This window comes from Oncorhynchus nerka, linkage group LG18 (genome assembly GCF_034236695.1).
Source record: "Oncorhynchus nerka isolate Pitt River linkage group LG18, Oner_Uvic_2.0, whole genome shotgun sequence".
NCBI lineage: Eukaryota > Metazoa > Chordata > Actinopteri > Salmoniformes > Salmonidae > Oncorhynchus > Oncorhynchus nerka.
Window position 1 is genome coordinate 25,289,033 of NC_088413.1, and position 71,283 is coordinate 25,360,315.

The window sequence follows — 71,283 nt, forward strand, 5'->3', positions numbered from 1 at the left end:
AGCTTCATGAGGTAGTCACCTGGAATGCATTTCAATTAACAGGTGTGCCTTCTTAAATGTTAATTTATGGAATTTCTGTCCTTCTTAATGCGTTTGAGCCTATCAGTTGTGTTGTGACACGGTGTTTATGTATGTGTGTGTGTGTGTGTGTGTGGGGGGGTATACAGAAGATAGCCCTATTTGGTACAACAACAAAAAGTCCATATTATAGAAGGAACAGCTCAAATAAGCAAAGAGAAATGACAGTCCATCATTACTTTAAGACATAAAAGTCAGTAAATCCAGAAAATCTCAAGAATTTTGAAAGTTTCTTCAAGTGCAATCGCAAAAACCATCAAGGGCTATGATGAAACTGGCTCTCACGAGGAACTATTGCCGATCTCTGTATCGGCGAACACTAGCCTTTATTATGGGGGACAGGTTCGACTATCTTCGTGATCCCCGCCCAGGTCACATGTTTAGAAAGCTTGTCCAGCTGACTGATAACAACATTGCAGGCCGGTCGCTTAGGTAGCGGTAGGCAGGGTGGAGAAGCACGCCTACAACCAACTGTTTAAAAACATTTCTGTCAACAACCAGAAGCTACCTTTAACCAGTTGGTTTGCTACATCACTTTTCAAGTATTTCAACTTCAGGGTAGTCCGAAATCGTAGTCGTCGAGCTTGGAAAGGGGGGAGGCTACCAGCGAGAGGCAGCTTTTAGGCTTGGTGGAGAGGGAAACATTCGCTACATCCTCGGACTGAACATGGCAATGTCCCTCATCCAAGCCTGTCGCAGTCTAGCTCTCTCAACATGGCTGCTATCCTTTTGCTTCGTGCATTTGCTGTGCCTGGACTTTACGGTGGCGGAGAAAGAAGAATGGTACACCGCGTTTGTCAACGTTACTTATGTGGATCCCGTGACTTCAGAAATCAAAACAGAGAAGACTGAGTGTGGAAGATATGGCGAGCACTCCCCCAAGAAAGAAGCAAGAGGGCAAGTGTTGATGCCTTTGCTTTTGCAAGAGAGACAAGCTTGCGACCCGAACGCTAAGTATCCCCTGCTTTATCAAAACAATGCTTGGATGGCGTTGATAGCTGCGGGGAATTGTACATTCAGAGATAAAATTCGCAACGTCGCTGCACTCCACAACGCATCTGCAGTCATAATTTATAACGTGGGCTCCACTAATGTCAACGATACCATAACAATGCCTCATCAAGGTAAACTACACTTTCGGGGGAGCAATTCATCAAGCTTTCATGACTGTATGCAATGCACTGTATCGCTTGTATGAGACACTGTACTTGTCACTGTTGTGACTTGGTGACAGTTTACAAGTGTTCTGCCTGTTATCATGTCGTTATGGCAAACGCACACTGTTTTAGGCTGTTGAAGACTGGCAAGGCATTCATGTCCGTAAGCTACAAGCTCAAAACTGTCAAACCCACTATTATATATTGAACTAATCAACAAAGAAGCACATTGTCCATTTGCTGCCAGTTGTACCTACAAGTGCAAATCAGAACAAGATGTAAGCTCAATGCAGTCCTCAAACCCTAAACCATTTTGATGTGTCATTGTCTCTCAAGACAATTGTTTGGTGAACTGGTAATGTATTGCAGCTGTTTATTTTTCAACAGTAAACCGGCATCCCTCTTCCTTCCTCCTAGCTGTGTGATAATGATCAATGAACAACTTTTCTCCACAAAACTAGATTTTGGATTGCAGGCCTACCTTTTTAAGGGAATGGGCCCATTGTGTAAAATAGATATGTTGATATTATGCTGCATAGCCCATGCATGAACTCACCATGACCCTCTGGGAGTTGTATCCACCCAGCTCATATAGACTATTGATGCATGTTTCCGACTGCATTGGGATAGATCATCAGTCAAGCTCTGATATCCTACACATTCCCTATACATTTTAGCCTATATCTAATTGTAATGCATATCTAAATCTTGCTGATTCTGAACTGGGCCAAATGTTGAGTCAGGGATTGGCATGATACTGGCTCAGATCAGGCTGAGGCTGTTGTGTAAGCTAAAGAGTTCTCCTGTAATTTCTCTCTCTGGCTCATTCTTGACCGCATCAAAATCTGACCTCACTTCGCTCCCTGTCCTTCTTCAGCACTGACAACTGACCAGGTGAAAGCCAGCCTCATGATGAGCTTCCACCATTATTGTTTTCACTTGTCAGGTATGTTCCAATCAGTGCAGATGAAGGGAGATGAAGAGAGAGATTATTATTTCTTTTTTTAAATACAATTTAGAGCCTGTCTCTCCTGCTCTCACCCTGAGCCATGTAGGAAAGAATCAAGGACAAAGAGGAGCAGAGGGGACAGGAAGTAGGAGGATTTTAGTTTTGGGTGGACATAAATATTAATGGAAGATGGATTTAGCACAGTTACGATTTCAACCCAAAATGATTTACATTTTTGGATTGTAAAACTGAGTCCTGCTTTCCAAGAGATCCAAATGGCAATCCATATTGGTACAGCTTCTGTCAACTTAGTGTGTGTGCATGTAGAAGATTCAATGGTGACACTGAAGTACCATAAATACACTTTGTGTATTAATGGGGTCGACAGACTAATTCAAACTTACTAATTGAGTCATCTCTGTTTAGCCTTTGCTTGAACATCTACAGAAAGCGGTGGTTACTATGACAAATTTTCTTAGACATCTGATTTTCGTGGCGTGCTTTTAATTGAACTATCACAGCGTAGTGATGGGTGGACATGTTTAAGACGAGCCAGCTTGGAGAGTCTGTCCATGGGAATATCTGAGTCAGCCATTTCCACCTAAGCACATCCAATGGACATTTTAATCAGTTGGGTATGTTATCCCTCAGTCGAAGGTGTTTCCGTCTGGTCCGGGTCCAATAGTGGAGCCAGCAGTGAAAGCTTTAACAGAGAGAACTGGTGTTAACTGGCTGCCAAGTTTCCACTGTCGACCTCTCTCTTTCATATCTAGGCTGGGTAGGTCCCCATAGCTCTGCAAGTGACAGTTTGATGGTGGTGGGCTCTGGCCACTCTAAACTCTTTCACCATCGCTGCAAAGGAAAAGATCTTAGGAGAAACCTAGGGTTCGGGCATCTTATGAGTCCGTCCTACACGAAACATCCTCCTCTCCTCTCTATTCCTGATCATCCATGATCCATACCTTCTCTCCACATTCCTTATCTTTTCACATGCAGTCTAGTCTTCATATACAGTACCTTGGAAAGTATTCAGACCCCTTGACTTTTCCCACATTTTATTACATTACAGCCTTATTCTAAAATGTATTAAATATTTTGTTTTCCTAAACAATCTACACACAATACCCCATAATGACAAAGCGAAACTTGGGTTTTTAGATTTTTTTTGGCAAATTTATTACAAATAAAAAACACCTTATTTAGATAAGTATTCAGACTCTTTGCTATGAGACTCAATTGAGCTCCGGTGCATCCTGTTTCCATTGATCATCCTTGAGATGTTTCTACAACTTCATTGGAGTCCACCTGTTGTAAATTCAATTGATTGGACATGATTTAGAAAGGCACACATCTGTCAATATATGGTTCCACAGTTGACAGTGCATGTCAGAGCAAAAACCAAGCCATGAGGTCGAAGGAATTTTCCGTAGAGCTCCAAGACAGGATTGTGTTGAGGCACAGATCTCGGGAAGGGTACCAAAAAATGTCTGCAGCATTGAAGGTCCCCGAGAACACAGAGGCCTCCATAATTCTTAAATGGAAGAAGTTTGGAAACACCAAGACTCTTCCTAGTGCTGGCCACCTGGCCAAACAGCAATCGGGGGAGAAGGGCCTTGACATGGCTCTAGAGTTCCTCTGTGGAGATGGGAGAACCTTCCAGAAGGACAACCATCTCTGCAGCACTCCACCAATCAAGCCTTTATGGTAGAGTGGCCAGACGGAAGCCACTCCTCAATAAAAGGCAAATGACACGGTTCTCTGGTCTGATGAAACCGAGATTGAACTATTTGGCCTGAATGCCAAGCGTCACATCTGGAGGAAACCTGGCACCATCCCTACGGGGAAGCATGGTGGTGGCGGCGGCATCATGCTGTGGGGATGCTTTTCAGCGGCAGGGACAGGGAGACTTGTCAGGATTGAGGCAAAGACGAACAGAGTAAAGCACAGAGAGATCCTTGATGAAAACCTGCTAAGCACCTCAGCCTGGGGTGAAGGTTCACCTTCCATCAGGACAATGACCCTAAGCACACAGCCAATACAATGCAGGAGTGACTTCAGGACAAGTCTCTGAATGTCCCTGAGTGACCCAGCCAGGGCCCGGACTTTAACCTGATCGAACATCTCTGGAGAGACCTGAAAATAACTGTGCAGCGACGCTCCCCATCCAACCTGACAGAGCTTGAGAGGATCTCCAGAGAGGAAGGGGGGAAAAACTCCCCAAATACAGGTGTGCCGAACATGTAGCGTCAAACCCAAGAACACTTGAGGCTTTAATCGCTGCCAAAGATGCTTCATAAAGTACTGAGTAAAGGGTCTGAATACTTATGTAAATGTGATATTAACGGGGGGGGGGGGGGGGGGGGTTTATATAAATTTGCAAAAATTCTAAAAACCTGTTTTTGCTTTGTCATTTTGGTGTATTGTGTTTAGATTGTAGAGGGGGAAAAAACGATTTAATCCATTTTAGAATAAGGCTGTAATGTATCAACATTTTGAAAAAGTCAAGGGGTCTGAATACTTTTCGAAAGCACTGTATGACTGACGTGTGTGTGTGTGTGTGTGTGTATGGTTGCCCACATGCGTTTTGAGCTCGGCTACACTCCTTTGTCTTTACTGTAGCTCTGTTTACTGAGACAGATCATGTTAATGGATTGAAACTAAACAAACCATGTCTGTGTCTTAACACAACCTGACTGCGCGACTGGTTTGACGACGTGCTGTAAAATGTAGCACCCTACTTCACAATAGGTTATGCACTACCTGTCAGCCCATCACCCTGTTAGCATGCTGCCAAACTGCATTAGCCTGCTGCAAAAGCACTGACACACCTCCTCCAACCAATACAGAGTGGTGTCTGTCTGTATGGGCATCCAAGCTGTGCAGGTGATCGGGTTGCATGAGGGTTGGCATCAATGGAATGGTTACCATTGCTGACGTTTTGCCTTCTTTTAACTGAGGATTACGCCATGTGGACTAAAACAGGTCATTACATTCATATAAACCCCTTTGTTCACATTCACTGGCAGTCTCTGACAGATTCCAAGCCCTATCTGCATCATCTCCTGGACTGGACAGTGGCGTGCCTGCATGCTGGCTCCTAATGGGGAAGTGAGGAGAGATGATGGAAGGCACTACCAGATGCCTCAGACACATGGGGCCAGCCGAGGAGAGGGGTTTCGGGGGTGGGTGGCCACCCCTGGCGAGCTCTCTGAGACCCCCATTGGGTCCCTCCCTGCTTGGCTGGCACAGCCCAGGAGATGTGTCTGTTAAGGCGTCAGCATTCTTCAGCTTGGCTGGCGCCGAGCTCGGCTAGGTGAACCGAACAAGTGTGCTTGTTTATTACCTTAAAAGACCCTCGTTTGAAAAATGAGAAAAAAGCGGCAATAATATTGTTTGTCAATTTTGAGACGCCGTAGCCAGTATGCACTTCAAAATAGTCCAAATTAATCTAAGATAACTCAAGAAATCTGTTATTCATTTTGAAGATTTTGCTCGCAATTTTACATCTAACTAAGATGTTAGATGTTGTCTCTTATTTTTTATTTTTTGCATGAAAATGAGTCATCTCTCATTGAATGACAACAAAGACTTTATTGAAGAATCCCTATTATTGACCAATCACCGACAAAGGGGCGTACGCTTCGGCTACTGACTTCGGCTTGCCTCCAAAGAAATTGTTGTATGCCTGAACAACTGAAGTGAACAAAAACGTCACAAAAAGTTGACATTATATACGCACTAACTCTTCCAAACTATTTATTCTGGGAAGCATGTGGATACGAGCCACAACACACACACACACACACACATACCCTTCCTGCTGAGAGGGTACATTGGGCCGGAAGTCCCTGGGTACCTACGGAAAAGAGGAGACTGTGCTATTTCTGGGGCTGCTAAGACTCATACTCCCAGCCCTGAGACAAACAGACAGAGATGAAGGAGAGAGAGAGAGCAATGATGAGGGAAAGGGGGACTAAAAGAAAGCGCGAGAGAGAACAGTCCTCCTCTCGGTGAGCCAACAGAAGTGGACTGTATCGGCCAGGGTAACCGAGAGCCAAGAATCTCGTTCTCTCTCTCTCTCTCATCTTAATTAGGTTGGCCCCACCTGTGACAAAGAACGCATACAAGGCCTTTTTGTATGAGAACACTCAGACCTCTGTGTGGACAGGACACATATGAATCCTATCAGGGCTGATCTTTATGAAAGACTAGACATTTGCAGTCTGGCTTTTATATGGAGGGAGAGCGATGTGGAAGACATTTTCTGAGAGCTGGAATTAATCACTAGATTTCTGTATGACGTGGCTCCCTTCCTCTGCCAGATCCTTTCAGTTTTTCTTTCCTGACCATGGTTTTTTAGGCAGTTATTCTGTCGGCCATCTTGGCTATGCAAATTTCGGTGGCTACATGTATTAATTATTTGATATTTTTATGCACATTTCCGCTGGACAGACTAACACCGTTGATATTGAATGAGGATTTGTGCTGTTTAATTACAGCTAACCAACTACTATTATCCACTACACAGCAGGTTATGCTGCCCTCAAGGCTGCTAGCAAAAGCTAATCCTCAGCGGCACTAAACAGGTTAGCGCCCTTCCTCTAAAAATCAACTGCTCACTCGCTCTCTATTCCACCTGGCTTGCCTTATTATGCACCATCGTGGCTGATTATGCACCATCGTGGCTGATTATGCACCATTCTTGCTAAAGGGTGTCCACAAAGAGGAGAGATTTTGGACCAGTTCAGCCTCTGTCGGGCCATCGGTTGATATTACACACTGCTTTGATTTTTAGAAGCAGCTATTTCGGTTTTCTTGTTCTTTCTCTCTCTCTAAATGAAATGGATTCACCAACTACTTGCAGACAGTGGTGATAACATGTGTATGACATCTTGCCCCTTGTGGAATATCTTTGTGTCTGTATTCTTGTCTCCTTCATCTGGGTTGTAATTTCTAGCCTGGTCCAAGATCTGTTTGTTGTGTCTTGCCAACTCCTATGGTTATTGACGTGACTATGACCATAGGAGTTGGCAAGACAGCACAAACAGATCAGGGACCAGTCTATGTAATCCAAAATCCCACCCAGATGGTAAAGATGGCTAAAACCTTGAGGCTACTCTGCACTACCTACTCTAGAGCTCATACTTAACAGCTGAAGCATGGCCAGTGTGCGAAAGCAGCTTTGCAGACGTAGAACTTTGTCAATGTGTTCCCTTACCATGGCCATATTGTTCTCCAGGCTCATAGAGGTGAAGAAGTGAATCCACTCCTTGAGGCCATGTGTTGCTACTAATCTTTTGTTATCCATGTTGGATTGTGCCCTCATGTCCAGAGTTTTTTTTTTTTTAATGCATATCAGTTTTTTTTATGCATATCAGTTGAGGGTTATCTGGTTAGGTTAGCAAGCCCATGATGTTTTTTGAAGCTGTGTAGCGTTTGTCAGGGTGTAGGGCTCAGTGTTAACGTAATAGTATTAGCAGCCGTGAGATCTGTTTACCGTGCACACACAGCCTTGTTTTTCAGTCGGTGATTATGCCGCTGATTGCATTAAGAGTGGCTACCGTTATGTATGAACAAACCACGGTGCTGCTGCAATGCTCTTTGCTAATTCAGCCAACTTGTGTGAGTGTGTGTGTGCGCTTGTTTGCATATAGGCCTATATATGTGACGTCCTTGGACCTAATACATTGTGCCTTGCTGTGTGTAAACCCTATTTGCAGGATAACACAGTAGCCTCCGGCCTACTACCCATTGTGCACTGTTACGTCACAATGTGATTTAGGCTTCGTCTATGCCAGGACATTGGCTCCAGAGCTCTTCGTTCCTGATGCGCTTATTTCGTTAGACTGCTATGTATTATTAGATTTAGTCTACTCGTTGTAGTTTTTTGGAAACAATTAGGCAATCTGTAGGCGAAAAAAAGCACACTGCTAGTAGCCCTTTAAGCCTATGAGAAAAGCTTCAAAACGGCAGCTATTGGACCCATACGAAGAGTTGGTCTAATAAAGATTATTATTATGTAGATTATCTGTTGATCTGCTCTCTTTTCTCCCCATAAACCTGTGGATGTATGTCTCTTACGACGAACTAGTTACATATGGAGATTTATGAGCATAATAATGCATTGAAATGTTTGCTGTCCATGGGGGATCAGTCCCTGCGTCACACACACATACCTCGGTTTATTTCCAGGACCGCGTCATGAAACTGGGCGCTATGGCGACCGACCGAGAGTACAGAGAAACGAGTTGTATTCTGTCTCCTCCATCTCTTCCCTCTGTCTTTTGACCACCCTCTTTCACCCACTCTCTAATTTGACCTATTCTCACTCCAAAAACTAACTTTCAAGTAGCACATACCCAACCATGAAAGAGTGAATATGTGCACTCACCGGGAATATGACAAACTTTCGGCTGGTGCTAATAAGAAAGGCTATACTGTTCACTCAATTAAATTGAGCATTTTGATAACTAAAAGACAGATCAGTCTTTTCATTGTCTTTTCTTTACAGCAATAGACATTTGCATTCCAAGTTATGTTTTCCTTCAATTGGATTTTGAAATATTGCGATATGCCTGACTGGGCTTCTACTTTTCACTGACATTCGCAACTCAACAATCATCTATGTGGCTATTTGCCAGGCGCTGCCCAAATTGCGGCGCCTTCTGACTGTAGGCAATGCGTTTTTTACATTTTATTTCACTTTTATTTAACCAGGCAGGCCAGTTGATGCCAAGTTCTCATTTACAACTGCAACCTGGCCAAGATAAAGCAAAGCAGGGCGACACAAGCAACAACACAGAGTTACACATAAACAAACATGCAGTCAATAACACAATAGAAAAGTCTACAGTGTGTGCAAATTAGGTGAGGTAAGGCAATAAATAGGGCATAGTGGTGAAATAATTACAATTTAGCAATTAAACACTGGAGTGATCGATGTGCAGAAGATGAATGCGCAAGTAGAGATACTGGGGTGCAAAGGAGCAAATAATAATAATAATAATAATAATAATAACAGTATGGGGATGAGGTAGATGGATGAGCTATTTACAGATGGGCTATGTTCAGGTGCAATGACCTGTGAGCTAATTTGACAGCTGGTGCTTAAAGTTAGAGAGGGAGATATGAGTCTTCAGCTTCAGTGATTTTTGCAATTTGTTCCAGTCATTGGCAGCAGAGAACTGGAAGGAAAGGTGGCCATTGGGGGTGCCCAGTGAAATATACCTGCTGGAGTGCATGCTACGGGTGGGTGCTGCTATTGTGACCAGTGAGCTGAGATAAAACAGGGCTTTACTTAGCAAAGACTTATAGATGACCTGGAGCCAGTGGGTTTGGTGACGAATATGAAGCGAGGGCCAGCCATCGAGAGCATACAGGTCGCAGTGGTGGGTAGTATATGGGGCTTTGGTGACAACTGATGGCACTGTGATAGACTGCATCCAATTAGTAGAGTGTTGGAGTAGAGTGTTGGAGGCTATTTTGTAAATGACATCGCCGAAGTCGAGGATCGGTAGGATGGTCAGTTTTACGAGGATCCACAGCTTATATGTTTTTAAAGAAGCTAATGATCCTCTGTGGCCAAATCATGCTTTCTGGTGTAATAGCTTATTTTGAATTTTTTTAATGAATTTCTGTATCGACAGGAGTAAGATAATTAGGCTATATAATTTTGCTAATTTACTTTAGGGGAAGCTTAGCTCTTAGCCTTATGGACGCGCCGACTGTCGTCTGCCAATTTTTTGGCGGTTTTAAATCCGCATTTGTTAGTGAATATATTTCAGTCTCTGGAGTAAAGTCCAATGTTCCTTTTCTAATCCGGAATTCATTAGTGAGTGGGTTGACGGAGTCATCCATTTTTGAATGCCTTGGTGCTTGCTTTGTGTCTTTCTTGGGCTAAAAGTTTTGCAGCTACTTTTATTTCTTCAGTCACAGCTTTTTCCAACCTGTTTTTGTCTGTTCTGCAGTGATAATATGGTGTTGTTAGGTGCCAACTTTCCTCTCTCTCTTTTTCTCTTTCTCTCTCTATCCATCCCCAGGGTATGGTGATATAATGGCCTTGGCCACTTTCAGACCTCCGCCGGGTGCCGAGGGTATCCCACAATACCCTGTGGCTGGCCGGGCTGCCTGGGCGGCGGTGGTGGCCGAGTGAACGAGCATCTCCTTTAGAAATTACTGATAGATGGAGTGAAGAAGTGAAGCACCCTGGGGCTTCTGTGTTCCTGTGGCTCCGCACAGACGCCACGGTAACAAGGCCGCAGAGTACTAGAGGAAATGATGTCACCGAGTTCCAAAGGCTAATGAGTCACTTAGGCCCTTGACGACACAGACATCATCCCACATCAATGTGTGGCTGCAGATAGAGTGACCATGAAGTGTAATCTCTTGTCTGGGATTTTAAACCACTCAGACACCTCTGATAGGCTATACTTCCTATCTATCACTCTCACCTCACCTCCCAATGCTTCAGTCAGTGGTTAAAGTGTGTCCATGTCTGATAGACAGGTAGGCAGTACATACTGTAGCTGCAAGTTAAGGCACTCGGAGTCTTGCCTCGCTGAAGCTTTTTGGCCTGCTCCTTATGAACGTGAATGGCGACCATTTTGAAATCTTGAGGGGTGTCGGTTGTGTTTATTTAGTGTGTTAGCTTAGGACTTAGCCTACTTGAAGGATATTTTATCACTGTAATTATAATTTTCTGTGTGAAGAAAGGGTATATTGAAGCTCTAGTATCTTTTGGTGTGACGGTTGAGGATTGTGTGAAGTGTCAGGTCACAGGCCATAGGGAGAGGGGCTAGATGAGAGGTGAGGATGAGAATAATGTCTGGTGGGAGGCCCTGTCAGAACTTGCTAGTTGCAACTCTGAAAGGAGTTAACTGAAGTGTTAAAACACAACGTGTTAAAGTGGCACTTCTGTTGTCCATGACCTTGATAACATTCAACTCAACAACCTTCAACTCAGTTGTGAAAGTGTTAAAATATCCTACAATTTTCCACTGTTGACTATCTGATGGTGTGAACTAATGGCTTTGCTATGAAATGATGTTCCCTTGTAGAGTGTCTGGGGGGTGTGTGTGGTACTTTGTTTGACCCTAAATGAGCTACCGATCAAACCTTTTTAGTGGCAGCTGGGCCTGACCTAATTGTCAATTGGACTGTGTTATCAAAGCGGTCTGGTATTGTGACACCAGGGACGTGAAATGTTCAAAACGTTGCTGATAGAAATGTCAGCTAATGAACAGAGCTGATATGATTCCTTACTCTGTGACAGACAAATCATTTCTGTTCGACAGATACAGATTTGTTCTAAATCTGTAACGTTTTCTCCCTTCTGAACAGGGCCACAGGGCTCTGACCCAGACATGGAGAGTCAGGGGTTTGTTTTGTTAGCTCTGCGTCCTGTCTCTGCCTGAATGAACTCCCAGTAGGCTAGCCTAATGCTAATTACTCACTGTGTTCTACAGACAGTGTTCTGTGAATACAGGTTATTTATAGTTTAGCTCAACCCTGATACACAATAGGGGTCTGATACCTCCACAGAGAGGTTTCAAATCCCATACAAATGAATGGGATCTAATGAAGCCACAAAGGAGCAATTAAAGAGCCACATGCAGTCCCACAGCCACATGTTGCAGATCTCTGTCCTATACACACACACACAAATTGGCACATGAATATGGATGTGTAGGTTGTCTCAACAGATCCTTTATTAAGTTTATTTACTATAATTTTTTTACCCCTTTTTCTCCCCAATTTCGTGGTATCCAATTGTTTTAGTAGCTACAATCTTGTCTCATCGCTACAACTCCCGTACGGGCTCGGGAGAGACAAAGGTTGAAAGTCATGCGTCCCTCCAATACACAACCCAACCAAGCCGCACTGCTTCTTAACACAGCGCACATCCAACCCGGAAGCCAGCCGCACCAATGTGTCGGAGGAAACACCGTGCACCTGGCAACCTTGGTTAGCGAGCACTGCGCCCGGCCCGCCACAGGAGTCGCTGGTGCGCGATGGGACAAGGATATCCCTACCGGCCAAACCCTCCCTAACCCGGATGACACTAGGCCAATCGTGTGTTGCCCCACGGACCTCCCGGTCGCGGCCGGTTACGACAGAGCCTGGGCACGAACCCAGAGTCTCTGATGGCACAGCTGGCGCTGCATTACAGCGCCCTTAACCCGGGAGGCCTGGTTGGATACATTTTGTAGCAACTGACTTCTTGACTTCCTACCAGCCTGGTGTTCACACAACATTTGGTCTTGTGTGATTTATAAAATACAGTGCCCATCTCCAAGAGGCCCGTTTAGACATTTTCTCTGCTCTGCTCTAGAAATGTCTCCCGTTTGCAACTTTTAACAAACCGGATAAGAATTTGATTGACTTTACCAACGACTGCTCTTCTTTTTGTTCACCTGGAAATTCCTATTCCAACAGGTACGGGGGATATTGTGGCGATCATGATTCCGGAACCCAAGGGTCGGGAGATCGCTGCTCTACTAGAACGCAACGTCACGGTGACCATGCACATCACCATAGGAACGAGGAACCTTCAGAAGTATGTGAGCAGAACGTCGGTGGTGTTTGTCTCCATCTCCTTCATCGTCCTGATGATCATCTCCCTGGCATGGCTCATCTTCTACTATATACAGCGGTTCAGATACGCCAACGCTCGCGACCGCAATCAGGTACGGTTCACTGTACAGACACATGAATATAGTCATTTGTACACCCCCCCCCCCCCAAATAACAATAACGAGGCTATATACTGGGTCAATGTGAGGCACATAGTGAGTGTAGCATTGTAACCAACCGTCTGAAGGGATTATAACATTAAGACATGGTTGGTAATGTCATCCTACTGTATTTCAGTGTGTCTCTGATCACACACCGGTTGTCTGCTACTATATACAGGGGGTACTGGGTTAATGTGAGGAACATAGTGAGTGTAGCATTGTAACCAACCGTCTGAAGGGATTATAACATTAAGACATGGTTGGTAATGTCATCCTACTGTATTTCAGTGTGTCTCTGATCACACACCGGTTGTCTGCTACTATATACAGGGGGTACTGGGTTAATGTGAGGAACATAGTGAGTGTAGCATTGTAACCAACCGTCTGAAGGGATTATAACATTAAGACATGGTTGGTAATGTCATCCTACTGTATTTCAGTGTGTCTCTGATCACACACAGGTTGTCTGCTACTATATACAGCGGTTCAGATATGCCAACGCTCGTGACCGCAACCAGGTATGGTATGACCGTAATGACAGCGTAAACTAGCAGTTTGACCACAGTATGAACATACTTTTTCTATATCTATATGTAGAGCAGTTGCTTTTCTCTGAGGTGATTCGTCTACTCTGGGTTTGCTAGCGGAAACCTGTTGGACCGTCAACCGTGTAGTCCTGTTGGACTGTGTAGTCAATGCACACACCGTGGCCCACACTCTTACAAAAAAAGGTGCAATCTAGAACCTTAAAGGGTTCTTCGGCTGTCCCCATAGGAGAACCCTTTGAAGAACCCTTTTTGGTTGCAGGGAGAATTAATTTTGGTTCTAGGTAAAACCATTTGGGTTGCATGTGGAACCCTTTCTACAGAGGGTTCTACATGGAACTAAAAAGGGTTCTTCAAAGGGTTTTCCTATGGGGACAGCTGAAGAAACCTTTTTCTAAGATTGTCCGATGTTGACACAAATGTCACAGACAACCACATGGGTTTTCAAGGGGAATGGGCACCATGGTGACAATTTTTTGATTTTTTTCATACCTGCTGGAGTTTAATTGCGATTCACTCCAAGAACTCGCCAGGCCTGAAACCACAAATTGTTTTCTGTTGATGTCACAATGACTTTCCTTGATGATTGATTGAGAGCAGCTGTGGGCAGTGGCCTGGTCTGAGGCAGTTATTTTCCACAGTGAGAGTAGACCTAGATAGCGAGGGTTAACAGCCTACCTTTCTCTCAATGTCTCTTAGTATTTATCATCCACTCAATCTCTCCCTTACTCATGCATTTAGCTCTCTATCGCTCCCTCCCTTTTTCGTACCTTGCACAACTCGGTGACCTGACTCGGCCTGTGTGTTCTGCTCTGGTCTGCAACAAGGGGTTAACTGTCAGCTCAGAGACGCTGCTATGTCAACATCACTAAGCGACTGTTCATCCTGCCGGGTTAAAACATTACACAGCCTCTCAGAACGTCTCCTTCAGATCTATTAACCAGTAATATGGTCCACCATGGTTCAGATGGAGACAGTGCATCTCAGGCCCTTTCTCTAACCTTGAAACGTGTCCATTCCCATTCCTTGTCAGCGGTTATTGGATATATAGGAAATTCCAGACATTCTTTTCTCTCTTTTGGGTTGTCAGGTTGGGTTGCTTATCTTTCCCCCACCTTCTTTGTTGTTCTTTGATCTTCTATGAGCAGAGACGTCTCGGAGACGCAGCCAAGAAGGCCATCAGTAAGCTCCAAGTACGAACCATCAGGAAAGGAGACAAGGTACACCTGGCTGCATACTTTACGAACCTCTTCTATGACGTTGGATAAATGTGTTACGAAGGTTGTTATGAATGATACTGCCACACTCATAAAGGTTTCATGGCTGGTTTCATGGAGGGGTTATGAATGCCTTATGTATAGACCCTCTTCAAGTAAAGTGTTTCCAAAAGCACCTATTTAAGTAGCAGTGATATGGTTCTAAACCGAAGCGAACCGTTTCCTCACGCTCCTGCTAGGCGCAGCATTTGGTAATGAACTTCCATCAGCCCAATGATAATGACTGACTCATTTTTATTTTCTGTGTGTGTGTTTAAATTTGAATGAAATTATACAGTGTTTGTGTGTGTGTGTGTGTGTGTGTGTGTGTGTGTGTGTGTGTGTGTGTGTGTGTGTGTGTGTGTGTGTGTTTTAAATTTGAATGAATTATACAGGCTGCATGGCTTTTGATCCGCTCTGCTTTATTCACCTTCCAGGAAATGAAAAGGAGACTAGACAACCAACCAAATGTCTCCTGTGTGTTTGCTGTTCTAGGAAACGGAGTCTGACTCCGACAACTGTGCTGTGTGCATCGAGGGCTATAAAGCGAATGATGTTGTTAGGATATTGCCGTGCAGGTACGACAGCCTCTCCCATTTGTCAGTGTAACTAGAGAGCGCAGACACCCATTACTATCATTGTCTCCTATAGAGCATGTGTTGCAGTAGGTCTATTGGGAATGATTGGTAGCCATTAATATGCCACAGTATTTTACTGTTCTGTACCTGAGAGCATATGTAGAGCATGGTGAGTGATGCTATGTTACCAAGGAGACTGTACTACGGATGACATCATCAAGGCTGTGCGTGTTCGTGTGTGTAACTCTGTCCTCAGGCACATCTTCCATAAAAGCTGTGTGGACCCCTGGCTTCTGGACCATCGGACCTGTCCCATGTGTAAAATGAACATCCTCAAAGCGCTGGGAATACCAGTAAGTAGTTTCTGTCTTTCAACATCTATCCATCTCTCTTTCATTCCCAACCCTGATCCTGGAGAGATTTTATTTTTGGAAAGTTTTTGTTTTTTGGAAAGTGTTTTTGTTTATATTTGATTGATTGATTTCAGCCCAACTTTGACTGTGGGGATGACATTCCGCCAGACTATGAGATGTCAGTGGGAGGCCCGCCCACCAACGCAATCACAGGGGCCAGAGACATCACGGTGAACGGGGAGGAGAGCTCGGTGGTGCTGGACACAGTGGACATGGACAGGACTATAGGGCTGCCTCAGGTCTACCACGACGCACACGAGACACTACCACAGGCTGGGGACAGCCGACACATTGCCAGCAGTGAGTATAGACACACACCTATGCACCTACACACACACCTACACATACATACACACACACAAACAAACATATGCGAATCAACATACACACACATACGCATATACAGTGGAGCAAAAAAGTATTTAGTCAGCCACCAATTGTGCAAGTTCTCCCACTTAAAAAGATGAGAGGCCTGTAATTTTCATCATAGGTACACTTCAACTATGACAGACAAAATTAGGAAAAAAATCCAGAAAATCACATTGTAGGATTTTTAATGAATTTATTTGCAAATTATGGTGGAAAATAAGTATTCTTCAACTAATCTGTACTTCCTCAACACAAACCAGTGAACTCACACCAGAACACTCCCCCATACCTGTCATGTTCAGAGCTGTGCTATGGTGGGAAATAAGAGGAGTACTGTATTCTGAAATAGACCACAGTGTCCTCTCTGTCTCCACCAGAACAGAGAGTAGTTGCTCTCTCTAAGAGACCACAATGTCCTGGTTCTTCACACGTGCGTCCACAACAACACCCTATTACCTATATAGTGCACTATTTTTGACCAGGGGTCATAGGGCTCTAGTCAAAAGTAGTGCACTATATAGGTAATACGGTACCATTTCAAATGCAGCCTTGTACTGGCGTGGCTTAGCTAGCCCAGGGCTGCTGTACTGGCATGGCTTAGCTAGCCCAGGGCTGCTGTACTGGCGTGGCTTAGCTAGCCCAGGGCTGCTGTACTGGCGTGGCTTAGCTAGCCCAGGGCTGCTGTACTGGCGTGGCTTAGCTAGCCCAGGGCTGCTGTACTGCTAGCCCAGGGCTGCTGTACTGGCGTAGCTTAGCCCAGGGCTGCTGTACTGGCGTGGCTTAGCTAGCCCAGGGCTGCTGTACTGGCGTGGCTTAGCTAGCCCAGGGCTGCTGTACTGGCGTGGCTTAGCTAGCCCAGGGCTGCTGTACTGGCGTGGCTTAGCTAGCCCAGGGCTGCTGTACTGGCGTGGCTTAGCTAGCCCAGGGCTGCTGTACTGGCGTGGCTTAGCTAGCCCAGGGCTGCTGTACTGGCGTGGCTTAGCTAGCCCAGGGCTGCTGTACTGGCGTGGCTTAGCTAGCCCAGGGCTGCTGTACTGGCGTGGCTCAGCTAGCCCAGAGCTGCTGTACTGGCGTGGCTTAGCTAGCCCAGGGCTGTTGTAGTGGCCAGGCTTAGCTAGCCCAGGGCCATCAGCCACCTGCTTTAGTGTTCCCTGAATCCAGTCCCTGGCCAGAGAAGGAATAGTGCTCCCTTTTTTCAAAGTCACAAGCTAACCCAAATGCATTGGCATGGTTTACATACGTAGCATCAGAGTATGTTTTAAGGTTGCCGTGCTTGCTATTAGCAACTTATTAGCATAAGGGACTACAGCACTGAGCCATTGATAGGCACATTGTGTTTTTTGAGTTAGCCTGTTTGTTTAACAGCTGGTTAGCACATGGAACTTATTAGGCGGTGTGTGTGTGTGTCTGCCTGCAGTCGGCCCGGAAAGTGGGGCAGGAGTGTGTTGACGCTGGCGTGGCCCACTTCCTGTCCTGCCCACCGTGCTGAAATTCCACCTGCAGTTGGCGGGGCCTCCGACCAAAACTCTCGCCTCTCGAGTCTCTTGTGCCAATGGAACAAGTTAATGCTGCCTTTGTGACAGCGTCTTATTAGCTTCCCGAGGCCTCTACTGTACCTTAAATACCTGGTAAAAACTTTGGACAGCGTCAACCTGCTAAGCCCCTTCAAAACATTAGAAAACTAGGGAGAACCTTGTACTTTTTTTTTATCCCTCCCTCATTCCCATAACACAAGCCGACTTCTTGCGCTCCCATGAATGCCAGTCAATGTTCTACCTTCAAGGTAGTTGAACACTTTTTACACTGCGTTTACATGCCTGTATGTCTTTCAACTGTGCACAGCTTGTCCCCTTTTCGAGCCTTGGCATTGCTTGTCACACCTACCTTTGTGTTAAATATTAGCTTTCTCGGTTCCATCCCGGAGCGTATTCAAAATCCCCCACCTGCTGTTTATTTTAAGCCCTAGTTTGGATCTGCGATGTCAGGGAGAGTGATTTGTGGGTTGAGCAAAACGCAGAGCCCAATCGGGCTGAGTCATTGCTTATGGAATGGCACGGCAGTACTGCCACTCTAGGCCTTTAGCCTTATTGTAGTCTGGCTGTCACCAGCACGATAGCTTACTGCAGTATAGGCAGTAAAACAAACTTGGCGCGCACTGAGGGGGATAACATTTGGGGTAAGGAGAAAGAAACCTCCAGGCCCATATACACAGTGTCTCGAAATAGGAAGGCTGTACATATAATGGTATTTACTACGATCTAAACTGCAAAACTGATCCTAGATCAGTACTCCCCTCGAAGAGTAACGCAGTATGTCTTAGGGGTACACTACTAGTTAGCCAGCTGACTTTGATAAACAACCAGAAGTAACAGTTTATTTTCTGGTTCAGTAGGAAAGCTAAGTTTAGAGATGTGTTTTTGGTTGTTGGCTCAGTTAGACCATGCCCATTTCAGGTTTATCTTTATAAAAAAAACTATAAAGATATTTCAGAATATTCAGGCAAGTTAGCTGGCTAACTCCTTGAACCTGCTTTGCATTATACCTCTCTGATTTGAAGTGACAACCAGCAGAGCTGTTCATGTTGAGTCATACAGGACAAATAAGCCTCCTGAGTCATACCAAGTGCTCCTGGTCTTTCCTATCTGATAAAATTGTTTGATCACACTAGTGATGTTATAATAGATAGGTAGCACTGCTAACAGAGGCTCCTGGCAGCCATAGGTCTGTCAGCCTGGCTTCTAAGAGGATTATGATAAGGTGTGTGTGTGTGTGTGTGTGTGTGTGTGTGTGTGAATAGATGATGAGATGTGTGTTTGCCTGTCTACTAGAGCCAGTCTGCAGTGCTGAGACAGGGTTCTGGCTCCTCCCAGTGATAGCTTACCCCCACTGGACACACATCAACCCATCTGGAGGGGTTGTCATGGTTACAGGGGCAGGCACACACTTTCTTCCTTTCTCCCCTCCCTCCACTTTCTTCCTTTCTCCCAATAACATTCAGACTGTTTCTCTCTTTATCAATCTCCCTCTCTCTCTCTCTCTCTCTCTCTCCTTAGACTAGAGCTACTGAGTCTCCTAACGCAAGCCTTAACCTCTTCTCCTCTCACATCTCTCTCTCTGTTCCTCATCAGGCTCTCTCTCTGTTCCTCACCAGTCTCTCTCTCTGTTCCTCACCAGTCTCTCTCTCTCTCTCTCTCTCTCTCTCTCTCTGTTCCTCACCAGTCTTTCTCTCTCTCTCTCTGTTCCTCACCAGTCTTTCTCTCCCTCTCTCTGTTCCTCACCAGACTCTCTCTCTCTCTCTGTCCCTCACCAGCCTCTCTCTCTCTCTGTTCCTCACCAGCCTCTCTCTCTCGGTTCCTCACTAGTCTCTCTCTCTGTTAGTCACCAGTCTCTCTCTCTCTCTCTGTCCCTCACCAGCCTCTCTCTCTCTCTCTGTTCCTCACCAGCCTCTCTCTCTATCGGTTCCTCACTAGTCTCTCTCTCTGTTAGTCACCAGTCTCTCTCTCACTGTTCTTCACCAGTCTCTCTCTCTCTGTTCCTCACCAGTCTCTCTCTCTCTGTTCCTCACCAGTCTCTCTCTCTCTGTTCCTCACCAGACTCCAGACTCTCTCTCTGTCTCTCTCTGTCTCTCTTCCAGTCTCTCTCTCTCTCTGTTCTTCACCAGTCTCTTCACCAGTCTCTCTCTCTCTCTCTGTTACTCACCAGTCTCTCTCTCTCTGTTACTCACCAGTCTCTCTCTCTCTGTTCCTCACCAGTCTCTCTCTCTCTCTGTTCCTCACCAGTCTCTCTCTCTCTCTCTGTTCCTCACCAGTCTCTCTCTCTCTCTGTTCCTCACCAGTCTCTCTCTCTCTGTTCCTCACCAGTCTCTCTCTCTCTCTGTTCCTCACCAGTCTCTCTCTCTCTCTCTCTCTGTTCCTCACCAGTCTCTCTCTCTCTCTCTTCCTCACCAGTTTCTCTCTCTGTTCCTCACCAGTCTCTCTCTCTCTCTCTGTTCCTCACCAGTCTCTCTCTCTCTCTCTGTTCCTCACCAGTCTCTCTCTCTGTTCCTCACCAGTCTCTCTCTCTCTCTGTTCCTCACCAGTCTCTCTCTCTCTCTGTTCCTCACCAGTCTCTCTCTCTCTCTGTTCCTCACCAGTCTCTCTCTCTCTCTGTTCCTCACCAGTCTCTCTCTCTCTGTGTTCCTCACCAGTCTCTCTCTCTCTCTCTCTCTCTCTCTCTCTCTCACTCTCTCTCTCTCTGTTCCTCACCAGTCTCTCTCTCTCTCTCTCTGTTCCTCACCAGTCTCTCTCTCTCTCTCTCTCTCACCAGTCTCTCTCTCTCTCTCTCTCTCTGTTCCTCACCAGTCTCTCTCTCTCTCTCTCTCTCTCTCTCTCTCTCTCTGTTCCTCACCAGTCTCTCTCTCTCTCTCTCTCTCTCTCTGTTCCTCACCAGTCTCTCTCTCTCTCTCTCTGTTCCTCACCAGTCTCTGTGAATAGCAGCTGGCATCACTTAGAGCCTGAACTCCTGCTGCTATGCCAGAGCCTTTCAGGGCACGCCTTCAGACTCCCTGCCCTCTCTCTCCCTCCCTCCTTGCCTTTATATAACCATTACAAAATGGAGCCATGGACAGATAGGATTGAACTGTTATATATTAGTATTAGGTTGGCATTTACCTCCTTGAAGATGCAGCTCATGTTTGGTGCCTGCTTGCAACTTGTATGGTTGTAAAATTGGTTCCACTTTCACTAAGTAATTCAAATAGCTTATGCCAGTGTATTTGGAAATGGATGATGTGTAATTAACACACACACACACACACACACACTGTTTAGTTCTGTTGTGTAGGTTGTCAAGTGAGACTCATTATCAGCCCGTCACACAGTCTGTTCTTCCTGCATCAATTAGCTGGGAGTTCTGTTGTTTGTTTGTCGCGGCGCTAACTAGCTCACGGTGCCGCCTGACAACCGCTCTGAGATGAAGGATCTGATCTATCAGTGTTCTGCTGAATTGCCGTGTTGCAGTGACAGATCGCGGTGCACGCCATGCCCAGCAGGGTAAACAAGGAGTGCTGTCTGTTAACTTATTACGGTTATCCTTCACTTTGGACCGTGCTACAGCATGTTGCCAAAAAAAGGCCTGATTTTCCACAGGAAAGTGGGACAGGAGTGGTGTTAGTCCATAGAGAGCATATGTGAAATAGATTGATGGTCCCCTGTACTTCTCTAGTTGTTTTCTATTCATCTGACTGTGTAGCGCTGCTATCCCTAAGGCCCGGTGTAGCGCTGCCATCTCCTAAGGCCCGGTGTAGGGCTGCCATCTCCTAAGGCCCGGTGTAACGCTGCCATCTCCTAAGGCCCGGTGTAACGCTGCCATCTCCTAAGGCCCAGTGTAGCGCTGCCATCTCCTAAGGCCCGGTGTAGCGCTGCCATCTCCTAAGGCCCGGTGTAGCGCTGCCATCTCCTAAGGCCCGGTGTAGCGCTGCCATCTCCTAAGGCCCGGTGTAGCGCTGCCATCTCCTAAGGCCCGGTGTAGCGCTGCCATCTCCTAAGGCCCGGTGTAGCCCTGCCATCTCCTAAGGCCCGGTGTAGCGCTGCCATCTCCTAAGGCCCGGTGTAGCGCTGCCATCTCCTAAGGCCCGGTGTAGCGCTGCCATCTCCTAAGGCCCGGTGTAGCGCTGCCATCTCCTAAGGCCCGGTGTCGTGCAGTCTGTCTTACAGAGCAGTTTACATCTCGTCAGGTTCCCTACTATGCCTTCATCAGTCGCCTCATCTTGTCTCTTCTACTGCACATTAACCGTCATTTTGGGTCCACTCAGGTTTACTTGTATCACCCTCTCTTTAAAAGGTGACCACCATGTTGTGTCTGTGCTGACCGGTCTCTCTCCCTGCAGGTGAGCACCAGCCCCCGCTGAGCAGCGACTCGGACACCTCCCTTATCTTGGCTGTGGAGGTGGGTCTGTCCGACATGGAGCTCTCCCTCGGGCACGACCGTGACGAGGTCAAGTCCTGAGCCAATCAGAGCCAAGTAGGAAGGAAGCTCACGGGTTCGACACGGAGATGAGAAACGGGACCGAAGGGGCAGCGCCTGGCCCCCTGATGGGAGGTAGTGGCTACAAATAAATAAGAGACAAGCAAGCAATAGAACCCATAGCAGTGCAACACACCTATCTGTCCCCACTGCCTCATCTACAGGGTCCTCCTGTCCTGCCTCCCTTTTCTGACTGCTGTCACGTTCAGTACCCATGGAAACCAGGCAGCCAATCACAGCTCTTGTCATTAGCCTCTGGACTGGGGGTATAGTTTAGCACCTCTGTTAGTTGTCTCCATGTCACCATCACTTTATTGACTCTTTGGACATGTGACATTTTGATTTCTTTCTACGAGATCATCACTGCCAACGTATCCCAGAATGAAACACGGAAATCTTTACACCTCGTTATAGGAATGTCTATTTATACTGTATATGGTCAATATAAGCCTCCTGCAGCATGGGCTTTGAGTGTCGAAAACAGTTAGTGCGTGTTCTGAGTGACCAGCATTTACTTGTGGTAAACTTGAAGCTGATGTTTTTTCACCATCTCTGCTTGAAATAATTTCCATAACATTCAACGCTGTTGGTATTGTAGTATTTATACTATGCACATGTTGTCAAGCATTTCTGAATATCCGATTGTTAAATTGCATCCTTATCCTTAATTTAGGGGTCTTTAGGACTATCGTTTATTTCCACTTCTGAAGTACTGTACACCATGTGTTGTGGGGACCAACTACGAGTTTGTTTTACCACACCAGTTGACAATCACAGCCCACGGTAATGGAGATTTGCAGTGATGACGTCAGCTACAGCCCTGTTTCAAACTGCTAAAGCTTTATTAGCACCGCCAGTAACACCGCACAGGAGGCAATAGTAGTGGCTGTTTGTTCATGAAGAACAGATGGGAATTTAATTCCATTTTAATGTCATGTCATCTCCCAGTCGAGCCACCCAATAGCATGTGGTGAAATCTTCTGTTACCTAACATAACGTGTGTCTGCAGTGATGTGCATTTGCTCTGTGCCAAGTTCTTGCAGTTTTAGTTTTTTGTATTGATGTTGCTTCTGTTTCTAGAAGCCAAAGCAAGATGGTGTTGTTGAGTTCACCCATTGGTTGGGTAGTGAAAAGCACATCGAAGTTGTCTGTTGATAAAAGTAAATGACATTTGACTATATCTGAACTCGGTGTATTAGATAGCCCCTAGTCTGAGACATCCCAGACCTAGGGCAACCGCACTAGTATGCTGGAACATTGGTACATTGTGGGAAGCAACTGGTCCATTTAGAGAGACTAGATAGCCCCTTGGTGAAGGAATACCATGCATTGGTTGTGGCTTTGGTTGACTGTGAATTCATTATGAAAGAGTTGACTAAACCCTGTTGCAGATAGTTTGTACCTCCTTAGTCATTTCTTCTGAGGATAAAATGTTTTCTTTTTTTCCTATGATGAATTCCAAAATGGCAGTTTTTTTTGTACATTCGTCGTGTAGGGAAACGAAAGTCTGACGAACAGCATTTATTTTAGTATGAAAATAAGTTTATTTTTGTAAGAAAAAGAAAATGGAGGTAAATGTTTACAGTCCAGGGGAAATGGAGTAAGAGAATAGTTGCCTGGTTTCAAGAGCTCACTGGTAATGCTAATGCATTTTGAATTACATGTATTAATTCATGGTTTATGTCTTTCCTCCCCCGATTTTGATTACTGCTCTGTTTGTATCAAAGGCCATTTTTTATTTGAGTTTGATTCCTCTCTCCTTTGGGGTCCCCTCAAGGTTCTCAACACATTCATTTATTTACAAATGTGTACGTTCATCCTTAACATATGATAATCTTATATTACTTTAATATGCAACTTAGATTATGTTTTCGGGCTAAAATCTGCATGAAATGGCACAAGGCCACTGTTGTCATCGAGCATCTACTATTTGATACTGCGTTTCTCTTCCTTACTATGCGTTCGTTCATTTTAATCATTGGAATCTTTAGGCCGCCAACCAATCAACAACCAATCAACTCCCAGTTATGTAAGAAGCTCATATTACCCATAACCCCCACATGTCCATGTCAATTAGAGAAGGATTACAGAATCTATGGGAGAATGTTGAAATCTCCCATGCTTATGCATTAGGTACATTTGTATGCCCTCCTAGTGTGTCAGACTCCTTACATTTAGCTTTGTTTTGCAGTATCAGTTTGTGAAATACACTACATTTGTGTGATTAATATTGTATAAGCGTCATAAATGTATATTTGATTAATCGACTGAATGGAGACTGAAGAGTGATGCATTGAACATGCCTCAGTTAAAAGCGTATTCTTCTCAGTTATGGTCACTTTTTGCGTTCCGATTCTCCACACTTCTCACTAAGTGTGCACACTTCACGTAATGGATTTTATAATGGTGGAAACGCCCTCCAGCCAATGTTTACACCAATCCAGTGCTTTTAAATCAGTGATGGGAACTGCACGGTATGGGAGAAGGGAAGAGAATGGGGATTGAGTCATGGAGGTGTTAAGTGAGCCACCATAACTCATGGTATCCTTGGCCAGAATACTAGAGATCCATTAAAATATGGTAGTCTCATCTAGCCTCTCCACACACAGCTCTACAGTTGATGCTGAGGGCCCTAGAAACAACTAACAGCATTTGATTTCCCTCTGGGGGTTGGTTTCACACATACACCACACCACACAGTTTCCATGTGCCCTCCATGTGCCCATTTATTTGTATTGCACAGGGGGACAATATAAGAGGAAGCAATTAAGCTCGGGGGGCATTTTGTACCAGAAGGAGGGTTTTGATAGGTACTGATTGTACTGTGTATGTTTGTCTGACATCTTCACTTGTGTGAAGCCAGAATATTTAAAAGCCTTTAATTGCTTCCTGTTTCATGTGGGTCGTGTTTAATTGACTTCACTTCCTGAAAGGAAGTTCTCAAACTTCTTACGTCCCCTTATTCCAACAACTCTTTTTTTTTAATGACCATGAAGAAGCAATGGCCTTGATTTGAACGTAATTTGAATGAATATCTGTGATATTCGTAATGAACACTTATAGAATCCGGGGTGTTCTTCCAAATATAAAGTAACGAATGCACATATTATAGTCTTATAGTAGGTTCTTGTTTACCCCAATGATGGTATAATTATGTCAGGTATACATAAAATTACATAATAGAAACGCATCATTTAAATATAGCTTTTAGTTCTCTGTCTTTAACTGGTTGTGTACCAGTTGTGTACTACCTAGAATGCACTTTTTCACTTGAAGGAGAGTTCTGTATACTACAACGAAATGGCACAAAACATCTTTTGAATACGGTTGACCTTAAATGCGGTTGACAGTTGACACAACCATGTTTTTAAGAGAGAGGGCTACAATATTGGAAATGGCACATTACATAATTGTCACTGTATATGTGCTGTTTAAGAGTCTGTGTTATTTTATCTAGCCTTGTATACCAGCTGTGGGTTTGGGGAATGTTACGAAAATGTTGTATGCTATATCTAGCAGAACTCTACAGTATTGCTATTTTGTTATATAGAGGAATATGTAAATATTTTTGGCAGTCTTAATGATATACAGTACAGTTCTATAGTACAATGTTGCATGTGTGTGAGTCAATGATTGTGAGGTACAATACATTTTATTGCAAGTTTTTCCAACTGTGGTGAAGCTGTCTGGTTTCTATTTCGTTATTGTCAATAATGATTATGTCAACCCTCTCTGATACCATTAGGGTGAGCCAATGCTATTGAAATGATTTATTCTGACATGATTCATTGGCCAATATGTAAATGACCATCATATGTTCCAACGATATAAGCTGGTCTCTGCTGTTTCGTTATGATATGCACACTAGCATACTACACTACATGGCCAAAAGTATATGGACACACCTTCAAATGAGTGGTTTCTGTCACACCCATTGCTGACGGGTGTATAACATCGAGCACCCACCCTTGCAATCTCCATAGTCAAACATTGGCAGTAGAATGGCCCATACTGAAGAGCTCAGTAACTGTCAACGTGGCGCCGTCATAGGATGCCACCTTTCCAACAAGTCAGTTTGTCAAATTTCTGCCTTGCTAGAGCTGCCACGGTCAATTGTAAGCACTGCTATTATGAAGTGGAAACGTCTACGAGCAACAGCGGCTCAGCCACGCACAAGCCTATGATCACAATGCCAAGCGTCGGCTGGAGTGGTGTAAAGCTTGCCGCTATTGGACTCTGGAGTAGTGGAAATGCGTTCTCTGGAGTAATGAATTATGCTTCACCATTTGGCAGTTGACGGACAAATCTGTGTTTGGCGGATGCCATCGCACCCTCTCAAATAGCATTGTAATTTGAGCCACCTAATACAGTTAGTTACACTTTTTTATTTAACTAGGCAATTCAGTTAAGAACAAATTCTTATTACAGTGACGGCTTACCCCGGCCTAACCCAGACGATGCTAGGCCAATTGGGCACCGCCCTATGGTACTCCAAATCACAGCCAGTTGTGATGCAGCCTGGAAACAAACCAGGGTCTGTGGTGACGCCTCTAGCACTGAGATGTAGTTCCTTAGACCACTGCGCCACTCAGGAGCCCGACACATAAGAATGGCTTTCTGGAAAGGAGAACCAGGTGGGAAATTTTAGGGCACTCATGGGAGGACAGGGATACTTCTAGTGGAAAGAATGAGAGATAATTATGTTTTAGTACTACTTAGCCTACATGGGAACACCGCTAAAACTCATACATGTGTAAGTGATTACTGTTAAGATATTTTATCAAGGTTTAACATGAATGATTAAATATTTCTACTCAGAAACTTAACCAGTAGGGATTAGAGGTTCTGTAGCATGGATAAGGGGTAATTGGAAATGATAACCCTTGTGGAAGAAGGAATGTATGTGTGTGTGTCAAGTAAGCAAAGAGGTCATTAACCTATGTTTGAACCGACTCAGCTATAACTCTGTGGCGATCAAATAAGACAGCGAGAGCCCCTCCAAGTTTTCCTTATCTGGAACTGTCTGCTAAGTGGTAATAAACTATGGTGAGACTTCAGGAGTTAATCCAGAGACAGTGTGTCAGGTATGGGCTCTAGTGAGTTGGAATTAACTTTTGAACCTGCTTTGTCCTGGTCGAGAGGAGGAGATACATGTTATAACCTATGACATCATATGTGAAATATAAGCTGTTGTACATGGTTCTATGAGCAGCGCTCTCGAGAATAAATGCTATTGGCTCATTTTGGTAGACTGGCCTCTGTCTATTTTATGCAAATAAGGATCTTACAAATTCTTAGAAACAGACAGAGTGATTTTAAATGAATTGGTTAATGAACACATGTAGGAATTGTTCAATTCCTTTGATCATTACACTGAACAAAAATATAAACACAACATGTTGATCCCATGTTTCATGAGCTGAAATAAAATATTCCAAATGCTCCATATGCACAAAACACTTATTTTATTGATTAAACAGCATGATCATTACACAGGTGCACCTTGTGCTGCAGTCAATGTTACCCATTGAGTGTGTTTGGGATGATCTGGATCGACGTGTCAGCGTCGGATCAGCGTGTTCCAATATTCAGCAACTTCGCACAGCCATGGAAGAGGAGTGGGACAACATTCCACAGGCCAAAATCAACAGCCTGATCAACTCTATGCAAATGAGATGTGTGGCGCTGCATGAGGCAAATGTTGGTCACACCTGATATGGACTTTCTGATCCACACCCTTACCTTTTTTTTAAGCTATCTGTGACCAACCGATTCATATCTGTATTCCCAGTCATGTGATATCCATAGATTAGGGCCTAATGAATTTATTTCAATTGACTGATTTCCTTGTGTGAACTGAAACTCAGTAAAATCGTTGAAATTGTTGCATGTTGCATGTATTTTGCTGTGAAGGTGTGTTAGGCCTGTGTTCTGCAGACCAGGTGTAGAACCTTCTTCGGGATTTGTGTCCCTTCCACGGGACGGTTAAGCTAACGTAGGCTAATGCGATTAGCATGAGATTGTAAGTAACAAGAACATTTCCAAGGACATAGACATATCTGATATTGACAGAAAGCTTAAATTCTTGTTAATCTAACTGCACTGTCCAATTTACAGTAGCTATTACAGTGAAATAATACCATGCTAATGTTTGAGAAGAGTGCATCATTTTGAACTTGAAAAATTATTAATAAACATATTTTGGCAGTCTTGATACATTTTGAACAAAAATACAGTGTTTCATTCGATCAGTCTAAAACGCTGCACATACACTGCTGCCATCTAGTTGACAGAATATAAATTGCACCTGGGCTGGAATAATACATTATGGCCTTTCTCCTGCATTTCAAAGATGATGGTACAAAAAAAAATACAAAATAACTTTTTTTTCTTCGTATTATCCTTTACCAGATCTATTCTGTTATATTCTCCTACATTCCTTTAACATTTCCACAAAGTTCAAAGTGTTTCCTTTCAAATGGTACCAAGAATATGCATATCCTTGCTTCAGGCAGTTAGTTTTGGGTATGTCATTTTAGAAGAAAAAGAAAAAAAAGTGGCGTATCCTTAAGAGGTAGACTTAAGTTCCACGGGCCTTACTGACTGACCCATTGTGTGATAATGGTGAGATATTGTTTTGCACCACTGCAGTTAGCCTATGTTGTTCTGGATACAGTGAAACATTCACTCATTCCTGGCTGCAGAACAGAGGTTAGTGCCTCCATCACACATTCCCCTGTATAGTTCTGAAGCAGATACTGTTCCACCATCAGCTATCAATGTTTGTCTGTCCCCCTATCAGATAATATCGAGGTACAAAATGGGTTTGGGGGGCGGGGTGGTACAGAGAACTACTGGTGTGAAACATAGACATCAGAGGAGACTGGTGTGAGGAGCTATAGGAAGATAGGCTCACTCACTGTAATGGCTGGAATGGAATGAGTCAAACATATGGTTTCCATATGTGTGATGTGTTTGATACCATCCATTTTATTCCAGCCATAACAATGAGCCCGCCCTCCTATAGGTCCTCCCACCAGCCTCCACTGATTGATAAGGCTAAAGAAACCTCCAAGACCTCAAGCATGTGTGATGAAAAGAATGGTTTACTGCCATCTCCTGGGGCATTGTGAACCCATTCACTGTAGTTTACGTTACAGAAAGAAACATTGCAAAGGCTTCATTGGTAAAAACCCAATTAATTTGAACAACATTTATGGGTCATGGTGGCAGGAGACTGAAGTGACTTTAGAATATAATATAAATACAATAAGTATGCATTTTTGAACTAGCGTTGATAATAACAGGCTTAATTGGCCAAACCATGATGTAATATACAATTCATACTTTAATATAACATTTCATTGAGCGCAAGGGAAATTAATGTACAATAAAAATATAGGAACTCACATAGGAACTATTAAGGCGGATTATAAATCAGGCGAGAAGAATTCTCAGTCGGACTAAATATCCGTTCTGTCATTTCCGTTTTCAGCTGAGCCAGTCGTGGATTGCAACATTCCTGGCAAGTCTCTCTTTACATTTTGGATTATACTGTGTTAAAAAAATGTATAAACAGCACACATCGGTTAAGGATTTGATCTGTTAATTATAAAATGACATGTCGTTGCTGCATCTGGTATTTCCATGAAGTCAAGCTAGTTAGCGCGTGTTTGAACCGTGTTGCTCCGCACATGTACAGTAACGTTTAGTTATAACGTTAGCTACCTAAATAGCTGCTTTTTTCATTTTTTTTTACGTAGATACCTAGTTAACTAGCCAATACAGTTTTACAACATTTATATTTTCGTAAGGACCTAGACTAATGATGTGTGTCCAGTCTGTCACGGTGTGATGCCATTGACTGAGCTGGCTTGTTTGGTTCGTTCGTTAGTTAGTGGTTTGCTAATCCCCCACATGCCTTCAGGTAAAGCCATCTACAGAAACTGAAAGATGCCGAAAAAGAAGACTGGTGCACGCAAGAAGGCAGAGAACCGCAAGGAACGGGAGAAACAGACTCGAGCCAACAAGGGCTTTGTTGACGTTGCAAAGTCCCCTTGCAATTCAGCAATGGTATGGAATAATATACATGTTCTCATCACAGCACAATATGAAATGGATAGCCAACAATGACTGTAAATCATGATTATTTCCCTAGTACTTACTGTCGTCCTCATACTTACTGTAGTCCTCATCTTGTGTTGCAGGAATGTGACAAATGCCAGAGGTAAGACATCTTCAATCAATATTTTTTTACAGTCATCTTAATGGATAACATTGGGGCTCCCGAGTGGCGCAGTGGCCTAAGGCACTGCATCTCAGTGCTAGAGGCGTCACTACAGACCCTGGTTCAATTCCGGGCTGTATCACAACCAGACGTGATTGGGAGAACCATAAGGCGGTGCACAATTTGCCCAGTGTCGTTAGGGTTTGGCCGGGGTAGGCCGTCATTGTAAATAAGAATTTATTCTTAACGGAGTTGCCCAGTTAAATAAAGGTTAAATTGTGGGAACACAATTCAACTATTTGAACAAGATGCCTTATTTCTTTATTAGCGACTATAATCTACAGGTGATGGAGGCTTTGACACTTTGTTCCCCTGTTTCAATGACACCCAAGACGGCAGAAGAACAGAGCTTTCTGCTACTTCTGTGCAAACGTTCAGAAGCTGCCCCAGTGCGGTCAATGTGGTGAGTCAAAGATAAATTGTGACGCATGGCATGTTTCTGATTTTAAAATCCCTTGAGCTCTTTGAGGCCAACTTAATTCGATACAACTTGATTTATCCCCTCAAGTGGCAAAGAAATATATTGCACAATGTTACATGTAAGATGTTTGTATAGGAGAGCAAGAACCATGTATTATGTTGTGGTGTGATACTGTCTTCCTGTATTCCAACTAAAGGCAAAACCAAATGCATGAAGTCATCAGACTGTGTCATCAAGCACCCAGGGATCCACGCTACGGGAATGGGCATGGTGGTAAGAAATGAGAGCCGTTTGAAGAACTTTATTGAGATGGGAGTAATAAATACTCCGTAGTAATCATTAATGCACACCATAGCAAAACGTTTCGCAATGGAAAACAAGTGTTTCTTATCGGTCAAATTCAGGTAGTCCCCGATATTTGCCTCAAATCAAATGTATTTATATAGCCCTTCGCACATCAGCTGGTATCTCAAAGTGCTGTACAGAAACCCAGCCTAAAACCCCAAACAGCAAGCAATGCAGGTGTAGAAGCACGGTGGCTAGGAAAAACTCCCTAGAAAGGCCAAAACCTAGGAAGAAACCTAGAGGAACCAGGCTATGTGGGGTGGCCAGTCCTCTTCTGGCTGTGCCGGGTGGAGATTATAACAGAACATGGCCAAGATGTTCAAATGTTCATAAATGACCAACATGGTCAAATAATAATAAGGCAGAACAGTTGAAACTGGAGCAGCAGCACGGCCAGGTGGACTGGGGACAGCAAGGAGTCATCATGTCAGGTAGTCCTGGGGCATGGTCCTAGGGCTCAGGTCCCCCGAGAGAGAGAAAGAAAGAGAGAAGGAGAGAATTAGAGAACGCACACTTAGATTCACACAGGACACCGAAAAGGACAGGAGAAGTACTCCAGATATAACAAACTGACCCTAGCCCCCCGACACATAAACTACTGCAGCATAAATACTGGAGGCTGAGACAGGAGGGGTCAGGAGACACTGTGGCCCCATCCGATGATATCCCCGGACAGGGCCAAACAGGAAGGATATAACCCCACCCACTTTGCCAAAGCACAGCCCCCACACCACTAGAGGGATATCTTCAACCACCAACTTACCATCCTGAGACAAGGCTGAGTATAGCCCACAAAGATCTCCGCCATGGCACAACCCAAGGGGGCGCCAACCCAGACAGGATGACCACATCAGTGAATCAACCCACTCAGGTGACGCATCCCTTCCAGGGACAGCATGAGAGAGCCCCAGTAAGCCAGTGACTCAGCCCCTGCAATAGGGTTAGAGGCAGAGAATCCCAGTGGAACGAGGGGAACCGGCCAGGCAGAGACAGCAAGGGCGGTTCGTTGCTCCAGAGCCTTTCCGTTCACCTTCCCACTCCTGGGCCAGACTACACTCAATCATATGACCCACTGAAGAGATGAGTCTTCAGTAAAGACTTAAAGGTTGAGACCGAGTTTACGTCTCTGACATGGGTAGGCAGACCGTTCCATAAAAATGGAGCTCTATAGGAGAAAGCCCTGCCTCCAGCTGTTTGCTTAGAAATTCTAGGGACAATTAGGAGGCCTGCGTCTTGTGACCGTAGCGTACGTGTAGGTATGTACGGCAGGACCAAATCAGAGAGATAGGTAGGAGCAAGCCCATGTAATGCTTTGTAGGTTAGCAGTAAAACCTTGAAATCAGCCCTTGCTTTGACAGGAAGCCAGTGTAGAGAGGCTACCACTGGAGTAATATGATAAAAAAATTTGGTTCTGGTCAGGATTCTAGCAGCCGTATTTAGCACCAACTGAAGTTTATTTAGTGCTTTATCCGGGTAGCCGGAAAGTAGAGCATTGCAGTAGTCTAACCTAGAAGTGACAAAAGCATGGATTAATTTTTCTGCATTTTTGGACAGAAAGTTTCTGATTTTTGCAATGTTACGTAGATGGAAAAAAGCTGTCCTTGAAATGGTCTTGATATGTTCTTCAAAAGAGAGATCAGGGTCCAGAGTAACGCCGATGTCCTTCAGTTTTATTTGAGACGACTGTACAACCATTAAGATTAATCGTCAGATTCAGCAGAAGATCTCTTTGTTTCTTGGGACCTAGAACAAGCATCTCTGTTTTGTCCGAGTTTAAAAGTAGAAAGTTTGCAGCCATCCACTTATGTCTGAAACACATGCTTCTAGCAAGGGCAATTTTGGGGCTTCACCATGTTTCATTGAAATGTACAGCTGTGTGTCATCCGCATAGCAGTGAAAGTTAACATTATGTTTTCGAATAACATCCCCAAGAGGTAAAATATATAGTGAAAACAATAGTGGTCCTAAAACGGAACCTTGAGGAACACCGACATTTACAGTTGATTTGTCAGAGGACAAATCATTCACAGAGACAAACTGATATCTTTCCGACAGATAAGATCTAAACCAGGCCAGAACTTGTCCGTGTAGACCAATTTGGGTTGGTATCAAAAGCAGCACTAAGGTCTAGGAGCACGAGGACATATGCAGAGCCTCGGTCCGATGCCATTAAAATGTAATTTTCCACCTTCACAACTGCCGTCTCAGTGCTATGATGGGGTCTAAAACCAGACTGAAGCATTTCGTATACATTGTTTGTCTTCAGGAAGGCAGTAAGTTGCCTCCTTTGGTTTCTAGTGAATATGACCACGGGATGTATTCATTATGCCGATTCTGTTGCAAAACATTCTGCAATTGTAATAATTTACTCCAAATGAAAAATGTTTTGTTTCTATTGCACAAATTGAAGGTAGGTCCCTCCCTGTTTCGTTTTCTGTTTGCTTCCGTTTGGTTCTTAAATGGCAAATGGTTTCCATTGCCAGACGTAATGAATACACCCCTGGTGAAGACCTACATCTATTTAACATTGTGATATGTGCCCAGATTGTTTACAGTCATGAGTTTATCATTGGATGTCTTTATGACATTGATATGTGAAGTGCTGTCTCTGTCCACAAGGGGGCAGTGTGTGACTTCTGTGAGGCTTGGGTGTGCCACGGGAGAAAGTGCCTCAGTACCCACGCTTGCACATGTCCTCTCATGGATGCCGACTGTATCGAGTGTGAACGCTGTGTATGGGACCATGGTAACTTATGCCATTTTATAATATTATCCAACCTGCCTGGTCTGAAAAACTAAACAAGGCTTTTTTTATGTCCGTACATGCACCCAAATGCTGGTTGCCATCCACCTTATGTCCCCTTTGTAATCATTCCCCCTTTTTTGCTATCTGACACAGGGGGAAGGGTATACCGTTGTTCTTTCTGCCACAACTTCCTGTGTGAGGATGACCAGTTTGAGCACCAAGCCAGTTGCCAAGTCCTGGAGGCGGAGACTTACAAATGTGAGCAGTTAGGGTGTCTTTCTCACCTGTCAAACATCCACATTGCGTTGGCTCATGAGAAATCAAGAGGTTTCAACACTATAACCTGTTGACGTTTAGCCTTAGGGCATACTTTGGCAGACATGAGGAACACCATGTTACGTATAGAAAAGTAGGCATTCTACTAGTTGAAAGGTTCATCCCTAGCTATAGTGATTTTAAATTAAAAAAATCAATGTGTTAATGTATACTGTGTTTTCCCCCATGTTAATTTCAGGTGCTTCCTGCAACAGACTGGGGCAACACTCCTGCCTGCGTTGCAAGGTAATGGAAAATGAAGATCCAAGTATTCATACCCCTTGGATTTCTTCCTGTCGTGAGAATTTTCAATGATAATAACTGACAATCAATAGCTCTGACCAATCCCTGAGATCTGTAAGACCATGGGTTTAATAATAATTAGTCAAAGACTCAGCTTATGCAAAAAGATACAACGTTCTCGTGAATAAAATGTACTAACATCAAAAATGCAACCCCGGTCTTTATAACACACACAAACAAGTTAAAATCTTAAACTATGCCTTGCTTAGACAGTCTGTTTAATCTGCAACATGTTTCATAATTTTCTGCAAGCCTAACAGTTTCTCTTCTCCATGGGTGGAGACAATGTCCTGTAAGGAACACAGTAGTCCAGCTTGTCTGTTGATGGCTCCTCTTATCATTTGTTTCTCACTTGCACCCTGCTTACGTACTAAAAAGGAACAAACAGTCCTTGTTCTAATTCTGACTAAAACTACACACCATCAGATTATAGTTTTATGATTCTAATAAATTTCATACAATTATATGGTTTCAGGGTGGAATATTCTAATCATTACCTTTAAGCATATAATTCCCTTATCACTTCCCCAAAATGTTCTGATTTAGCATGGATTTAATTGTAATTTTTATTGTCCACAATCTAGTCAATATACTCTAATGTCAGTGGAATAACAATTCTAACTTAAAAAAATATTAATTCAATTGAAGTATCCTAAATTAGCTCAGGAGTAACATTTGGCTTAACAAATCACACAATAAGTTAAATGGACTCCCTCTGTGTGAAATAATAGGGGTTGACATGGTTTTTGAATGACTAACCCTTCCTCTGTCCCCCATACATAAAACATCTGTAAGGTCCCTAAGTCAAATTTCAAGCACAGATTCAACTACAAAGACCAAGAATATTTTCAAAAGCCTCATAAAGGGCAGTGATGGGTAACAATAACAAATCAGACTTTGGATGTCTCTTTAAGAATGGTCAAGTTAATAATTATTATACCGATCCAAGGAATTCACTTTTTGGCCTAAATGCAAAGCCTTGTGTTTGGCGTGCTATCCAACACATCACTGAGTAACTGCCTCCTTATTTTCAAGCATGGTGGTGGCTGCATCATGGTATGGGTATGCTTGACATCGGCAAATACAAGGGAGGTTTTCAGGATGAAAAGAAACGGGATGGATCTAAGCCAGCGGTTCTCAACCTTGATCCTGGGGACCCAAAGTGGTGCACATTTTGTTTTTGCCTTAGCACTACACAACTGATTCAAATGATTAAAGCTTGATGGTAAGTTGATCATTTGAATTAGCTGTGGAGTGCTAAAAACTTAATGTGCGCCCCTCAGGGTCCCCAGGACCCATGTTGAGAACCATTGATCTAACAGACAACATCCTAGAGGAATACCTGGTTCAGTCTGCTTTACAAGAGACTCTGGGAGACAAATCCACCTTTCAGCAGGACAATAACTTACAACGCAAGGCCAAATCTACGCTGGTGTTGCTTACCAAGGAGACAGTGAATGTTCCTGAGAGACAAGACTTGGAAATGGTCTAGCCATGATCCCCAAAAATATTGACAGAGCTTGAAGAATTATGAAAAGATTAATGGGTTAACTAACATTGCACAATCCAGGTGTGTAAATCTCTTAGAAATCTACCCAAGAAGACTCCCGGCTGTAATTACTGCCAAAGGTGATTTTAACATGTATTGACTTGGGAAGCTGAATACTTAAGCAACAACTATCATTTCTATTCATCTTAAATGTTAGACATTTGGTTGTTGAGAAAAATATGCCTTTTTTTTAAATCCCACTTTATAACACAACAAAATGTGAAGCTACTCAAGGCATTAAATCAACACAGTTATGTTGTAAACAATTGTCTCTCCCACTGTTCCTCATGCAGGGTAGTTGTTACTGCTGTTGCCTCTATACACATTTAGCAGACGCTCTTCTCCAGAGCGACTTGAGCCGTGCGTACACTACCTGGTTTTAGCTGTCCCAGACAACTTTTTGAGATCGGAGACAAAATCCCCATGTTGTCGCCTACTCGTAGCTGCCACTGACCCGCTCACATTAAAATGCGCGTCGGCGTCACAATCTGAGGGCTACCGATCCCGTGTTTGGTTTTATCGGCACAAAATCTGCAACGCTCTTGTAATGTGAGATGTACCATGACCAGTTTTGAGAACGGCGATCAGCGATAGCCAAATGAGAGCTAGTCAGGGAAGAAGACCAAGATCTTGATTCTCATCACCCAGAATGTGCACTCGCTCGAGCAGGAGCGATGACTACTACTAGTATGGGTTTGCACTTGCCTTTCACCAAAGCCCAAATGTAAAATGGTTACAGCTCTGAAGTTCACACCCAATGTTATTTGGTCCAAAATGTATTGGCAAGATATTTCAACACTGTAGGGTAAGTGTGTTTGTCTGACTGAACTTTTATGAGGCTGCTTTGAGCCACAGCTCGTTGTAGCTAGCTACGTTAACAATCTATTCACATTATTTTGGCGAGACGGGGTGGTATGGAGAATCCTCCCGACCAAGTTAAGAATCTTGTAGTGTGTAGATGGTTTACAATAGGAAATAAGGTTGTTTAATGCTCGAAGCTCAGCATTGCTATGATTTTTTAAAAGTCGTGTCGTGTACGCCCGGCATTACAGTGAGTGCATTCGTCTTAAGGTAACTAGGTGAGAATCAGTCCTAAAGCAGCTATCGGCAGTCGGTGCTCGTAAGAAAAGACACATGTTAGTGCAAGAAAGGCAAGGGTGTTGGTTCAGGGGGAAATGTGTAGATTCCCAGTTGCACTGTTAAATTAGTAGATTTTTCCGGTAAATAAGTACCCGTTTACCAGGCTTCTGAAGTGGAATACAGCTACAACTAGAGGTTACTTTTTTTGCAGCAGGTTTGGAGAATTAGGTTACGGTTAGGAAAAAGGTTAGGGTTAGCTAAAATAAAAATGTTCTCCTGATCTGCTATGAAAAGTCACTTCCAGTCATGGCTGTATTCCCTCTAGTTACAACCATTTACCATTTAGACAGGGAATACATTTCCTGGATTTGACGCATGACTGTAACCTATAGTAACAAGGCCCATTTGGGTTGAACTGTGTCTCTCCCTCCCCAGGCCTGTTTCTGTGACGACCATGTGAAGAGTAAGGTGTTCAAACAGGACAAGGGTAAAAATCCTCCCTGCCCCAAGTGTGGCCATGAGACCCAGGAGACTAAGGACCTCAGCATGTCCAGTGAGTCTGCCATCTAACATCTAATCAGTGCTTAAGTCAGTCATGGATTAAAACTCTTCGGTCATTAAGAGGAAAACTGAGTACTGATGGCAGTGCAGTTGTATGTATACTGTAGTATCATCATTTTAGATGTTGTTTGAGTAATTTTTGCATCATTACAAATCACTCGTTTTCATACTCTTCTCTTGTAGCAGATGTCAGATCTTAAACCTCAAATGTATCCCGCCACATTCAACACCTTTTAATTGTTGTATATATATGCACTCCCTGGATGGGGATTAGTACTCAACTCTCAGCTCATGTCTGTATTCATGTACTCACCCTGCAGCCCGTACGACAAAGTTTGGCCGACAGAGTGGTGCTGACGAGGATAGCTACGGCTATGGAGGTTATGGAGCCTCTGGCTACGACTCCTACTGGAAGAACGTGTCATCGTCCGGAGGAGGGGAGGGAGATCAGGCAGAAGATGGTGGAGATGATGATGATGACGAGGAGGAGGATGACGAGGAAGATGATGAGGAGGAGGAGGATGATGATGATGATGAGGAGGAAGAAGAGATAGCTGACTCTCTGGCCGGTCTTAAAATTGAAGGGACCCCCGTGATCGAAGCAGTTCCCTAGACGGAGGTTGGTTCCCATCACATCTCTCCGCTTCCCAAAGAAGAGGGGACTAGATATATACAAGGAGTGTGTGTGCAATGCATTGCAGTACACTGTAATAAGATGTTTAAAGTGATAGTTCATCACCATATGTGTACTGCTTGATTGTTTCTGTGTTTGGACATTAGCACGTTTAAAAAAGACAGTCAGTAATCCAGAATTTCTGTATGGCTCTTGCCTAACATTGGTGAAATATCCTTTTTAAGTTTTAGGCTAAAATAATGTAACTTAACAGTAGCTTGTATTCATGGAAGCCAGGCTTCCCCAAATATTTGACCATTAAAACATTTTAAATGATTACATTTACTTTTCGTATCTCAGGGTTTTCAAAATGTTCCGTCAATTCCAAAGGTGCTGGAATCTCACCAGAGAAATCATCAGAGTGAGGAAAACAGTACCCCTCTGTCTCAGTATGTGTAGCCCATGTATCTGATGCTGTCTAGACCAAAAGAGTGTTACATGTTGTTAGTGTAGCATTTGATTGATTGATGCTAGCAAGCTTTTGGCCTCCCTTGATACATTTAAAAAAATATATATATAATTAGCCAATCAGCGTTTGCTGAGCTCAACGGTGGATTGTCCTGGTGCAGCAAAACGCCCTCCAAAGGAGGCCAGTTTGGATTTGGCTTTATACCAATCAAATCACTTTCTAAGAAAAACATAATTTTCACAAAAACATGTCTGTTTCTGGTCTGCTTGTGTTGATGGCCTGCAGTAACTAGCTTGCAAAATCCTCCCTTTCTTAAGCCATGGATTTGGACTTGTGGTTTTGACTTAATTCTCTGTACAGGCCAATGATTGTAAACTAACAATAAATGAATGTTGTGCCACTGACCTGAGATGTAGGCTCATGTTAATTAGCTGGCAAACTTAGCTGGTTCGTTGTTGCCAATGCGAGGACGTTAGGCCAGCAAGCATTTTAGCCAGGTAGCCTATGACAACAAAAACTAAAAGTGTACTGTATGACAAAGCCATAGACCGTTCTGCCAACATGAAAAAGATGAGGATGACATTGGTGTTCTACAAGTGGGTGAGTCCATGTTTAGTTTTACTTGCGCACACACAGACAGAAAACAGGACAGCCACACAATATTTAGCAACATTGATTGGACTAAATTGTTTTGGTGTCTTTTTAAATTGGTTTTCAGCGTATTAATGTATTTTATGTTTAAGCTGAAATGGTGCTGGAATAACGGTGACAGTGCTTCTGTTGTCTTTGTGCTGACTTGCGGTACCTCCACATATGCTGAGCACTTGTTGGCTGCTTTTCCTTCACTCTGCGGTCCAACTCATCCCAAACCATCTCAATTGGGTTGAGGTCAGGTGATTGTGGAGGCCAGGTCATCTGACGCAGCACTCCATCACTCTCCTTCTTGGTAAAATAGCAGAAAGTGTCCTGTTGAAAATCAAAAAAGCCCTAACCAGATGGGATGGCATATCGCTGCGGAATGCTGTGGTGGCCATGCTGGTTAAGTGTGCCTTGAATAGGATATAAAACCAGTGAAGCACCATCACACCTCCTCCATGCTTTACGGTGGGAACCAGACATACGGAGATCATCCATTCACCTACTCAGCGTCTCACAAAGACACGGCAGTTGGAACCAAAAATCTCAAATTTGGACTCATCAGACCAAAGGACAGATTTCCACCGGTCTAATGTCCATTGCTCGTTTTTCTTGGATCAAGCAAGTCTCTTATCCTTCTTTATTGGTGTCCTTTAGTAATGTTTTTTTGTTGTTGCAGCAATTGGACCATGAAGGCCTGATTCACACAGTCTCCTCTGAACAGTTGATGTTGAGATGTGTGTTACTTGAACTCTGACACATTTATTTGAGCTGCAATTTCTGAGGCTGGTAACTCTAATGAACTAATCCTCTGCAGCAGAGGTAACTCTGGGTCTTCCTTTCCTGTTGTCCTCATGAGAGCCAGTTTCATCATAGCCCTTGATGGTTTTTGCGACTGCACTTGAAGAAACTTTCAAACTTCTTGACATTTTCCGCATTGACTGACCTTCATGTCTTAAAGTAATGGACTGTCGTTTCTCTTTGCTTATTTGAGCTATTCTTGCTATGAAATGGACTTGGCCTTTTACCAATTAGGGCTATCTTCTGTATACCACCCCTACCTTGTCACAACACAACTGATTGGCTCAAACGCATTAAGGAAAGAAATTCCACAAATTATGTATCAAAGACATCTTAAATCTGTTTTGTTTTTCTGCCATGCATAATATGCGGTAGGCTATGTATTGTATAATGGCACAATCATCATTTTAATTCCGGTTTTTGATTCGGCCTTGGGCTCATAAGCCTATCCATAAACTAATATGCATATGGTTGTTTTGAATTAATTATCACCTTAGAAAGTGCTGTCCATTTCGTTTACACTGTTTCAACTTCTTATTTAAATGGATCATCACAGTGAGTTGTAAATGTATGATAGGATGTTTTGATGTGATTTTTCGATTGCATTCCCACTGTTAATAGTGAGGACAAATGTGATTAAACTTGAAACTCACACGCATCCTGTGTATGCCAGTTAGGCTCTGCACCGGTTATAAAGCATATTAAATGTGCTCAAGTATAAGAAGTTATTTGGCAACTTTACAAACCTTATCAAAACATAGGTCTATAGGCTAGGCTACATGAGGTAGGTGTGTGACTGATTTAAAAAGTAGCCAAAAAAAGGCAAGCTGTTTCTTGCCTTACTGCACACAAGCTGGGCATCATTCACAATCATTCATTAACAACCCTCCAGGCAAGCTTCAATGCCATACAACTCTCCTTCCGTGGCCTCCAATTGCTCTTAAATACAAGTAAAACTAAATGCATGCTCTTCAACCGATCGCTACCTGCACCTACCCGCCTGTCCAACATCACTACTCTGGACGGCTCTGACTTAGAATACGTGGACAACTACAAATACTTAGGTGTCTGGTTAGACTGTAAACTCTCCTTCCAGACCCATATCAAACATCTCCAATCCAAAGTTAAATCTAGAATTGGCTTCCTATTTCGCAACAAAGCATCCTTCACTCAGGCTGCCAAACACCCTTGTAAAACTGAACATCCTACCAATCCTCGACATTGCCGACGTCATTTACAAAATAGCCTTCAATACCCTACTCAACAAATTGGATGCAGTCTATCACAGTGCAATCCGTTTTGTCACCAAAGCCCCATATACTACCCACCATTGCGACCTGTACGCTCTCGTTGGCTGGCCCTCGCTTCATACTCGTCGCCAAACCCACTGTCTCCATGTCATCTACAAGACCCTGCTAGGTAAAGTCCTCCCTTATCTCAGCTCGCTGGTCACCATAGCATCTCTCTCTAGTCACCCCCAAAACCAATTCTTTCTTTGGCTGCCTCTCCTTCCAATTCTCTGCTGCCAATGACTGGAACGAACTACATAAATCTCTGAAACTGGAAACACTTATCTCCCTCACTAGCTTTAAGCACCAACTGTCAGAGCAGCTCACAGATTACTGCACCTGTACATAGCCCACCTATAATTTAGCCCAAACAACTACCTCTTTCCCTACTGTATTTAATTTATTTATTTTGCTCCTTTGCACCCCATTTTTATTTCTACTTTGCACATTCTTCCATTGCAAATCTACCATTCTAGTGTTTTACTTGCTATATTGTATTTACTTTGCCACCATGGCCTTTTTTTGCCTTTACCTCCCTTATCTCACCTCATTTGCTCACATCGTGTATATATAGACTTGTTTATACTGTATTATTGACTGTATGTTTGTTTTACTCCATGTGTAACTCTGTGTCGTTGTATGTGTCGAACTGCTTTGCTTTATCTTGGCCAGGTCGCAATTGTAAATGAGAACTTGTTCTCAACTTGCTTACCTGGTTAAATAAAGGTGTTCTCAACTTGCCTACCTGGTTAAATAAAGGTGAAATAAACAAGTGATAGGCTAATATTGTCACCCATTAGATTATTTTTAATTGAATGTCTTTACATATACTAAATAATATATGTGTAAAATGTATTTTGATTTAGAATGGACCGTTATCATGCACCTGAGGCCAGGTGTGCTATAATGCTGTTGCAATGTGCTTAATATTAGAGAAGTTGGTAGATAAATACAGCAGGCCTAGCCTATAGAAAGCTGATGCCATCCTCTGCTTAGCCTATTGAAATGTTGTGCAACGTGAGCTCATGGGCTCTCATGAAGTGTTTGATTAGATTTTCGGTTAAATTTTCATTGATGTCAGAGTGATTAGAGGGACAATAGAGTGCTGAGTACAAGACATTTATCAAGTTTGGTAGGCTACTACTGACCATCAGCAGCATCAGAGCTTAGAGAAGCCTAATTACATGGAATTTGACCGCAGGTGTGGAAGTAATATGGGCACCCTAGTAGAGTTCCATGTAGTTATGGCTCTATTTAATACTTTGCATTTACAAGCCTCTGTTCTGAACCTGGGGGCTGTGAAGAGACCTCTGGTTGCATGTCTTGTGTTGTACCGATGAGTGTCTGAACTGTGTGCCAACTGCTTGAACAGACAGTTTGGTACCTTCAACACATCAATACCTAGCACAAAGACCAATAGTGATGCAGTCAATCTCTCAATGTTGAGCCAGGAGAAACTGACATGCATGTTACTGACACATCCGTGTACATCTAAGTGCGATACGTGCTGCTTTGTTCTGGACAACTGCAATTTACCTATTTCCTTCTTTGCCACACATGACCACACAACAGGGCGGTCTAGGTGCGACAACTAGGGCCTGTAGGAGCTTTCTGGTCGACTGAGATGTCAAGAAGGCAGAATAACGCCCTATCATGGACAGACTTCTTCCCATTTTTAGCAACCATTGAGTCTATATGATTTTACCATGGAAGCTTGTTATTTAGAGTTACACCTAGCATTTTGGTCTCAGTTAGCTCAATAGCGACATTATTCAATAATAGATCTAAATGAGGTTTAGGGTTAAGTGAGTGATTTGTCCTAAAAATGATGCTTTTAGTTTGAGATATTTAGCACAAGCCTATTGCTAGTTACAGCTCTTGTCAGTTTTAGAATGGGTATGTTACGTGTCTCAGTTATTTATTTTACTGTTGCAACCGTCATGTATACTGTTGAGTCGTCAGCGTACCTAGGCACATAGGCTTTGGTCAGGGGAAGGTCATTTGTAAAAACTGAAAACAATGTCCTTAGCCAGCTGCCCTGTGGTACACCACACTCAATGGAATAAATGTTTTGTTTTTTCCTAACCCATCTACACACACCCCATAATTAAATTTTAGCAAAGATATTGAAATTAAAATACAGAGCTCTCATTTACATAAGTATTCACATCCCTGAATCAATACTTTGTAGAAGAGCCATTGGCGGCAATTACAGCTTTGAGTCATTTTGGGTATGTCTATCAGCTTTACACTTCTGGATTTGGGGAATTTTTTTCACGTTCTTCCTTTCAGATTTTCTCAAGCTCTGTTAAGTTAGATGAATGGCAAACTTCAAATCTTTCCACAGATTTTCAATGAGACTTCTGGGCTTTGGCTGGGCCACTCAATGACTCACATTCTTCTTCTGAAGCCATTCAAGTGTTGCTTTGGCTGTATGCTTGGGGTTGTCCTGTTGGAACATAAATCTTCACCCAGTCTAAGGTCATTTGCACTCTGAAGAAGATTTACATATATTTTGCTTCATTCATTGTTCCCTCTATCCTCACCAGTGTCTGTCTCACGTGCCTCTAGGCAGGCTGCCATATGATTTTTCTTCTCAGGAGTGGCTTCCGTCTGGCCACTCCCATAAAGCCCAGATTGGTGAAGTGTTGTGGAGACTATTGTCCGTCTGGCAGGTTCTCCCGTCTCAGCTAAGGAACTCTGTAGTTCTGTCAGTGGTCATTGTGTTCTTGATCAAGTTTCTTCTTTCCCAGTTGCTCAGTTTGGTCAGATGGCCAGCTCTAGGCAGAGTCCGGGTAGTTCCATATTTCTTTCAGTTCCCCATTGATGCTCTTGGAAATCATCAGTACACTAGAAACGCCATAGTTTTAAAAAAGTATGCGTGGCTAGAGCGAAATCAATACCTTAATTCTGCCATCTTTATGCACGTTTACCATTGCTACCTATCTCTAGTTATGGTATTGTTTCATTAAATAAGTTCCAGCTACCTGGCTAGTGGATAATTCCCGCTTAGATTCAACCAGATCAAGCGTTAACCGGTGATAGTGGACTCCCGCATGTAATATTCATGTGTCAACATACTGACTTGTAATTGGATGCATTCTATGTGAGGTCATCTTCAGTTGATCATGGCAGGAGACGTGGGAACATGCCAGTTATAACTAGCTAATAAAGAGCTACGTTTAAAAAGATCCTAGCTGATGTTTTTAGGTGATGTTGAAGGTGTAACTTCTCTGAGCTGTCAAATCAGTGAATAGCTGCTCTTGATCATTATCTCAAAGCCACAATGTCCCTCTTGGGTTTGAAGTTCAGAATGATAAAGTGTATGCCATATAAATAAAGATGTCCAATTAAATTGTTAAAGGGGCAGTGCGGTTAACATTAATTTACAGTTTTTTTAATGATATTTCCACACAGGTTGAAAATAAATGCCTGGAATTTCAGCATGTTCAGATATGTGGACCAAAAGTTGTCCTTACATCACATTGATTGTAATAGACCAATGACATGTTCATCTGGTTAAGGGGGTGGGCTCTAGACCATCCTATCAGCCAATCAGGGCTGTGTATGTAAATATCTTAAAATTGTGTTTCCTAATGCCCACACAATCAGACTGAGCATTTCAAAGGCCAAAGGAGGCTCAGGGAAATAAATGATAAAAAATAAATGTTGGGTTATTTTTCATTTATTAGACATACAGTGATGATTTCAAAGTACATTTACAAAGACTCCATGGGGCCTTTAAACTAAATGAGGATTTCTATTAAACTAATCCAGGTGTAGATTACATCTCACATTCCAGTGTTCAGGGATTTTTGTATGAGATTGCCATTGACTGCACTGACTTGCATTAAGAGCAATGTCCACTTTAGGTGTAATGCCAATAGCCGCTTGTGGATTTGACAGCTCCACCTCCGACACCGCCATGCGGATCTGATTGGATAAAAACTCCACTCCTCATAAGGCCTGGCTGCTTTGACCCAAGCTGCAAGTGATGTTCCTGATTGATTCATTGGCAATGTAGCTCCCATTGAACTAGAATAAGAACTAGAGACAGCCTCAAATGGTCCACCATTATTTTCAACGTAATCTACTCAGGGTCGCATACGCTGATTCGTGCGGGCTGGCATCTTGCTAGTTCTGGTTACAGGAGCCCATTAGTACATGCCCACTAGCACTGAGCTCAGCCGACCGCATGTATGCGAGAGCTAAGAGCGGGGTTGTGTATCTGGATAAGTGGAGGAGGGGAAATCTGCAGGCAGGAAGCACCACCACACAACCCTGACATAACCACTGGGGGAAAAAACCAAACCCACTGGAAACATGAACATATCAAATTGTATTTGTCACATGTGCCGAATACAACAGGTGTAGACTTTACCGTGAAATTCTCTTCCAAGCCCTTAACCAACAATGTAGTTCAAGAAATAGACTTAAGAAAATATTTACTAATAAACTAAAGTAACAAAATAAACAATACAGAGGCTATATACGAGGGGTACAGGTTAGTCGGTAATTTGTACATGTAGGTAGGAGTAAAGTGACTATGCATAGATAATAAACAGCGAGTAGCAGCAGAGTAAAATCAAATGTTTTTTGTGTGTGTTTGCAAGTAAATTATTCAGGACTAAGAGGACTGCTGCAGGTTGCTCTATATGTGCACCTCATGAGACAGTTGGATGATATTTTCTGTTTAACATAACAATCACGACTTGTTTCAGAAGGAAGTTATTGAAAACGTTACTAAAAACGTATGAAATTGTGACTTATTAACAAACCAAGCTTATAATTCCAGCTGTGTCCCAATTAATCAGTCTAGCAATCAGTACAGTCACCCCGTATAACAGAATATGAAGAAATGTAGGCATATAGTATTTGCTAAAACTTTTGTGGTATTGGTTTATCATCTCCAACAGGATTCTATAAGACGCTCACAACAACATTATGTGTAGCCACCGACACTGTGAGTGACGTCAAACCAATATTAGGAGCGATGTCTGATTTAAGTTTTCTGTGACTACATGGGGACCTTCCTCTCTAGCCCCCTCCTGTATCTTCAACCTGTCTCTTCAATATGAGTACAGCATGGGGTACTTTATGTCCTGCTCTTCCAAAACAATCAATTGCTTAATCAGAGTAAGATTGGTTCAAATAATATCTATGTAAAAAAAAAAAAAAAGTATTTTAACTAAGAACAACTTTGCAAGAAATGTAATTAAATTAAATGGAAGGGAAAAATGTCAAAACATCCTGCATCCTCGTATAAAACGTATAGCCCTGGTCTATGATGTGCTTCTCTCTATACATTAACTCTTTAAAGCTATGGTGGATGGCATCTAAAACATATCAATATCATTTTCCCTGTTGGTGAAACAAATGCTGTCACACAGAACTAGGACAGGGCTGTTATGTTTTGTACCCAGTGCCCTACCAAACCCTGAACAAATGTTACAAGCACATAGTTTACAAATATCCTTGCTTTGTCTATTTTGGATGACCTGCCAGCCCCGCACCGGCACCCTGGTGTAATGCAGGAGGGGAGCTTCAGTGGGCCCTCCTGATGGGCAAGCAGGACATTCGGGAAGAGTGGTATGGGGATGAGGGAGGTCTGGGGTACGTGGACATCGGCCTTGGGATGAAGCTGTCTGAGCTACTGCCGTTGGCCAGGGATATGGTCACGTTCATGGTGCTGTAAACTATAGGCCGATCTTCTCCTACTACTATTAATTATTTTGTATTCATGGCTCAGTTGACAGAGCATGGTGCTTGCAACGCCAGGGTTGTGGGTTCGATTCCCACTGGGGACCCGTATTTAAAATGTATGCTCTCTGCTGTAAGTCGCTCTGGATAAGAGAGTCTGCTAAATGACTAAAATGTAAATCTGTAAATAATTCACTAAAGTTGTCTGCTTGTAATGGCCACCTACTGGTTTTCTTTCTTGTTCTACACATACCATCAAGACCTCCAGTGGTGTCCGGTTACATACTGAGTGCAGCTGGGACACTATCCATCAGTTCATCTCCAGTGGTATCAGGTTACATACTGAGTGCAGCTGGGCCACTATCCATCAGTTCACCTCCAGTGTTGTCAGGTTACATACTGAGTGCAGCTGGGCCACTATCCATCAGTTCACCTCCAGTGGTGTCAGGTTACATACTGAGAGCTGGTGGGCCACTGTCCACCACCTTGGCATATAAGAGAATGGAGTTTGATGTTTAACATTGTAGCCCCGAGGGACACGATTACAGGATATTATTTTTGTCAGAGTTACAAAGCAATAATGTAACAACTTGCAAGCTTGTATGAAATTCACACAAAATGTTAAAATACAATAGCTAAAGGATTTATGTATTCGTCCGCTTTGCCTGGGTGGCACATGGGCCTAATCAAGCGTAGATTGAGCAATGTCTGTTGGCCCTTCCAGAGATTGGACAGTTTGACGAGCTGAGCTGTTGATCTCTCTTCTCTGCGTCTGGGAGCATAGATTGTGGAGGATATAGTCATAGGGAGAGCTACTGTGCTGAATAATTGGCTGGTGTTTTTAGACATGTTACAATCCTCGCTCGACCAGCAACACGTGCCAGTATTGTAGAAAACTCAATAACTATACCCGTTCCTAAAGCACCTAATCCCTCTGTGCTGAATGACTACCGCCCTGTCGCCTTCATCCTTAGTAATGAAATGCTTTGAAAAAATTCTCAGCGCCACCCAGAAGCTCCTTGACCCGTTTCAGTTTGCCTATCAGCCCAGCAAAGGAGTTGATGATGCCATTCTTACTTTCATCAATATGGTCTATAGACATCTAGATGGTGCCAAATCCCATGGCAGGGTACGTTTTGTTGACTTTTCTTCTGCCTTCAACACAATCCAGCCCTGCATTCTGGCACAGAGACTCATTCGGGACCTCTCCTTAGATGGGGGGGCTGGTTTTGTGGCTGTTGGACTTCCTGAGCCAGAGGTCACAGCGGGTTAAAGTATGTCCCCACATGTGGAACATAGTCACCGCCAACACCGGCTCATGTTTTGTCCCCACTCCTGTACACTAATAGTGGTACTAGTTCCCATCCTGAACACCTTGTTAAGTTCGCTGATGACACTGCCTTGATCAGCCTGTTGCATGATGACTAGGAACACCATGACCCGGTCCTAAATGACTTTGTACAGTGGTGTGACGAAAAACACTTGGTTCTCAATACCAACAAGACCAAAGAGATGTGCATAGACTTCAGGAAGCGTACAACACCTCTGCAACATCTATCAGAGGTCAGAACATAGACATGGTAGAGGATTATAAATATATGGGTGTCCTTTTGGACAATAAGCTTCAGTGGAGAAAATGTACAGACCTGATCTACAAAAAGAGTCAACAGACTGTACTTTCTCAGAAAGCTGTGATATTTGAATGTTGACTGTACAGTCGTGGCCAAAAGTATTGAATGACACAAAGTTTGCTGCTTCAATGTCTTTAGATATTTTTGTCTGATGTTACTATGGAATACTGAAGTATAATCACAAGCATTTCATAAGTGTCAAAGGCTTTTATTGACAATTACATGAAGTTGATGCAAAGAATCAAAATGTTCAGTGTTGACCCTTCTTTTTCAAGACCTCTGCAATCCGCCCTGGCATCCTGTCAATTAACTTCTGGGCCACATCCTGCATAATCAATGCTTGGAGTTTGTCAGAATTTGTGGGGTTTTGTTTGTCCACCCGCCTCTTGAGGATTGACCACAAGTTCTCAATGGGATTAAGGTCTGGGGAGTTTCCTGGCAATGGACCCAAAATATTGATGTTTTGTTCCCCGAGCCACTTAGTTGTCACTTTGCCTTATGGAAAGGTGCTCCATCATGCTGGAAAAGGCATTGTTCGTCACCAAACTGTTCCTGGATGGTTGGGAGAAGTTGCTCTCGGAGGATGTGTTGGTACCATTCTTTATTCATGGCTATGTTCTTAGGCAAAATTGTGAGTGAGTCCACTCCCTTGGCTGAGAAGCAACCCCACACATGAATGGTCTCAGGATGCTTTACTGTTGGCATGACACAGGACTGATGGTAGCACTCATGGTAGCACTTTCCGGATGCCCCAAACAATCGGAAAGGGGATTCATCAGAGAAAATGACTTTACCCCAGTCCTCAGCAGTCCAATCCCTGTACCTTTTGCAGAATATCAGTCTGTCCCTGATGTTTTTCCTGGAGAGAAGTGGCTTCTTTGCTGCCCTTCTTGACACCAGGCTATCCTCCAAAAGTCTTTGCCTCACTGTGCGTGCAGATGCACTCACACCTGCCTGCTGCCATTCCTGAGCAAGTTCTGTACTGGTGGTGCCCCGATCCCGCAGCTGAATCAACTTTAGGAGACGGTCCTGGCGCTTGCTGGACTTTCTTGGGCGCCCTGAAGCCTTCTTCACAACAATTGACCCGCTCTCCTTGAAGTTCTTGATGATCTGATAAATGGTTGATTTAGGTGCAGTCTTACTGGCAGCAATATCCTTGCCTGTGAAGCCCTTTTTTGTGCAAAGCAATGATGACGGCACGTGTTTCCTTGCAGGTAACCATGGCCGACAGAGGAAGAACAATGATTCCAAGCACCACCCTCCTTTTGAAGCTTCCAGTCTGTTATTCGAACTCAATCAGCATGACAGAGTGATCTCCAGCCTTGTCCTCGTCAACACTCACACCTGTGTTAACGAGAGAATAACTGACATGATGTCAACTGGTCCTTTTGTGACAGGGCTAAAATGCAGTGGACTTTTTTTTTGTGGATTCAGTTCATTTGCATGGCGAAGAGGGACTTTGCAATTAATCTGATCACTCTTCATACCGTTCTGGGGTATATGCAAATTGCCATCATACAAACTGAGGCAGCAGACGTTGCGAAAATGAATACTTGTCATTCTCAAAACTTTTGACCACGACTGTACTATACTGACTCTGTTTTACAAATCTTTTATTGAGAGTATTTTAAGTTGTTGTATTGTTTGTTGGTTTGACAATGCCACTCTCAGCCAGATAAATATGCTTAGAAGGTGCACGCTGACATGGGCACCAGGTGTACGGTGTTTCCTCTGACACATTGGTGCGGCTGGCTTCCGGGTTAAGTGGGCATTGTCAAGAAGCAGTGCGGCTTGGTCGGGTAGTGTTTCGGAGGATGCACGGCTCTCAACCTTCGCCTCTCCCGAGTCCGTACGGGAGTTGCAACGATGAGACAAGACTGTAACTACCAATTGAACACCATGAAATTGGGGAGAAAAAGGGGTAAAGAAATAACCCGGCGGGCGCCATCATTCTTAAATGGAAGAAGTTTGAAACCACCAAGACTCTTCCTAGAGCTGGTCGACCGGCCAGACTGAGCAATCGGGGGAGAAGGGCCTTAGTCAGGGAGGTGACCAAGAACCCGTTGGTCACTCAGACAGAGCTACAGAGTTCCTCTGTGGAGATGGGAGAACCTTCCAGAAGGGCAACCATCTCTGCAGCACCCCGCCAATTAGGCCTTTATGGTAGATTTGCCAGACAGAAGCCACTCCTCAGTTAAAGCCAAATGGCAACCTGCTTGGAGTTTGCTAAAAGGCACCTAAAGGACTCTCAGGCCATGAGCAACAAAATTCTCTGGTCTGATGAGACCAAGATTGAATTCATTGGCCAAGCGTTACTTCTCAAGAGATCCTTGATGAAAACCTGCTTCAGAGAACTCAGGACCTCAGACTGGGGCAAAGGTTCACCTTCCAACAGGACAACAACCCTAAGCACACAGCCAAGACAACACAGGAGTGGCTTTGGGACAAGTCTCTGAATGTCCTTAAGTGGCCCAGCCAGAGCCCGGACTTGAACTCGATGGAACATCTCTGGAGAGACCTGAAAATAGCTGTGCATTGATGCTCCCCATCCAACCTGAGAGCTTGAGAGGATCTGCAGAGAAGAATGGGAGAAACTCCCCAAATACAGGTGTGCCAAGCTTGTAGCGTCATACCCAAGAAGACTTGAGGCTGTAATCGCTGCCAAAGGTGCTTCAACAAAGTACTGAGTAAAGGCTCTGAATACTATTATTACTTTAATACTTTTTAAATATTTTATTTTTGAATTGTTTAACAGCAGAACAATACAATACAGCAAGTGTAAATACAACAAAAGGTCATTCAACCCTCCCCACCCCCCAAAATAAAAATAAATATTGAAACAATGACAAATCACAAAAGAAAAATAAATACAATTAGAATAGTAATAATACTAATAATGACTAAGACAAATGACAAGAGATACCAACATTACAATAGAAACAGTACATTACAGAGAGACAATAGCTACATCAATCTACATTGATCTCCAAGCTCACATCCACCAACCCCAAGGGACGTGTTTCCATATATTCCAGGAAGGTTTGCCGTATTTTCACAAAGTAGTTACATTTATTTGTTAAATCATAGGTAATCTCCATAGGAATACACTTATTTCAGAAAGCCATCTTGTAATTGAGAGAGGAATCTGATTTCCATGTCAATCTAACACAATTTTTTACAGTGGCAAGGGTGATTTCTGTACATTTTATGTTGGAAGTTATTCCTCAAATTCACATTTGTGAAGTTACCCAGAAGGCATATTTCAGGGTCAAGTGGGAAAAGGACCTCTATAATAAAGGTCAGGGTATCACAAACATCATGCCAGCAGGCTTGTAATTTAGTAAACTGCCAAGTAGAATGACAAAAAGTGCCTTCTGTTGTTCCATATCTAAAACACATTTCTGATATTTCAGGGTGATATCTATGTAAACTCTGAGGTGTCAGATGGAGTTGGTGGAGGAAGTTGTAATGTAGAAATCTGTATCTAGAGTTGATGGTTGCTGACACACTATCTTGGCACAGGTCTGACCATAGCCCCTCATCAATTGTAGTATTAAAATCGGATTCTCATCGCTCTCTTGACTTATGTACATTTGGTTTTGGGCATTGTTGCATTAGCAAGGAGTACACTGGATATACATCTATATGAGTCATGGAGTAGTTGATTTGGTAAAGTCATATCTCCAAGACTGCTTCTGAGAGAGTTTCTTATCTGTAAATAACAAAATAAATGATTATTGGATAATTGGTATTTCTTTTTCAGTTGCTCAAATGACATAAGCAATGTATAATAATAATAATATGACAATGTTCTAAATGTGTTATTGTCATGGGATTTTGATGAATAATGACTAAATTATGTATACATTTAGCTTAACTATAACTAAACAGAATACTACTATGTTACTGTATGGATGTATGAATCTTATTATAATCATAGTACTGAATATAACGTGTGTAATTATAATCAAGAATTGGAACAAGGACTGTCTGTTCCTTGTTAGAAACAAATGGAGTTATCGTCAGACCGGCTAGTAGTAGATTATTTAACAGGTGGCAGACAATGTGGGAAGGCTTGTGAACTATACAGCCATTGTATTGGAGTGGAGGAAGGACATTTTAAAACCTATGACCTCATTTCTAGTATATAACCTGATGTATATTGTACTATGATCAGTACTCTCGAGAATAAACGCTATTGATTGATTTTGAGACGGGTCTCTGAATATTTTATGCAAATAAGTATCTTACAAATTCTTAGAAATGGGCAGAGTGTTTTAATTGAATTGGTTGATGAACATATAGGAATTAAATTCCTTTAACAGTTATTCCCTTCTCATACCAATGTTGAAAAATGTTGCTATCCAAGATCATTGGCAGAAGTCTGTTTTGCCACAGGGTTGTTTTGGGTGACAAGTCTTGTTTCAGACAAATAACTTACGAATTTCATATCAAGATCTTACTAAATTGATGGTACCGGGATTGCTCATTTTTGTAGATAATATTACTCCCAACCTCTTCATTAAGAGCTAACATTTCCATCTGAGTCCAAGAAAGGGACTGGTTCAGGTTCAAATCAGAATGAAATGAATCTAATTTGCACTGCCCAGTAATACATCTTGAAATTTGGTAGGCAGAGACCTCCTAGACTATAATCCCATGTTAATTTGTCCTGGCTCACCCTTGGAGTTTTACAGTTCCATCCAAATTGTCTTATGGTCTTGTTAAGGGACTTTAAGAAACTTTTGGGTAGGGATATGGGTTAAGATTGAAATAGGTGCATCATTTTAGGCATACCGTTCATCTTAATACAGCGAATTCTCCCAAATACTGCAAGAGGCAGATCTATCCATCTATTCAAGTTGTCCACCACCTTCTGAACCAAGACAGAGTAGTTAAAGCTTGTACACATTTCTTAAGTCATTGTCAACTGTGATTCCTAGATATTTGAACCCCTGTGGCGACCAGCTGAAGGGACCCGTTCGTTCACAGACACTATAGTCAAAGCGAGTCAGTGGAAGTATTTCACTTTTGCCCATGTTGACTATGTAACCTGATATTGAGCTGTATGTATCCAAAAGCGTCTGTAGCTTTGAGAGGGGTCGGGTCAGCGAGGAACAAAATAATGCTGTCTGCAAACAATGAGATCTTATGCGTTATCTGGCCAACCTGAAAGCCCTTTATGCCAGGATCTGTTCTTATGGCTTCCGCCAGGGGTTCTAAGGCTTTTTTTCAATTTCTGTTTTTGTAAAGGGGCGATCTAGTTCGTTTTGGGCTTACTGTATGAGGTGCAGTAGTTCAATAGTAGATAGAAATGTGTCTCATTGCTGGTTCTGTTCCATCAGAAGTGTGTAACTTTGAAAAATATTGTTTAAATGAATCATTAATCTCTTCCTGGTTGTGAGACACTTGACCGTTCTGTGTTCTCAGCTTTTATCTGCCAGGCCAAGACTTTGTGTTTTCTCCCCCAATTCATAATATCTTTGCCTAGATCGAAGTTTTGTATGTACTTAGGGTATTTTATTTAAATGTTTTATTCACCAATGAGCGGTTTCTTTAGAGACAGATTAGTTATTTTTGTAGTAGGATTTAATTATCTAATTCCTTCAATTCAGCATTGTATTTATTTTTGAGACCTTTGGTATAGGAAATTATTTGACCCCTAAGAAAGGCTTTTAATGTATCCCAGAGTACAAAATGGGAGAGTACGGACAGTTTGTTTCACAGAAAAACGTAATTTGGTCTCTGATAAATTGACAAAATTCTGCCTGTTTCAAAAGAGTTGGGTTTAGGTGCCATCTATAGGTCCCTTGAACTCCGGGTATGAGAGTAATGAGGGCAGGAGTAGAATGAGTAATCCCAATCTTGGGGGTGGAGCTGTCTCCATGTCTTTCAAATGTAAGTCTTTCATTAAAGATAGAGTGCATTTGGCTGACTTAGTCAACGAGGTTGCTTTTGTTGAGGATCTATCCAGAATAATTTTTTAAGTCGCCCCAACTTAGTGTTCCCTGAAATTCTGCTACCTTGGAATATATTTTGATTAAAAAATATAATTACAGTTGAAGTCGGAAGTTTACATACACCTTAACCAAATACATTTAAACTCAGTTTTTCACAATTCCTGACATTTAATCCTAGTAAAAAGTCCCTGTCTTAGGTCAGTTAGGATCACCACTTTATTTTAAGAATGTGAAATGTCAGAATAATAATAGAGAGAATTATGTATTTCAGCTTTTATTTCTTTCATCACATTCCCAGTGGGTCAGAAGTTTACACACACTCAATTAGTATTTGGTAGCATTGCCTTTAAATTGTTTAACTAGGGTCAAACATTTTGTGTAGCCTTCCACAAGCTTCCCACAATAAGTTGGGTGAATTTTGGCCCATTCCTCCAGACAGAGCTGGTGTAAATGAGTCAGGTTTGTAGGCCTCCTTGCTCGCACACGCTTTTTCAGTTCTGCCCACAAATTTTCTATAAGGTTGAGGTCAGGGCTTTGTGATGGCCACTCCATTACCTTGACTTTGTAGTCCTTAAGCCATTTTGCCACAACTTTGTAAGTTTACTTTGGGTCATTGTCCATTTGGAAGACCCATTTGCGACCAAGCTTTAACTTCCTGACTGACGTGTTGAAATGTTACTCCAATATATTCACATGATTTTCCTGCTTCATGATGCCATCTATTTTGTGAAGTGCACCAGTCCCTCCTGCAGCAAAGCACCCCCACAACATGATGCTGCCACCCCCGTGCTTCACGGTTGGGATGGTGTTCTTTGGCTTGCACGCCTTCCCCTTCTTCCTCCAAACATAACAATGGTCATTATGGCCAAACATTTTTGTTTCATCAGACCAGAGGACATTTCTCCAAAAAGTACGATCTTTGTCCCCATGTGCAGTTCAAACCGTAGTCTGGCTTTTTATGGTGGTTTTGGAGCAGTGGCTTCTTCCTTACTGAGCGGCCTTTCAGGTTATGTCGATGTAGGACTCATTTTACTGTGGATATGGATACTTTTGTACCTGTTTCCTCCACCATCTTCACAAAGTCCTTTGCTGTTGTCCTGGGATTGATTTTCACTTTTTGCACCAAAGTACATTCATCTCTAGGAGAAAGAACACGTCTCCTTCCTGAGCAGTATAACGGCTGCGTGTTCAGATGGTGTTTATACTTGCGTACTATTGTTTGTAAGGGATGAACGTGGTACATTCAGGCATTTGGAAATAGCTCCCAAGGATGAACCAGACTTGTGGAGGTCTACATTTTTTTTTCTGAGGTCTTGACTGATTTATTTGGATTTTTCCATGATGTCAAGCAAAGAGGCACTGAGTTTTAAGGTAGGCCTTGAAATACATCCACAGGTACACCTCCAATTGACTCAAATTGTGTCAATTAGCCTATCAGAATCTTCTAAAGCCATGACATGATTTTCTGGAATTCTCCAAGCTGTTTAAAGGCACAGTCAACTTAGTGTATGTAAACTTCTGACCCACTGGAATTGTGATACAGTGATTATAAGTGAAATAATCTGTCTTTAAACAATTGTTAGAAAAATTGTGTCACGCACAAAGTAGATGTCCTAACCGACTTGCCAAAACTATAGTTTGTGAACAAGAAATTTGTGGAGTGGTTGAAAAATGAGTTTTAATGACTCCAGCCTAAGTGTATGTAAACGTCCGACTTCAACTGTATACATTCAGCAAGGTCCAAGAACACATTCTGCCATGGACAACTACATATAACGTCCCAGTGGATCAATAATTGTTTTGGTTACACAGAAGGGTCCATTCTTATTAACACAGCTACTCCACGTGTCTTTGTGTTATATGAAGAGGCAAAGACCTGTCCTACCCATTCCCTCTAACTTATGTTCTGCCCCTGTGTTTCTTGTTTAAAAGCAACTCAAGTCTTTAGCTTTTTCAAGTACATAAGGACGTTTAACAGGTCCATTAACGTTTAATGATGTATGATTTACTATCTTAGCCATATTGTTCGCTCAATACATGCATGCAAATGTCAGGAGTATGTCCAATAAGGTTGTTGGATATTCTATTGCCTATTTTCGGTGTAGCCTGTAGTCAAACGCAAATTATAAAGGGAAGGTCTCTCACAAAAAAGTACTGTAATATAAAGTAAACAAAACAAACAATTCACCCCCCCCCATGCCTGTCCCAAATAACATCTTTAAAACAATGTCACTCTGGTAAAAACAAATAGTTTGTTTACATGGATACTGGGATCTTACCTCATTGATCTGTCAGTAAACTAGAGTATAATCCAGCAAAGTAGTCCTACCGGTTATGCCAGTAATAAGACAGGCTAGTGGGACATAGCCCATCTAGCAGTTAAATTAACCCGGTCCGCTAGCCAATCAACCATGTCCTGAGCCGATTGCCTGCAGTCTTGAGGAGAAAAGTTGCGACTTCGTTTTGAAGAATCTTCTCTGTGATTTTGAAGAATCTTCTCTCATGGATGATTCTCATCGTTGCAGGTTGAAGCAGCTCAAAGGGAATGTTCTTGGAGGTAAGTTATTTTTTTCAAATGTTCGAATTCCTTCCTGCGTTTCACCATTTCGAGGACTGATGTCTGGAAAGAATTGAATTGCCTCCCCACTGTTCTGGATCATAACTTTCTTTCTGTCCTGGAACCTCAGGAACCAAACGTGGAAGGGTTGTGGGTTCTGATCAGGGGATGGGCGAGTGACCTGTGTGCCCGTTCGATATCCAGAGGTTCACCAAAATGTTCTTTACCCAGTAAGGAGGGGATAATGGCAGCAGAGAAATCAATGGGCTCCGTCCCCTCACAGTCCTTGTGGAGGCTGATAATTCTAATGTTGCTTCGCCTACTGTAGTTTTCCAAATAGTCGTCCCCATTCCTTCTATCTTGTCCTCGGCAGTGTTGATGTGCTCTTCAGCTTCTTCTATTAGTGATCCTAGCGTGCTGATTGTCATCGTCAAACCTGAGATGAAGTTTGATTTCAGCCTACTGTGCTGAGATGGAGCAGCTGAACCGTTTAAGTTCAAAGAAGCCTGAGGTGTCATGGTCAGAGGTTCTTTCGCCCTTGCCTTTTTTTTTTTACTATTGCCTTTGATATATTTGTGGTCTAGGTGAGCAATGTGCTCTTGGCACATATGCCTGTGTGTTATGTGGTTCCCCCATATGCCCTTCTTCACAGTCTTTCAGCTTCTCAGCCTCATTTCCAGACTTTCCAGTTCTGACTGCCCTGTCTGCGTCTGGCTGACCACGCTCAAATTTCTCATGCTGTGGTGTTAAATTAGTTGAATCCCTGTGCCTCTGTGTGGCCTGTTCTGCCACTCGAAGGTCCACTCTGTTGCGTCTGTAGAGTGTGCCATCCACAAGAAACGTCCACAAGAAATGACTGAGGAGCGACCCTCTTCGGACAGGAACCGAGCCGCCACCGTCCGGTGCGGTCACCTGATAACGGTCACATTCTGATCTCCAACGTTCAAGTCAGGGATGTCTCTGGCAGCCACTTTAGTGTGATTTGGCAATCCTCCTTTTCTGTCTACGTTTCTCAGTGACACACACAACCACAGAGGGCTGCCCATGGCGGGCAAACTGGAATTGACACTGTGTCAGCTGACACGTTTAGCAGTGGCTTCACCTCCCAGTAATCTGAGTAATGATCAACCATGATCAGGAAGTCCTTCCCTGCATAGGCAAAAAGGTCCATGCTCACTGTTTGCCAGGGGCGCTCTGGGATGTCATGTGACACCGTGGATTTGTTTTGCTGTGCTCCTGCATATTCATTACAGGCTGAGCAGTTGGATACATAGTCCTTGATTTCCTCTCTCATGTTCGGCCAGAAAAGTGTCACTTGCCTGTCTATAGCATGCCTCCCCGCCATTGTGGCTAGCATGTAGCGGCTTAACATTTCCGCCCTCAGTGCCCTTGGAATAATAACACACTGTCCTCTGTACAGCACCCCGTTCTGCACGTTGATTTCATCACAAAATGACTAATAATCTCTTCCACTCAGAGAGGTGTCCTCTTTCACAGCTGGCCATCCTGAGAGAACAACTGACTTTAAGTCCTGTAAAGTCTTCATCAACCTCAGTGTACTGTAAAATCGGACAGAACCTGTGGTTTGTAATATTGAGATGTCGTGCCTGGTCAATGTGTGTGAATGCAGCCTGCTCACTCTCTGCGTTGCTTACAGTGTGTTGTGTGGTGCGTCTGTCCTCCTGCCTTCTGTTGTTGCTCTTCTCAGAGTGTTGCTGATATACATTTCCGGCCCAGGCTTGTAGATGACACCCACGTTGTAGTTTTTGCAGCTGCATTAACATACCTTGGAGACGCTTAGGGGCACAGAGGAGTGACAACTGTTCATGATCTGTCTCAGCTGTTATTAACTCTCTGCCATAGAGATACTGATGAAATACAATACTTAAACATTCCTTGTCTATTTTTGATCCGTTGGCGTCAATGCTCACAAAACAAACTCCACAGGCTGTCCCTGTTGCGTTAGGCAGCACCCTAAGCCATTCTTACTTGCATCACTCTCTTTTTGTCATGTAATGTCACCTGACCTCTCATGGGTGCACTCTCCTGTGGTTTGTACCTCTGCTGTCTCTCTGTTGCATTCACTGTATCCACTTGTATTCCATCTATCGTCCTCATGTTTCTCAGTAACCTCAGCTACACTTCATATTTCCTATAGCCTCTGGTAGACTAAAGATCCCGTTATTGTAGAAATCGGCGTCTTGTTCCTTCACTCGCAATGTCTAACACGAGCTGCTGTCACAGTTGTCTAATGATTGGAGACAGGCGCAGGAATACGTAATAGGGGGTTTTATTCTCTCCACCCAAAGAAAAGAGCGAGGTGTAAACCTCTAAATAATACACGGGACGAGACCCGTAAAACAAGTACACAACAACACGTAGCATGGAAGCCGATACAACAGCACAGGTACTCACAGGACCAACGGACATGGTAACAATAACCGACAAGGACAATGGGGAACAGAGGGCACATATATTGCATACTAATCAGGGGGAATGGGAACCAGGTGTGTGTAATGAGACAAGACAGTCTGGGGTTGGTGGTAATGAGTCCAGTTCAGTGGTGAGGTAGACCTCCGGAGCTGGTGAATGGAATGAGCAGCAGTACCGGGGGGGATCCGTGACAGCCACTCTCTCATCTCGTCCCTCAGACCACGGTGGCTCTCTCCAGCAATCGAGTGATAAAACTGTTCATCTGTATCCTGTTTGCAGCAGCTACAGAGGGATCTCTCATATATTACGTTTTTCTGTGGTCTTGAAATAGTCCTCCAAAGCATCTAGAATAGCAGCATCGTCATTTCTCTGATCAGCAGTCAATGTGAGATTATGCATGTAAATATGCCGACACTCACTGCCCATTGACCCTTCGTGGTTCCAAACTTCTTCCATTTAAGAATGATGGAGGCCACTGTGTTGGGGACCTTCAAAGCTACGGATTTTGTTTTGGTACCCTTCCCCAGATCTGTACCTCAACACAATTCTGTCTCGGAGGTCTACAAACAATTCTCTCGACCTCATGGCTTGATTTTTGCTCTAATAACATGCACAGTCAACTGTGGGACCTTATAGATCCACAGATGATGCAATCTCTATTGCACTCCACACTGCCCTTTCACACATGGACAAAAGGAACACCTATGTAAAAATGCTATTCATTGACTACAGCTCAGCGTCCAACACCATAGTGCCCTCAAAGCTCATCACTAACCTAAGGACCTGGGGACTAAACACCTCCCTCTGCAACTGGATCCTGGACTTCCTGACGGGCCGCCCCCAGGTGGTAAGGGTAGGTAACAACACATCCACCACGCTGATCCTCAATACAGGGGCTCCTCAGCTGTGAGTGCTCAGTCCCCTCCTGTACTCACTGTTTAATCATGACTGCATGACTTCAACACCATCATTAAGTGTGCCGATAACACAACAGTGGTAGACCTGATCACCGACAACGATGAGACAGCCTATAGGGAGGGGGTCAGAGACCTGACTGTGTGCTGCAAGGACAACAACTTCTCCCTCAACGTCATCAAGACAAAGGAGTTGATTGTGGACTACAGGAAAAGGAGGACCGAGCACGCCCCCATTATCATCGACGGGGCTGTAGTGGAGCAGGTTGAGAGCTTCAAGTTCCTTGGCATCCCCATCACCAACAAACTAACATCGTCCAAGCATACCAAGACAGTTGTGAAGCGGGCACAACAAAACCTATTCCCCTCAGGAGACTGAAAAGATTTTGCATGGGTCCTCAGAACCTCAAAATGTTTTACAGCAGCACCATCAAGAGCATCCCGACGGGTTGCATCACTGCCTGGTATGACAACTGCTTGGCCTCCAAGGGCTTGTAAGTAAGCATTCACTGTAAGGTCTACACCTGTTGTATTCAGCGCATGTGACAAATACAATTTGATTTATATAGATAGACAGCTGTGTGCCTTTCCAAATCATTTCCAATCAATTGAATTTACCACAGGTGGACGCCAATCAAGTTGAAGAAAATCTCAAGGATGATCAATGGAAACAGGTTGCACCTGAGCTCAATTTTGAGTCTCATTGCAAAGGGTCTGAATACTTATGTAAATAAGGTATTTATTTTAAAAAAAAAAATTAATCCCACACTGTGATGTCACAGAGAATTGTGACATCTACCTCCAGTCAATGGTCAAACCCTACTCTAGTGATCATCAACTAGATTAAGCCGCGGGACGATTTTTTTTCTTGAGCGGATGGTCGGTGGGCCGGAACATAATACAAATAATTTTTAGAAGGCAAATTGACTGCATGATACCCAAACAGATATTGTTTGACTAAACATAATTTAAAACCTTGTTACGTTTGTATACGATCAAATGTTTCTCTCTCTTATGCGTGGGAATACTTGGGAAATATGTTATTCGCATTGTGCAGCCATCAATCACCCATTATAGGCATCATCAAACACGGGTGTGGTATATGAGTGGGTACTAAATGTTTACTCTCCTTGAGCCGGGTTTTAGAATAGGTTCTGGTGGACTAAAACACAATATTAATTGAGACATTCTTTGTGTAATCTCCTGGAATTTCATATAGCCTTTCTTTCGACGTTCTTTCACTGCAAAGTATAATTGGATTACAATGAAACATTTACAGTATTAGAGGTAATTTGAATTAAATAGTCATTCATAGACGTTGGGGATTGACATCAAACACCGGCTTCCATGCGAGTATGACGATTGTGTGAGGGTGGGTGCAACATTTAGGCTACAGCAAACCCAGCGCCGGTGAGCGCGCCATTGCGCACATCATGTGTTCAGGGCGAGGGCACAGCGTTTATGTCCTCGTGCAATACATGAGCCAAACGTTTCTTTAATCGGTATACTTGTCATAATAACGCATGGTTGGAATTTACGACACATGAAACGGATAACTCTCGGATAATGTTAAAATGTGATCTTGGCTTTTGCCCTAACTGCTCGGGGGGCAGCGAACAACGCTGATGACAGGTTTTTTGACAGTGCTCCTTTTTTGCATTCGTTTATTGGAGCGCAGGACAAAGGTATGCAATTTACAAATATCCAATTGTCTACCATTAGCCTACATTGTATATGTTATGTTCGGGTACAATATTGGATATTTGACAGGCTACAAGTTTATCACTAAAAAGTAAAGGTTCTAGGGAGTTCCTGCGACAGTCTGACTTCTAAACTTGTTTTATTGTATGCCTAATGCATATGCCTGGTGATTAAATGTATTTAGCCTGAACCACGGCTTCTATTTACATTGCCTTCTGTCATGTTATTCAGCCACACGGTGAAATGATCGGATCGAAGTGCTTCTTTATGAAACAAAGTCCACGCGTGGCACACTGCCACTATGTTTATAACCGACATACGCCTTTGGTCAATCAAAGGAGTTTGGAAATAGATTGTTGACTTGTGATGACTCATCCAGCCTACTGACATTGACGTTAAAAAGAGATTGAAAACACGTTGTCCTCACACGGGACACAATTGACTTATGGGTCAATCAACTGTAAATGACATTTAAACCAATTGGTGCTGAAGTAACACGTCTGTAGATCAGACAACTAGTGGGCTATTTTGCCTTGATCTGGAGAGTATCTGACTCTTAAAGTTACAATAACCATTGTGGCTTTAGAAGCTATCCCTAAGGAGTAAACATTGTTACCTATTTCAGAAATTCAAGAAGAAAGCTCGCTCTGTGTTAACGTTCAGATCTATCAGCTAAAAACGGGTTTATTAAGAATATTTAGTGATAAATGCCAGAACTGTATGTTCTTCTGTTATTTTCCAATGAATGTATAAAAAAGTTACTTTCTCCCAGAAGCTGTCAATAGTTAAAATACTTTCACTTTCACATAGTTTTGGCTGTGATCCAGCGTGGGGAAAACATCTAGCTCTGGGCGTTGACCAGCGCTAGAAAAAAAACCTTCCTGTGGATTTTGAACTACAAGGCATTCCCGTGTGTCTTCTTTTTTTGTGATTGTTTCTAGAAAAGTGTGCGATGGATGTGTCTCTTCTGGGGTTTCCATTACTATCAACACCAGTGTCTGAACATTGAGCTCTGGAATGGCTTCATAATATTGAGGTATATCACCCTATGAAACACACACAGCAGCCTTGCTTGCTGCAGTTTGATTACATTTCTGATGTACGTGTTTTTACAGAGCGCTTGAAATGTAGCTTTAGCTTTGCATGGGCAGGAGTCTAGCTGTTATTGTATGACACCAAGCCGTGAGGTTTATCTATACAATTTCACGAGTCAAGTGCATTGCTAAGATTACGATTCATTTATTAAAACAGCAGGGCGATGACATCGTTCATTTTACTGCCTTGAGGGTAAATCTAATAATGTTGTTATGTCTTCATTACATCACTATTGCACACTGGGAAATCTCTGTATTGTTATGGTGCCCAGAGTGGGGTTGACACTTGGTTCCAAGCCATTAGAATATATATTGGGGAATTTGAATGCTTCAAACATACATGCCGGGGTGCACCACTCCTGTCCTCAAGGGCCACAGTTTGGTATTCCTTCAGTCATCCAATGACATACATGCCGGGGTGCACCACTCCTGTCCTCAAGGGCCACAGTTTGGTATTCCTTCAGTCATCCAATGACATACATGCCGGGGTGCACCACTCCTGTCCTCAAGGGCCACAGTTTGGTATTCCTTCAGTCATCCAATGACATACAGTAGCAGGCAAAAGTTTGGACACAACCATTCAATTGTTTTTCATAATTTGAACTATTTTCTACATTGTAGAATAATACTGAAGACATAAAAACTATGAAATAACACATATGGAATAATGTACTAACCCAAAAAGTGTTAAAACAAATCAATATGTATTTTAGATTCTTCAAAGTAGCCACCATTTGCCTAGCTTTGCAGACTATTGGTATTCAAATCCAATTTTATTTGTCACATACACATGGTTAACAGATGTTAATGTGAGTGTAGCGAAATGCTTGTGCTTCTAGTTCCGACAATGCAGTAATAACCAACGAGTAATCTAACCTAACAATTTCACAACTACCTTATACACACCAGTGTAAAGGAATGAATAACATGTACATTAAGATATATGAATGAGTGATGGTACAGAATGGCATAGGCAAGATGCAATAGATGGTATCGAGTACAGTATATACATATGAGATGAGTAATGTAGGGTATGTAGACAATATTTAAGTGGCATTGTTTAAAGTGGCTAGTGATACTTTTTTACATCAATTTTTCCATTTATTAAAGTGGCTGGATTTGAGTCAGTATGTTGGCAGCAGCCACTCAATGTTAGTGGTGGCTGTTTAACAGTCAGATGGCATTGAGATAGAGGATGTTTTTCAGTCTCTCGGTCCCTGCTTGCACCTGTACTGACCTCGCCTTCTGGATGATAGCGGGGTGAACAGGCAGTGGCTCGGGTGGTTGTTGTCCTTTATGGCCTTCCTGTGACATCGGGTGGTGTAGGTGTCCCGGTGATGCGTTGTGCAGACCTCACTACCCTTTGGAGAGCCTTACGGTTGTGGGCGGAGCAGTTGCCGTACCAGGCGGCGATACAGCCCGACAGGATGCTCTTGATTGTGCATCTGTAAAGGTTTGTGAGTGCTTTTGGTGACAAGCCGATTTCTCTCAACCAGCTTCACCTGGAATGCTTTTTCAACAGTCTTGAAGGAGTTCCCACATATCCTGAGCATCCCTTCACTCTGCGGTCCAACTCATCCCAAACCATCTCAATTGGTTTGAGGTCAGGTGATTGTGGAGGCCAGGTCATCTGATGCAGCACTCATCACTCTCCTTATTGTTCAGATAGCCCTGACACAGCCTGGAGGTGTGTTTTGGTTCATTGTCCTGTTGAAAAACAAATGATTGCTGCAGAATGCTGTGGTAGCCATGCTGGTTAAGTGTGCCTTGAATTCTAAATAAATCACAGACAGTGTCACCAGCAAAGCGCCATCACACTGCCTCCTCCATTATTCTCAGCGGGAATCACACATTCGGAGATCATCCGTTCACCTACTTTGCGTCTCACAAAGACACAGCGTTTGGAACCAAAAATCTGACATTTTGGTTCCATTGGTGTCCTTTAGATTTGGGGCGGTAGGTAGTCTAGTGGTTAGAGCGTTGGGCCAGTAACCGAAAGGTTGTTGGATCGAATCCCTGAGCTGACAAGGTAAAAATGTCGTTCTGCCCCTGAATAAGGCAGATAACCCACTGTTCCACTGTAGGCTGTCATTGTAAATAAGAATTTGTTCTTAACTGACTTGCCTAGTTAAATTTAAGAAATAGTGGTTTCTTTGCAGCAATTTGACCATAAAGGCCTGAATCACGCAGTCTCCTCCGAACAGTTGATGTTGAGATGTGTCTGTTACAGAGGTAACTCTGGGTCTTCCTTTCCTGTGGCGGTCCTCGTGAGAGTCAGTTTCATGTTGGCGCTTGATGGTTTTAGCGACTTCACTTGAAGAAACTTTCAAAGTTATTGACATTTTCCAGATTGACTGACCTTCATGTCTTAAGAGAAACGACAGTCCATCATTTTTCTTATTTGAGCAGTTTTTGCCATAATATGGACTTGGACTTGGATCTTCTGTATACCACCCCTACCTTGTCAGAACACAACTGATTGGCTCAAACGCATTAATTAAGAAGGAAAGAAATTCCACAAATGAACTTTTAACAAGGAACACCTGTTAATTGAAATGCATTCCAGGTGACTACCTCATGAAGCTGGTTGATAGAATGCCAAGAGTGTGCAAAGCTGTCATCAAGGCAAAGGGTGGCTACTTTGAAGAATCTCAAATGTAACATATTTTGATTTGTTTAACACTTTTTTGGTCACTACATGATTCCATATGTGTTATTTCATAGTTTGATGTCGTCACTATTATTCTACAATGTAGAAAATAGTAAAAACAAAGAAATCCTTGAATGAGTAAGTGTGTCCAAACTTTTGACTGGTACTGTGCAACAATCAATTAGGGACCAGGGAGAAACAAGAACCAGCAAGTGGAACTTGAGGGGCTGATTTGTGCACCCCTAATAAAAATATGAATACATACATGCCTTTTTGACATTGTTGTTGTATTTATTTAACCTTTATTTTACTAAGCAAGTCAGCTTTAAGAACCAATTCTGATTTACAATGACGGCCTTCCCCGGCCAAACACTAACACGGACGACGCTGGGCCAATTGTGCGCCACCACTCCCAATCACGGCCAGTTGTGATACAGCCAGGATTATAAAGTCACAACCTGTATTATTTCAGACTCCTGATTTGGCCATTTCAACACATTTTTTTTAACCATATGACTTATAAATACCTTAGAGATTACCACAATCATAACAAAATAAACTAAGGACACATTAGTTCATTGTGTTGTGTGTTACGGTGTGTATCATCCCTGTATTCATCCGTACCTCTTCTATTAAAGCTGCCTGAGTGCCACCACACATTTGCCCATTGCTGGTGCTGCTGAAACACACGGGATGACAATAGATGACGTTAAAGAGCTTCAGTCGGAGTTGAAAAACTTGAAAAGTACCATAGAAGTAAGACTACAGCTAATGAATATCCTGTAGTCCTGGTATGGCGTGTTTGGTGTGAAATTAGGGTAAAGGGGGAATTTTCAAAGGACTAGTAACGTGTGTGACATTGACGGATAAGAAAAAATAATTCATACAAATGGTTTTCTTTCTTGTCAGAAATCAGATGCCTGTTTGTATGCTCCTACCAACGATGACATCTACAATGTAAGTTCTTGTAGCAATATGCAATAAATATAAAAAATAAAAAAAATTGGTCCTTTGAAAATGCGGTGTGGGGCGTCATGGAAAAAAAGGGTCCAGTGTGTTAGAAATGCCAGGGCCGATTTCTGGTCCCAGTCCGCCCCTGTTTGTAATGCCATGATTAGAACACACGGCTTTTGCATATTTTTATAGATTTCCAGATCAATGTTTTATAGTCTGTGTATATACTGTAACACAGCCTGTGGTTCTGTTCTTCCCCAGGACAACTGCATCTTTAAGTTCATGCACTGTTATTTATTGGAGTTGGAGGTTGTCCTGTTCGAGGACATGTCGGTCACAGATAACTACCATGACGAAATAAAAACATCCATCTACCATCGGAAAAAGAATTTGGAAGAACATGAACACCAATATGTAAGTCAACCTTTAAATAAGTTCTGAAGTTTATCCCAAATATGTGTTGTGAAAAGTCCTGACGCTCCATACTTCCAATTGTTCAACAACGATACATTTTTGATTGGCATTCATTTGATTAGCAGCAACAGTATTTTGAATGACAATGTCACTCTGCTTTCCAATGAATATTGCTTTCATCCAAATGTATTGCTTCTCTTTTTTTCTGCATTTACAGAACAGTTCCAGATGCTCACCGTGTGAGGCACAGAGAGTTGCCAACTCCACAATATTCCTCTACAACCTGGAGCGCCTTTTGGAGAGAATAGGGCAAACTGTCAGTTGAATATATTGTAAATATGTGTTTAAATTGTTTTTCATAAATAACGTAGCAAATAATGTCATGTGTGTGTTATTCTACCTTTGGTCATGATAGTATGTGAAGAAATTGTGACAGCTAGTGCTCGTGTCCAAATGTATATTACCTCTCAGTTCAAGTGTAATTGTAACTAGCTGTTTATATTTTTGTATATAATCAAATATAACTTTTACATCTGTACTTTTGTCATATTTATTAATACATTTTATTGAAATGCCTATTTGGAGCTTTACATGTTTTTGTTTCATCGTCCATGTCATATGCACACTGTCACTAATTGTCACTAACTAGTTTCCCTTGAGTTCTTGTCAGTATGTCAGAATTGCACATCCTGAATCAAAATAAAATCCCAGAAAACATAAACATGTTGATTTGATCATTTCCTAGAATATGGATGCCTGGCAGAAGTTCAAATAGGGACATGAAGTGGGACTGTGCCTCAAAGAAACAGGAAGCTGTGCCATGCTCCATTTCCTGATACTGTGGCAGATGACGAAATGAAACTAAAGCTCTCCAGTACAACTTTCTGGCACGCATCCATTTTGTAATAGTTCTGTTTTTTTCATGATGGAGAACTACAGGATTTTTTTTGCATTTCAATAAAAGAACATTTTCAGTAAAACATTTTATTGCTAGAACAAACGTGTTAGAAACCACCGTCTTGTGGCTTCACTGTACGCTTTTATGATCTGGAAAATAAAACATTCGATGACGTACAGTTATGACACAATAAAACCTAACCCTTTACTGACCCCATTCTCTATTACTCCATCACAGAGGGGGGGGGGGGGGGGTTGAAAAGGAACGGATGGTGTGAAACTGGTCACTGCTCTCAGACTAAGGTCCCGGGCTCGGAGTCCTCAAGGGGCAATGAAGGGGCGCCCTGCTCTCCTGGTTTTGGGAGACTGTGTAGAGAAGAGACACTAACTCCTTCAGGAAGGGCACTCCAGGAAAAGGATGCTTCATTTTGACCCCACTTGTCTTCGGAGTTGGACAGAGAGGTTTGGATGGACTGTGCTTCACTACTGCCACTCTGCAATGACACAAAGGGAGTTCTCTCTTTGCATATACAGACCGGCGAAGAACTACCTGCTGCTGACAAGATGGCCGCCTCTCTCCTCTCCATCTCCACCACCTCGACTTCGCTGGTGATCTTCCCGATGACAAAGTCCTTTGTCCTCACTCGGCATATGGACTCCACGAGGTAGTCGAGGCCCCTGGGGTTCTCGGCTAAGTAGTCCAGCATCCTACCGGTCTTCTTGCTGTTCCCCACCCTGCAGCAGATGACCTCGGCGTCGTCCCGCGTAAGGACCCTCCTGGACCGGAGGTAGTCCAGGTGGCGTTCTGCCACTAGCTTCTCACAGAGGTACGGACGCAGACGCTCCAACGCTTCCTTCTTGACCTCCGCCATGTCTTCGTCAGTGATACACCAGGAGTCCATTTTCCAGCCAATTGCCCATGAGCTCTTTAGTTTTCTGAAGCTGCTGCTCAGGCTCTGGAATGCCCACTGTAGCCCAGTGTTGGAATTTCAGATAAGGGTTTGTAATATTAGCAACTGACTGAGATAATGTAACAAACCCCTTCCTAACCCTGGAGAGTCATTGAACTGGTTGGAAGCCAATATTGTGAAAAAGGGAACTACCTCAGTAGATCAGTTCCCTACTAGGAAACAATGAGGCGAGAATGTGTGTGCGCACGTGTGTGTTCTTCTTTGGACATTCCTGCCTCGGAGAGATCAACATCCATTGCCCTAATAAGATACAGACATTATGAAAAGATGAACACAGATATTAACATCCATCCCAAGCAATTTAATCAGATGTATTTAAATTAAATAAACAGGAATGCAACACATTGCAAAGCACAAACAACGATATTTAACATACAGGAAGAGCCTTGGATGCTTTTGAATCCAAGGCAGTGACCTTGAATAAAGCATAAAAACAGAATAAAAAAGGATATAAAGATAAATATTATGATACAAAGGGGTTATGGTTTGGTTTTCAATTGACTGATTGTGGAGGGAAAATAAAGGAAAACAATATTTTTTAAACAAAAGTAAAGTTATATACAGCATGTGATAGATATGGCAGTAATTCAACACATTTTGTGAGACACATTACGATTGAGTTTATTATTGTACCAAAAAATACAAGGTGGTCTTAAAAGCAACCATGATTGAGAATGAGAGGAGAACATATTCATGGAATGAAATCATATTTACAGTAAGCTCTCTCAGGCTCCTTAAGGGACAGACAGCCTTCTACAAAAGAGACCTGAGGGAACATGAACAACAAGCTAAACGTGAAAGTCTGTTCAGCTTTTTCGCGAACTTATAGAACCTTTTCAAGGCTTCCTTCAAGCCATGTCTGACGCAAATTAGTTACTGTGTTTACATGTGCCAATGTGACTAACCTTAAAGGCATTTCATAAACAGAGCATGAGAAAGTATGCTCAATTGGCAAGCAACACGCTTCGCAGATATTACAAACGATGACTCAGCGAAGAAGAAAATGACAAAGGAACGCCTGAACAAGAAATACGGACAAACTTAACTCAGACAAAACAGTGTGTCCCAGCAACGTTACATAACATGGCCAATATCATTAACACCTACAACCTTTCATTTATTTTTTACATCTGGACCTGCAGCGCATGGCTATAGACTATTTCTATTGCTACTATATTTACTGCTTGGATTAGATTGCGTCAGGAATCATATGGTTTGTTTTTTACACCGGCTGTGTCCTGTTTCCCTACACTTCTCCCAAAGTGTGCACATGCACACTCCCTGTGGAGGGTGGAGAATCAGGACGTAGCCATCTTACTTCCTACATATAGGTTGGGTTCAGGAGTCAACCTTCCCATAGGTCCCCTCCGGCGGCCGGTAGATCTTGGGGAATGCCATCAGCTGCAGCATGTTGAAGGCATACTTCCGGCATTTAATATTCTTTTGCACATTCTCAATCCGACATCCCTCCCTGGTTTGGTGGTGTGGCCATGATGACAAAAAGGAGGGAAGAAGAATGAAATGAAATGATGAATAATTCTCTCAAAAAGGGGGTCTGTGTTTTGAGTATGGAAAACAACAACCAACAACTGAGTAACAGACGGACAGATGGGAAGCAGATGACAGACGGACAACAGTTAAGTATCACCCGTAGGACAGCCAAGGTAAGGGACCGTACGTTATTCATAATAAGGGATACATCGAGAAAATCAGACCTCTCTGAAATTAAAATGGATGACCCTAATTTAGTCCAAATATATTTTCACTTGACCCTGCCCTGAACGCTTGAAAAAAGTGATCCTCCCTCTATCCAAAATAATAATGAAACATAGTATAGCTGAGAACATGCCTACCTTTCCCCCCACTCCTAGGACAGACCAGAGCCTTAGATATACAGATTGACAAACCGTT

General features: G+C 43.0%; 5 protein-coding genes across 5 annotated transcripts in view; 3 read left to right on the forward strand and 2 right to left on the reverse strand.

Annotated features, from left to right (window-relative positions):
• Nucleotides 1-444: 444 nt before the first annotated feature.
• LOC115145576 (RING finger protein 150-like) lies at nucleotides 445-27,330 on the forward strand. Its single transcript, XM_029687066.2, has 7 exons — nucleotides 445-1,202; nucleotides 12,619-12,869; nucleotides 14,611-14,682; nucleotides 15,214-15,296; nucleotides 15,553-15,649; nucleotides 15,784-16,009; nucleotides 21,945-27,330. The coding sequence occupies exons 1-7, from the start codon at nucleotides 746-748 to the stop codon at nucleotides 22,061-22,063; spliced, it is 1,305 nt and encodes a 434-aa protein (XP_029542926.1). The 5' UTR covers nucleotides 445-745; the 3' UTR covers nucleotides 22,064-27,330.
• Nucleotides 27,331-29,539: 2,209 nt separating this feature from the next.
• Nucleotides 29,540-39,174, forward strand: LOC115145577 (zinc finger protein 330-like). The gene is made up of 10 exons (XM_029687068.2): nucleotides 29,540-29,606; nucleotides 30,009-30,154; nucleotides 30,289-30,308; nucleotides 30,701-30,771; nucleotides 30,986-31,062; nucleotides 33,754-33,880; nucleotides 34,034-34,138; nucleotides 34,395-34,441; nucleotides 37,563-37,680; nucleotides 38,009-39,174. Exons 2-10 carry the CDS (start codon nucleotides 30,035-30,037, stop codon nucleotides 38,299-38,301), a joined length of 978 nt encoding a protein of 325 aa, XP_029542928.1. The 5' UTR covers nucleotides 29,540-29,606; nucleotides 30,009-30,034; the 3' UTR covers nucleotides 38,302-39,174.
• A 22,918-nt stretch (nucleotides 39,175-62,092) lies between these two features.
• Nucleotides 62,093-68,225, forward strand: LOC115145580 (interleukin-15-like). Its single transcript, XM_029687071.2, has 6 exons — nucleotides 62,093-62,376; nucleotides 63,334-63,428; nucleotides 66,775-66,892; nucleotides 67,046-67,093; nucleotides 67,352-67,504; nucleotides 67,722-68,225. The coding sequence occupies exons 1-6, from the start codon at nucleotides 62,317-62,319 to the stop codon at nucleotides 67,827-67,829; spliced, it is 582 nt and encodes a 193-aa protein (XP_029542931.1). The 5' UTR covers nucleotides 62,093-62,316; the 3' UTR covers nucleotides 67,830-68,225.
• A 7-nt stretch (nucleotides 68,226-68,232) lies between these two features.
• On the reverse strand, nucleotides 68,233-69,564 carry LOC115145579 (B-cell lymphoma/leukemia 10-like). The gene has a single exon (XM_065003902.1). It carries the CDS (start codon nucleotides 69,301-69,303, stop codon nucleotides 68,695-68,697), a length of 609 nt encoding a protein of 202 aa, XP_064859974.1. The 5' UTR covers nucleotides 69,304-69,564; the 3' UTR covers nucleotides 68,233-68,694.
• Nucleotides 69,565-69,652: 88 nt separating this feature from the next.
• LOC115145578 (type II inositol 3,4-bisphosphate 4-phosphatase-like) overlaps nucleotides 69,653-71,283 on the reverse strand; it is a 406,180-nt gene continuing 404,549 nt past the window's right edge. Inside the window, exon 26 of the mRNA XM_065003896.1 lies at nucleotides 69,653-70,843. Coding sequence (XP_064859968.1) covers nucleotides 70,711-70,843 — 133 coding nt within the window. The 3' untranslated portion in view covers nucleotides 69,653-70,710. The remainder of the gene's footprint in view (nucleotides 70,844-71,283) is intronic.

What these genes read in the sequence shown, in the direction of transcription:
- LOC115145576 (XM_029687066.2), top strand. Translation starts at nt 746, where the DNA reads ATGGCAATGTCCCTCATCCAAGCCTGTCGCAGTCTAGCTCTCTCAACA. An exon ending in CATAACAATGCCTCATCAAG is followed by an intron (nt 1,203 to 12,618) that starts GTAAACTACACT and finishes CTATTCCAACAG; the next exon opens with GTACGGGGGATATTGTGGCG. An exon ending in ACGCTCGCGACCGCAATCAG is followed by an intron (nt 12,870 to 14,610) that starts GTACGGTTCACT and finishes TTCTATGAGCAG; the next exon opens with AGACGTCTCGGAGACGCAGC.
- LOC115145577 (XM_029687068.2), top strand. Translation starts at nt 30,035, where the DNA reads ATGCCGAAAAAGAAGACTGGTGCACGCAAGAAGGCAGAGAACCGCAAG. An exon ending in CCCCTTGCAATTCAGCAATG is followed by an intron (nt 30,155 to 30,288) that starts GTATGGAATAAT and finishes CTTGTGTTGCAG; the next exon opens with GAATGTGACAAATGCCAGAG. An exon ending in ACTCCTGCCTGCGTTGCAAG is followed by an intron (nt 34,442 to 37,562) that starts GTAATGGAAAAT and finishes CTCCCTCCCCAG; the next exon opens with GCCTGTTTCTGTGACGACCA.
- LOC115145580 (XM_029687071.2), top strand. Translation starts at nt 62,317, where the DNA reads ATGACAGGTTTTTTGACAGTGCTCCTTTTTTGCATTCGTTTATTGGAG. An exon ending in TATTGGAGCGCAGGACAAAG is followed by an intron (nt 62,377 to 63,333) that starts GTATGCAATTTA and finishes GATTGTTTCTAG; the next exon opens with AAAAGTGTGCGATGGATGTG. An exon ending in ACTTGAAAAGTACCATAGAA is followed by an intron (nt 66,893 to 67,045) that starts GTAAGACTACAG and finishes CTTTCTTGTCAG; the next exon opens with AAATCAGATGCCTGTTTGTA.
- LOC115145579 (XM_065003902.1), bottom strand. Translation starts at nt 69,303, where the DNA reads ATGGACTCCTGGTGTATCACTGACGAAGACATGGCGGAGGTCAAGAAG.